The sequence below is a fragment of the Oncorhynchus mykiss genome, chromosome 19 (genome assembly GCF_057628025.1).
Source record: "Oncorhynchus mykiss isolate SJ-2025 chromosome 19, ASM5762802v1, whole genome shotgun sequence".
Taxonomy (NCBI): Eukaryota; Metazoa; Chordata; class Actinopteri; order Salmoniformes; family Salmonidae; genus Oncorhynchus; species Oncorhynchus mykiss.
In genome coordinates this window covers 33,661,898-33,733,986 of record NC_143040.1, presented here as the reverse complement: position 1 = coordinate 33,733,986, position 72,089 = coordinate 33,661,898, and the positions used below count along the sequence as shown (strand labels likewise).

General features: G+C 44.8%; 3 protein-coding genes across 3 annotated transcripts; all 3 read left to right on the top strand.

The window, feature by feature from the left end:
• The first annotated feature begins 29,447 nt into the window (after positions 1-29,447).
• LOC149975175 (fatty acid binding protein 1-B.1-like) lies at positions 29,448-43,586 on the top strand. The gene is made up of 4 exons (XM_090209697.1): positions 29,448-29,541; positions 42,184-42,356; positions 42,717-42,809; positions 43,536-43,586. Exons 1-4 carry the CDS (start codon positions 29,448-29,450, stop codon positions 43,584-43,586), a joined length of 411 nt encoding a protein of 136 aa, XP_090065823.1.
• LOC110498564 (fatty acid binding protein 1-B.1-like) lies at positions 42,717-48,948 on the top strand. Its single transcript, XM_021575225.3, has 5 exons — positions 42,717-42,809; positions 43,536-44,886; positions 45,585-45,757; positions 46,114-46,206; positions 46,478-48,948. Exons 2-5 carry the CDS (start codon positions 44,820-44,822, stop codon positions 46,526-46,528), a joined length of 384 nt encoding a protein of 127 aa, XP_021430900.1. The 5' UTR covers positions 42,717-42,809; positions 43,536-44,819; the 3' UTR covers positions 46,529-48,948.
• A 6,729-nt stretch (positions 48,949-55,677) lies between these two features.
• On the top strand, positions 55,678-59,855 carry LOC110498563 (fatty acid binding protein 1-B.1-like). Its single transcript, XM_021575224.3, has 4 exons — positions 55,678-58,168; positions 58,871-59,043; positions 59,400-59,492; positions 59,764-59,855. Exons 1-4 carry the CDS (start codon positions 58,102-58,104, stop codon positions 59,812-59,814), a joined length of 384 nt encoding a protein of 127 aa, XP_021430899.3. The 5' UTR covers positions 55,678-58,101; the 3' UTR covers positions 59,815-59,855.
• Positions 59,856-72,089: the final 12,234 nt, after the last annotated feature.

Genomic DNA, 72,089 nt, shown 5'->3' with positions numbered 1-72,089 from the left:
AGACCCTCAACTTAAACTCCATATCAGAGCTGTGAGTCAGAGAGAGAAAAACACACAATCACGTATACAGTTTAAGTCGGAAGTTGACATACACCTTAGCCAAATACATTTGAACTCAGTTTTTCCACAATTCCTGACATTTAATCCTGGTAAAAATTCCCTGTTTTAGGTCAGTTAGGATCACCACTTTTGTTTTTAAATGTGAAATGTCAGAATAATAGTAGAGAGAATAATCTATTTCAGCTTTTATTTCTTTCATCACATTCCCAGTGGGTCAGACGTTTACATACACTCAATTAGTATTTGGTAGCAATGCCTTTAAATGGTTTAACTTGGGTCAAATGTTTCGGGTAGCCTTCCACAAGCTTCCCACAATAAGTTTGGTGAATTTTGTCCCATTCCTCCTGACAGAGCTGGTGTAACTGAGTCAGGTTTGTAGGCCTCCTTGTTCAGACATGCTATTTCAGTTCTGACCACACATTTTCTATAGGATTGAGGTCAGGGCTTTGTGATGGCCCTTCAATACCTTGACTTTGTTGTCCTTAAGCCATTTTGCCACAACTTTGGAAGTATGCTTGGGGTCATTGTCCATTTGGAAGACCAATTTGCGACCAAGATTCAACTTCCTGACTGATGTCTTGAGATGTTGCTTCAATATATCCATATAATTTTCTTTCCTCATGATGCTATCTATTTTGTGAAGTGCACCAGTCCCTCCTGCAGCAAAGCACCCCCACAACATGATGCTGCCACCCCCGTGCTTCACGGCTGGGATGGTGTTCTTTGGCTTGCAAGCCTCCACCTTTTTCCTCCAAACATAACAATGGTCATTAATCCAAACAGTTCTATTTTTGTTTCATCAGACCAGAGGACACTTCTCCAAAAAGTATGATCTTTGTCCTCATGTGCAGTTGCAAACCAGACAGAACGCGTCTCCTTCCTGAGCGGTATGACGGCTGCGTGGTCCCATTGTGTTTATTCTTGCGCACTATTGTTTGTACAGATGAACGTGGTACCTTCAGGCGTTTGAACATTTCTCCCAAGGATGAACCCGACTTGTGGAGGCCTGAAAAAACATTTCTGAGATCTTAGCTGATTTCTTTTGATTTTCCCATGATGTCAAGCAAAGAGGCACTGAGTTTGAAGGTAGGCCTTGAAATACATCCACAGGTACACCTACAGTTGACTCAAATGATGTCAATTAGTCTATCAGAAGCTTCTAAAGCCATGACATCATTTTCTGGAATTTTCCAAGCTGTTTAAAGGCACAGTCAACTTAGTGAATGTGAACTTCTGACCCACTGGAATTGTGATACAGTGAATTATAAGTGAAATAATCTGTCTGTAAACAATTGTTGGAAAAATTACTTGTATCAAACACAAAGTAGATGTCTAAAACCGACTTGCCAAAACTATAGTTTATTAACAAGAAATTTGTGTAGTGGTTGAAAAACAAGGTTTAATGACTTCAACCTAAGTGTATGTAAACTCCCGACTTCAACTGTATATGCCATGGGAGAACGACTGCCCCCTCCCATTGAGAATTTCAAATAGAAGGCCGAATGCGCTACTGCAGGCATTGTTTCCGTAAATCAGCATCCCCCATTCCAGTGAATGTGTACCTCGGTCGGCCTTCAACTTGAGATACTCCATGACTTGCCTAGTTAAATAAAGGTTCAATTTAAAAAGCACTGAGCTAGCCTGTAACGTCATTTCCTAGAGTAGCTGAAATTGGTCTTGCATTGTTTTCCATAACTCCTCCATATAGCAAAATGGCGACACACTGAAATAACACTTCCTGACCCTCCACTGAGCATCCTCTAGGAAACAATAGGGTGATGTCATCGATGGCTTCGTCCACATTTTTTTTACAGTCTATGATATACACACATACACACCACTTTCCACTTAACGCCACACAGACACAAAGGGCAATAGAAACACTATTGTGAGGTCATTCTATTACTGTAACCTTACGGCATGAAGCAAACATCCATGTATACACATTGACACACACACACCTACCGACAAGACACAAGTCTTTCCCCTTCAGTGTACACAGATCTGAGAGTGTCTGAAAGCAATACGATGGATACTTCACTTCGACTTGCAACTAGGGTGGAAGAGGAAGGTTGAAATGGAGCCAGGGTGTTTTGTCTCCTCTCAGCACAACCCAACTAGTTTGTCTCTCACATCTTGGCCCCTAGTGACTCCCTGAAGCCTTCGATCTCTCTGGAAGAGAGCAGAGTGTTCTACTACCTTGGATGCCCACATTGGCTTTATGTCTGATGAAAACCTGCTTTTCCTGTTGCCCTGCCGTGTGTGTGTCGGTTCATCTAGCCGCAATGGATAAACCACTCCAAATGTCTGGCAACACCTACAACGATTCATGAGGGAGCTGCCTTCTGTTGAAACACCTCACACACACACACAGAGATAATGCATTCCACACCTGGAATGGAAAGTATTCTACCACCACCAGGAAAACGCAGGCTATTCACAGGGTATTAACTGTACAACTTGAAAACATGTTGAGTATTCCATGACTAGTGGAACTGAACTGAGTCACCTTGTCTAAAACCTGAAGACTTGGGTTAATGTCTAGGCTTAAACTCAGTGGATTGAATCCAGGGGGCTGGATTAACTGAACCTTTCAACTGCGCTACAACGCAGAACTTTGCCACTACGGATTGAATCCAGCCCAGGGTGTTTTTGCATACAAATAACTCATGTTCAATTCCTGAATGGTCCCATACTACTTTAGCAGGGTTATTTCAACTGTAGCTGTTTTTCATGAACTTTTGGCGTAATCCCCACAGTGAGTTCTTATCACAGTATCACAGAGTCCTTACACTACCAGAGATGTAGTTCACCCCTGACACACAGGTCAGACAAGTCAGAAAGAATCAAATGAACTACAACCATTAGGTAGCCTACTCTGTGTACAGTTGAAAGCCAAGACCCATTCAAAACCATTAACAATACGGCAGTAATGACCTACTTTTTAAGAGTATATTAATCCTGCAGTTTAGGGAGTATCTGTGGTAGTGAGAGACTGTAGAATCAGAACACAGTCCAAGGAAAATACCGCCTGCTCGACGCCACAGCTTTAAACATTTACACAATTTATAGGAATTCTGAAATTTACCATGTCACGTTCCAAAGGTATTCTAATGGTATTATTGGAAAGTGATTCAGTACCGAGTTCCAAACTGCCTCTGGAAGCAACGTCAGCACAATAACTGTTCGTGGGGAGATTCATTAAATGGTTTTCCATGGCCGAGCAGCTGCACACAAGCATAAGATCACCATCCATTGGACTCTGGAGCAGTGGAAACGCGTTATATGGAGTGATGAATAACGTTTCACCATCTGGTAGTCCAATAGACGAATCTGGGTTTGGCGGATGCCAGGAGAACGCTACCTGCCACCATGCTTAGTGCCAACTGTAAAGTTTGGTGGAGGAGGAATAAGGGTCTGAGGCTGTTTTTTATTGTTCGGGCTAGGCCCCTTAGTTCCAGTGAAGGGAAATCTCAACGCTACAGCATACAATGACATTCTACACAATTCTGTGCTTCCAACTTTGTGGCAACAGTTTGGGGAAGACCCTTTTCTGTTTCAGCATGACAATGCCCCTGTGCACAAAGGAAGTCCATACAGAAATGGTTTGTTGACATTGGTGTGGAAGAACTTGCCAGGCCTGCACAGAGCCCTAACCTCAACCTCATCGAACACCTTTAGGATGAATTGGAATGACGACTGCGAGCCAGGCCTAATTGCCCAACAGCTGTACTTGACCTCACTAATACTCTTGTGGCTGACTGGAACCAAGTACGCACAGCAATGTTCTAACATCTAGTGGAAAGCCTTTCCAGAAGAGTGGAGGCTGTTATAGCAAAAATGGGAGCCTAACTCCATATTAATGCCCATGATTTTGGAATGGCATGTTCAACGACAGGTGTCCACATTCCTTTGGTCATTTTGTGTGTGTGTGTGTGTGTGTGTGTGTGTGTGTGTGTGTGTGTGTGTGTGTGTGTGTGTGTGTGTGTGTGTGTGTGTGTGTGTGTGTGTGTGTGTGTGTGTGTGTGTGTGTGTGTGTGTGTGTGTGTGTGTGTGTGCGCGCGCGCGCACAGTACCAGTCAAAGGTTTGGACACCTAGGGTTTTTCTTTCTTTTGACTATTTTCTACTTTGTAGAATTATAATGAAGACATCAAAACTATGAAAGAACACATATGGAATCATTTAGTAACCAAAAAAGTGTTAAACAAATCAAAATATTTGTATATTTGAGATTCTTCAAAGTAGCCACCCTTTTCCTTGATGAAAGCTTTGCACACTCTTGGCATTCTCTCAACCAGCTTCATGAGGGTGTCACCTGGAATGTGTTTCAATTAACAGCTGTGCCTTGTTAAAAGTTAATTTGTGGAATTTCTTTCCTTCTTAATGTGTTTGTGCCAATCAGTTGTGTTGTGACAAGGTAGGGTTGGTATACAGAAGATAGCCCTATTTGGTAAAAGAACATGTCCATATTATGGCAATAACAGGTCAAATGAGTAAAGGGAAACAACAGTCCGTCATTGCTTTAAAACATGAAGGTCAATCAATCTGGAAAATTTCAAGGGCAGTCGCAAAAACCGTCAAGCGCTATGATGAAACTGACTCTCATGAGGACCACCACAGGAAAGGAAGACCCAGAGTTACCTCTGCTGTAGAAGATTAGTTCATTAGAGTTACCAGCCTCAGAAATTGCAGCTCAAATAAATGCTTCACAGAGTTCAAGTAACAGACACATCTCAACGAGAGCATACAGGTCGCAATGGTGGGTAGTATATGAGTCTTTGGTGACAAAACGGATGGCACTGTGATAGTGTTGGAGTGTTGGAGGCTATTTTGTAAATGACATCGCCGAAGTCAAGGATCGGCAGGATAGTCAGTTTTATGAGGGTATGTTCAGCATGAGTGAAGGAGGCTTTGTTGCAAAATAGGAAGCCAATTCTATATTTAATTTTAGATTGGAGATGCTTAATATGAGTTTGGAAGGAGAGTTTATAGTCTAGCCAGACACCTAGGTATCACATATTCTAAGTCAGAACCGTCCAGAGTAATGAATGCTTTGTGGGCAGCAATCGGTTGAAGAGCATGCATTTAGTTTTACTAGCGTTTAAGAGCAGTTGGAGGCCACGGAAGGAGTGTGTATTGCATTGAAGCTGATTTGGAGGTTTGTTAACAGTGTTCAAAGAAGGGCCAGATGTATACAGAATGGTGTCGTCTGCGTAGAGGTGGATCAAAGAATCACCCGCAGCAAGAGCATAATCATTGATATATACAGAGAAAATAGTCGGCCCGAGAATTTAACCATTTGGCACCCCCGTAGAGACTGCCAGAGTTCTGGACAACAAGCCCTCCGATTTGGCACAATGAACTCTATCTGAGAAGTAGTTAGTGAACCAGGCGAGGCAGTCTTTTGAGAAATCAAGACGGTTGAGTCTGCCGATAAGAATACGGTGATTGAAGAAAGCCTTGGCCAGGTCGATGAAGACGGCTGCACAGTACTGTTTTTTATCGATGGTGGATATGATATCATTTAGGACCTTGAGCGTGGCTGATTTGCACCCGTGACCAGCTCAGAAACCGGACTGCATAGCGGAGAAGGTATGGTGGGATTCGAGATGGTCGGTGATCTGTTTGTTCACTTGACTTTAGAATGGCAGGGCAGGATGGATATAGGTCTGTAACCGTTTGGGTCTAGAGTGTCTCCCCCTTTGAAGAGGAGGTTGACCGCGGCCGCTTTCCAATCTTTAGGAATCTCAGACAATACGAAAGAGAGGTTGACCAGACTAGTAATAGGGGTCGCGACAATGGCGGCGGATCATTTTAGGAAGAGAGTGTCCAGATGGTTTAGCCCAGCTGATTTGTAGGGATCCAGATTCTGCAGCTCTTTCAGGACATCAGCTGTCTGGGTGAAGGAGAAGCGGGGGGCTTGGGCCAGTTGCTGCAGGGGGTGCAAAGCTGTTGGCCAGGGTTGGGGTAGCCAGGTGGAAAGCGTGGCCAGTCATAGAGAAATGCTTATTGAAATTCTCGATTATTGTGGATTTATCAGTGATGACAGTGTTTCCTAGCCTCAGTGCAGTGGGCAGCTGAGAAGAGGTGCTCTTGTTCTCCATAGACTTTACAGTGTCCCAGAACCTTTTGGAATTAGTGCTGCAGGATGCAAATTTCTGTTTGAAAAAGCTAGCCTTTGCTTTTCTAACTGACTGTGTATATTGGTTCCAGTGCGCCACAGGATGTTTTTGTGCTGGTCAAGGGCAGTCAAGTCTGGAGTGAACCAAGAGCTATATCTGTTCTTAGTTCTACATTTTTTAGAAGGGGCATGCTTATTTAAGATGGTGAGGAAGGCACTTTTGAAGAACAACCAGGCATCCTCTACTGACGGGATGAGGTCAAAATCCTTCCAGGATACCCCGGCCAGGTCGATTAGAAAGGCCTGCTCGCAGGAGTGTTTTAGGAAGCATTTGGCAGTGATGAGGGGTGGTCGTTTGACAGCAGACCCATAACGGACGCAGGCAATGAGGCAGTGATCGCTGAGATCCTGGTTGAAAACAGCAGAGGAGTATTTAGAGGGTAAAGTTGGTCAGGATGATATCTATGAGGGTGCCCATGTTTATGGATTTGGGGGTGTACCTGGTAGGTTCCTTGATAATTTGTGTGAGATTGAGGGCATCTAGCTTAGATTGTAGGACGGCCGGGGTGTTAAGCATATCCCATTTTAGGTCACTTAACAGTACCAACTCTGAAGATAGATGGGGGGCAATCAATTCACATATAGTGTCCAGGGCACAGCTGGGAGCAGAGGGGGGTCTATAACAAGCGGCAACAGTGAGAGACTTATTTCTGGAGAGATGGATTTAGTAGTCGCTCGAACTGTTTGGGCATAGACCTGGATAGTAGGACAGAACTCTGCAGACTATCTCTACAGTAGATTGCAACTCCTCCCCTTTAGTTCTATCATGATGGAAAATGTAATTGGGGATGGAAATTTCAGAATTTTTGGTGGCCAGGATTCAGACACGGCTAGGACATCAGGGTTGGCGGAGTGTGCTAAAGCAGTGAATAAAGCAAACTTAGGGAGGAGCCATCTGATGTTAGCATGCATGAACCCAAGGCTTTTCCTAGTGACACACTAGGCCTGCGTTAACCTCTACTTCACAAGAGGAACAGAGGAGGAGCTCTAAGGGTACGGCTAAAGGCAATTCTGGGCATGGTAGGGTGCGAGTACAGTGGAGGTAAACCTAGGCATTGAGTGGCGATGAGAGAGGCTGCATCTCTGGAAGCTACAGTGCCTTGCGAAAGTATTCGGCCCCCTTGAACTCTGCGACCTTTTGCCACATTTCAGGCTTCAAACATAAAGATATAAAACTGTACTTTTTTGTGAAGAATCAACAACAAGTGGGACACAATAATGAAGTGGAACGACAATTATTGGATATTTCAAACTTTTTGAATAAATCAAAAACTGAAAAATTGGCGTGCAAAATTATTCAGCCCCCTTAAGTTAATACTTTGTAGCGCCACCTTTTGCTGCGATTACAGCTGTAAGTCGCTTGGGGTATGTCTCTATCAGTTTTGCACATCGAGAGACTGAATTTTTTTCCCATTCCTCCTTGCAAAACAGCTCGAGCTCAGTGAGGTTGGATGGAGAGCATTTGTGAACAGGAGTTTTCAGTTCTTTCCACAGATTCTCGATTGGATTCAGGTCTGGACTTTGACTTGGCCATTCTAACACCTGGATATGTTTATTTTTGAACCATTCCATTGTAGATTTTGCTTTATGTTTTGGATCATTGTCTTGTTGGAAGACAAATCTCCGTCCCAGTCTCAGGTCTTTTGCAGACTCCATCAGGTTTTCTTCCAGAATGGTCCTGTATTTGGCTCCATCCATCTTCCCATCAATTTTAACCATCTTCCCTGTCCCTGCTGAAGAAAAGCAGGCCCAAACCATGATGCTGCCACCACCATGTTTGACAGTGGGGATGGTGTGTTCAGCTGTGTTGCTTTTACGCCAAACATAACGTTTTGCATTGTTGCCAAAAAGTTCCATTTTGGTTTCATCTGACCAGAGCACCTTCTTCCACATGTTTGGTGTGTCTCCCAGGTGGCTTGTGGCAAACTTTAACCAACACTTTTTATGGATATCTTTAAGAAATGGCTTTCTTCTTGCCACTCTTCCATAAAGGCCAGATTTGTGCAATATACAACTGATTGTTTTCCTATGGACAGAGTCTCCCACCTCAGCTGTAGATCTCTGCAGTTCATCCAGAGTGATCATGGGCCTCTTGGCTGCATCTCTGATCAGTCTTCTCCTTGTATGAGCTGAAAGTTTAGAGGGACGGCCAGGTCTTGGTAGATTTGCAGTGGTCTGATACTCCTTCCATTTCAATATTATCGCTTGCACAGTGCTCCATGGGATGTTTAAAGCTTGGGAAATCTTTTTGTATCAAAATCCGGCTTTAAACTTCTTCACAACAGTATCTCGGACCTGCCTGGTGTGTTCCTTGTTCTTCATGATGCTCTCTGCGCTTTTAACGGACCTCTGAGACTATCACAGTGCAGGTGCATTTATACGGAGACTTGATTACACACAGGTGGATTGTATTTATCATCATTAGTCATTTAGGTCAACATTGGATCATTCAGAGATCCTCACTGAACTTCTGGAGAGAGTTTGCTGCACTGAAAGTAAAGGGGCTGGATAATTTTGCACGCCCAATTTTTCAGTTTTTGATTTGTTAAAAAAGTTTGAAATATCCAATAAATGTCGTTCCACTTCATGATTGTGTCCCACTTGTTGTTGATTCTTCACAAAAAAATTCAGTTTTATATCTTTATGTTTGAAGCCTGAAATGTGGCAAAAGGTCGCAAAGTTCAAGGGGGCCGAATACTTTCGCAAGGCACTGTAGTTCTTTATTCCTGTCTGCGCTATGAATTGAGAACCCAGCTCGCTGGATGGACGGGGACAGTATATCCCGTGACAGTATTTATACCGTGAAACGGAGTATGTTACAGTCCCTGATGTCTCTCTGGAAGGATATCCTTCTTTCCGGCTATACGTAATAACACAAAAAAAGTTCTGGGCTAATAATGTAAGAAATAACACAAAAAAACAAAATACTGCAAAGTTGCTTAGGAGCTAGAAGCAGAGCTGCCATGTCTGTCGGCACCATCTTACTACTTGCTTGGTATGGTGCTACAGAGTGTCATGACGTTGACCTCTTTGAGTACAGCGAGCACCATCCCCCGCTCTCTGCTTCTACAACCAGACTGCTGTGAGGTCGTAAATTCCTCAGAAGACCCTGCATCATGGCCACACATTATTAGAGAGAGGGTAACCTTTCACAGAGGACAAAGGAAATCCTTCCACCTCACAGAACTTTAGGTACGAACAAATTTCATGTTCCAGAGAAAGTGTAAAAGATCGGTGAAGAATCCAGCCACGTGTAAGGGTTCTTGTCCTCCTCTTCTGAAGAGGAGTAGCGAGAAGGATCGGAGGACCAATGCGCAGCTTTTTAAGTGTCCATAATGTTTTTTAATAAAGACAATAGAACACAAACAAAACAACAAACAATGACGTGAATATACAAAACCGAAAACAGTACCGTGTGGACCAAACACTCACACGGAAAACAAACACCCACAACCCAAAAGTGAAACCCAGGCTACCTAAGTATGATTCTCAATCAAGGACAACAATTGACAGCTGCTTCTGATTGAGAACCATACTAGGCCGAACTCAAAAACCAACATAGAAAAACAGACATAGACTGCACACCCAACTCACACCCTGACCATACTAAAACAAAGATATAATAACAGAACTAAGGTCAGAACGTGACACTACGAACTGGTGCGTTTGTCACAACTTGGGAAGCTCAAGAGAGACGGTGTGGCCACATTACCATAACGCTGTTTATATATTAGCCTCAGATATGAGGTTTACATCTAATTGTTGTATAAGATGAATGAGTGAGTATGATACTGTTTGTTTAATGGTGTAATATGATTGTGGACTGTTTAATGAAGAAAAATACAATTCCCTTTTGATTTGACCGCCCCTGAGCCCAGTTAGGGTCAGACATCCTGGGACAGCCCCTTTTTTGCCATTCCGAATAAAACCCAACTTTGAGAAATTATCAGCAGACCTTGTTTGTCTCCATTAGGGGAGGACAAAGGTTGTAGACCATTGCTGAATCTTTTAACCATGCCACGTGGTTAAACTCTTAGACTATCAATACCGACAGAATAAGAACAAGTCTTTGATATTGATTACTAGTCTGCAGCTAGGAATTCGGTATCATTGAACGCGAAGAACGACAACCGCCGAAACATCCATTCTATAACGAATGTCACTTTGAACTATCCCCTCTAACCAAGACAGAGAGAGAGAGAGGGAGAGAGACGGACAATTCTACACAATAAAGACTTTTCACCAGCAATCAAGACGACACACTGAGCGTAAATATATATATATATTGATTGCAATTGTTCCCGAATGAGTGAGCGTTCATGTGTAAGGGATTAGCATTTAATTGTTATAATTAACTCTGTAGCGACTTCTTAGTCGACCCCCATTGCCCCTTTGTCTAACAAGCCGCCATGCCGGTTCAGCCCACTAGGGCACATTCTATCATTTCATGTTACCACATTTACTGTTTGTTTATGCATTTCTGTGAATTACTTAGTTAGTAATAAATATATGATTTAAGACAATTGATGTATGGATGACTCATAGTGAAGACTGGATTCGTGCAGATAAACAACAATTTACGACGTTTGGAATGAGACTAACGTGAGGTAAAATAAATAAATCATTAATCAGAAGACTATTGATCAGATGTGAAAATATCTGAAAGGTTATATTGGGAAATTATAACTTTGTAATCTGAATACTTTCCTTGGTGCCCCAACTTCCTAGTTAATTACAGTTGCATGATTATTCAGTTTAATCGAGTAACTAATTACAGAGAATCTTTGATAAAAACAAAGTCTTCAGTTTAATGATAGTAAAGACACGACAAGAGGGTGGTGCGGACAGCCCAGTACATCACTGGGGCCGAGCTCCATGCCATCCAGGACCTCTATATCAGGCAGTGTGAAAGGAAGGCCCGGAAAATCGTTAAAGACTCCAGCCACGTCGTTAAAGACTCTTCTCTCTGCTTCCGCATGGAAAGCGGTACAGGTGCATCAAGTCTGACACCAACAGGCTCCTAAAACGCTTCTATCCCCAAGCCATAAGACTGCTAAATAGCAAACAAAATAGCTTCACGAATTGACGCTTGGATTTCATTTTTGTCTCTCTGCACACTCACACACACTGACACTTCAACACACACATTCACATGTCTTTTGCTCACACACACACACACACACACACACACACACACACACACACACGCAAACATACTCACCATATACGCTGCTGCTACTCTGTTTATCATGTATACTGATGCCTAGTCACCTTACCCCTATACATATCCATCTCTATCACTGACCTTGTATATAGCATACTTACTTTCTCGTGTTCTTTTTATTTCATATTTGTATTTATTGTACAGTATGCTTTTGTTCTACCTTATTTTAGTACTACATTGACATTGATTACTGCATCATTGGGTTGACAGAGCCGAGTGACTTGGTGTGAAGAGAAAAGAGGAGAGGGCCTAGAACCGAACTGTTTCCATGTTAGGGATTTAGAACCAAGATCTTTCCATTTTCATTTGTTGCATATAAACACACAGGGGATGGAATAATACACACGGCTGATTGTAGCACTGGTCTTGAGAGTAGGAGGCCTCTTTCTCTCGCTCCCTCTTTTGCTCTCTCTCTCTCTCTTTTGCTCTCAATCTCTCTCTTTTGCTCTCTCTCTCTCATTTGCTCTCTCTCTCTCTCTTTTTTGCTCTCTCTTTCTCTCTCTTTTTCTCTCTCTCTTTTTCTCTCTCTCTTTTGCTCTCTCTCTCTTTTGCTCTCTCTCTCGCTCTCTCTCTCTCTATTTTGCTCTCTCTCTCTCTCTCTCTCTTTTGCTCTCTCTCTCTTTCTCTCTCTTTTGCTCTCTCTCTCTTTCTCTCTCTTTTGCTCTCTCTCTCTCTCTCTTTTTCTCTCTTTTGCTCTCTTTTGCGCTCTCGCTCTCTTTTGCGCTCTCTCTCTCGCTCTCTTTTGCGCTTTCTCTCTCTCTTTCTCTCTCTCATGGCAGTAGTGTAAAGTTATTGGGAGTGTGTATGGAGACTGAGGCCAGCTGGGAGGAAACAGTGGAGGCTCTCTTCTCCTTGAGATCAGTCACATTAGTACCCAGACATGACAGACTGGAGACATGACAACATAGTGGAGTCCTACAGACTGGACACTTGATGACATAGTGGAGGCCTACAGACTGAAGACATGACAACATTGTGGAGGCCTACAGACTGAAGACATGACAACAATGTGGGAGCCAACAGACTGGAGACATGACAACATAGTGGATGTCTACAGACTGGAGACATGGCATCAAGGTGGAGGCCTACAGACTGGAGACCTACAGACTGGAGACATGGCAACATAATGAAGGCCTACAGACTAGAGGCATACAGACTGGAGACATGACATCATAGTGGAGCCCTACAGACTGGAGACATGACATCATAGTGGAGGACTACAGACGGAAGATTTACTGATTGGAGACATGAAAACATATTGGATGTCTAGAGAATGGAGACATGACATTGTTGTGGAGGCCTAGAGACTGGAGACATTACAACATAGTAGAGGCCTACAGACTGTAGACATGGAATCAAGTGAAAGCCTACAGACCGGAGACATGCCAACACAGAAGAGGCCTACAGACTGGAGACATGACGACATAGTGGAGGCCTACAGGCTGGGGACATGACAACATAGAGGGGGCCTACAAACTGGAGACATGACAACATAGTTGAGGCTACAGATTGGAGACATGACAACATAGTGGAGGCCTACAGACTGGAGACATTACAACATGGCGGAGAACTACAGACTGGAGACATTACAACAAAGTAGAGGCCTACAGACTGGAGGCATGACAACATAGTGGATGCCTACAGACTGGAGACATTACAATATAGTGGAGGCCTACGGACCTTAGACATGACATCAAAATGGAGGCCTACAGACTGGAGACATGACATCTTAGTGGAGGCCTACAGTCGACATGACAACATAGATGTGGCCTACAGACTGGAGACATGACAACATAGTGGAGGCCTACAGACTGGAGACATGAGAGCATAGTGGAGGCCTACTGACTCGAGACATGACAGCATAGTGGAGGCCTAGCGGATTCCCTCCAAGAGTATCCACATATCCAAACTTGGGTATAACCCACCTCTTAAATAAATATCTTGACTTAATACCAGTGCTCACAGGTTTTGCTGTTTTAGTTATCTCTCTCTCTCTTTCCCTCTATATTCTCTTGTTGTCTTTCATTGTCTCTCTCAGTCTGATGGAGCTCCTCCCTTCATCTCTCGTGACGAAGCCACGATCAAGGCCGAGACAGACAGCTTGTTTTCACAAGGCAGCAGGCGCGCACACAGACACACAGAAACAGACACATACACACACACGCACATCTGGATCTCATCAGCGCTTTGGAGTAGCCTACAGACTCAGGCGTTCAGAGCAGAGCAGGCTGTGTGCTCAGGCCTGGCTCTCTGCCCAAATTAGTTGATAGAACCAGATAAGCTTTTGTTTCAGATTAGGAACAGAGCTCTACGGTTGGTGACTGCTGGAAAATGTTCTGGGGGGGGACACACAAAGAGAGAGAGAGAGAGACAGAGACACACAATCAGAGAGGGAGGCACAAAGAGAGAGAGAATGGTTGAGAGAGCAAGAAAGAGAGAGAGGGACAGGCAAAGAGAGAGAGAGAGAGAGAGAGAGAGAAGGTTTGAGAGAGAGAGAGAGAGCGAGAAGGGCAAGGCAACAAGGGCCTTCTATGCCATCAAAAGGAACCTAAAATTTGACATACCAATTAGGATCTGGCTAAAAATACTTTAATCAGTTATAGAACCTTTATGGTTGTGAGGTCTGGGGTCCACTCACCAACCAACAATTCACAAAATGGAACAAACACCAAATTGAGACTCTGCATGCAGAATTCTGCCAAAATATCCTCAGTGTACAACGTAAAACACAAAATAATATATGCAGAGCAGAATTAGGCTGATACCTGCTAATTATCAAAATCCAGAAAAGAGCCATTCAATTCTACAACCACCTAAATGGAAGCGATTCCCAAACCTTCCAATACAAAGCCATCACCTACAGAGAGATGAACCTGGAGAAGAGCCCCCTAAGCAAGCTGGTCCTGGGGTTCTGTTCACAAACAGATACCACAGAGCCCCAGGACAGCAACCCAACTGAATCATGAGAAAACAAAAAGATAATTATGATATACAATAGTACGCATACCACTCACACTACTGAGACCTTCCGGACCTGGGTTTTCTTCTGTGATAGTTGGTGGGGTGTTTAATCTAGGACTTGGTAGCTAGGGGATAAAATCAGACAAATGGCTTTGTTCCATCCCCGCCACCTCTGTTCTCCTAAGAGATAGAGAGCAACATGTTGTTCATTTAGCAAATTATCCACAACCAAGTCTGCTCCACACCCTGTCATTCGGTAAGTAATCCTGAAAAGAGACTTTGAAGACCTTTCCTGGTGTGGGTTGCTGTATTTGGTTATAAACCAAGATGTCACGTGTTGCAGAACCACTGACAGCTGACGAGACAATTTCAGTAATGAGTGTTTGTGCGTGCTCACTTATTATACAGGGAGAATATATGGCAGCACTAGAACAGAAATACATTTGTGACGTATTTCCACAAACATCATCATCAGCAACATCTCAGGACATCAGGAAGTTAAAGCTTGGTCGCAAATTGGTCTTCCAAATGGACAATGACCCAAGCATACTTCCAAAGCTATAGCGAAATGGCTTGAGGACAACAAAGTCTAGGTATTGGAGTGGCCATCACAAAGCCCCCACAGATTTGTGGGCAGAACTGAAAAAGCGTGTGCGAGCAAGGAGGCTTACAAACCTGACTCAGTAACACCAGCTCTGTCAGGAGGAATGGGACAAAATTCACCCAACTTATTGTGGGATGCTTGTGGAAGGCTACCCGAAACGTTTGACCCATGTTAAACAATTTAAAGGCAATGCTACCAAATACTAATTGAGTGTATGTAAACTTCTGACCCACGGGAATGTGATGAAAGAAATAAAAGCTGAAATAAATCATTCTCCCTACTATTATTCTGACATTTCACATTCTTAAAATAAAGTGGTGATCCTAACTGACCTAAGACAGGGAATTTTTACTAGGATTAAAATGTCAGGAATTGTGAAAAACTGAGTTTAAATGTATTTGGCTAAGGTGTATGTAAACTTCTGACTTCAACTGTATATGGACTTTACTATTATAGCCCAGAGAAACAAAATTAATAACAAATTCATAAATGCAAAAATAGACAGTCAAAAATAAATCATAATGAACATGTTTTTCATTTTTTTGTCATATATCTAGGATATGTAAGAAAGCTCAGGAAATACATATATATTTTTTGTACACATATTTAACCCCTTTTTCGGGTAGGCACAAAACTACAGTACCTTCATACTTCCATAAATATTTTTTGAACTTCAGACCTTCAGACAAGTCCCGTGACACTTGTGGGGGTCATAGAGCAAAATGAAAAAACACAATCGTGTTTGTTAGAATCTCCCCTTTCTACAGTGGGGTCACATTAGTTTGTAGCCCAAACGCTTCGGACGCTACAAACAGAAGTTGGCACAACTTCTGACAAGTCCCCTGACACTTGTGGTGGTCATAGAGCAAAACGGAGCCCTCCATAGCTTGTAGGTTTGGATACTACAGATGTTTTCGGGAGAGGACCGATTTTCGGGATGTCTCATGTTCTGACAAACACTGCTCTAGCTCTGCCACCTTTAACAGCAAATGCGGAAGTGCGACATCGGCGGATGCGGTGGGTTGAGACGCATCCAATGCAAAAAACAGATCTTTAGCTTAAACTAATGGATTTTGATGGGCTTTTTTTATTATGTTTCTTAGATTGACCCACTAATGCGTCAATCAACTCTACAGTTTTTAAACACTGCAGCAGGAAAAGCCCAGGCACAACATAGGACCATCTGCTGTAAAGGTCAGAGGAGTACTGGATGGTGCTGCTTTACTGTTGTAGGCCTACAGCTTCCAGATACACTTCATTGTTTCACACTCTCAATGTTTCCAATCATTTAATAACTCTGTGAATTCAAATGGAAAGGATTTAGCTATAGGATGGCTCAATTTAAATCGAGCCTGCAATATTTGCAACCCTGTAGGTAACCTATGCAACATGTTTAATTTCTCACAAAATGGACAGTTTGTTATTTTTTTTATTTTTTGAACCTGTTCCCTGATGGAGAGATTGACTTGTATATTTTCCTTCCACTGTTCTGTCTCATGGAGGTTTTAGGTATGGCCCTTCTCTCTCTGTCGCAAGATAAGCAGGCTTAAACACTCACATGTGTCTCTCTCGCCTTCTCTCTCTTGCCTGGTTCTGTGCCATGGGAATGAGGTTGTGAGGTAGACTACAGCAGAGAGGGTAACTGGTTTGATTATTGAGGATATTGTCCTGTGCATAAAGTAGTGTACAGTGCTATGGCCCTAATGGTGTGATATAGAAGATGTATTTCCAGAATGGTAACCTGAGTGCTGTATTTGTTATTGTTATCTTGTCAACCAAGGCAAAACAACATTGTAATGACGCTGAATGCAGATATACCCTCTACAGATTACCTGCCTTGAGTTTACTTTCCAGTGGGAAAATAATTCTCAGGATTCCACTCTCAGTATCTGGGTACGTAAAGTAAAGTTTGGGACGTATAATTGTTCTGAGCTATAGATCAAATCCAGACTTATGGTATCATGTTCAGCCCAACAGTAGAGGAACTCCCTGATACTATCATCTCCATTCTGTCAGGTTTGACTTGACATTGAACTATTTCCATTCAAAACAACATGAGGCATGTAGACAGGCTACTCTCTGTTCTCTGCTTCTGTCTACAGAGTTTGAGTAATAGTGTTATTTTATAACAGAGGATTCCTGTTTCTTCATGCCAGACACAAAACACAGCATGGTCTGAGATTGGGTTTCTCAATGTGTGGGTATGTATGGGCAAGCGCTTGTTTGTTTGTGTGTGTGTGTGTGTGTGTGTGTGTGTGTGTGTGTGTGTGTGTGTGTGTATGTGTGTGCTTGTCTGTGCAAATGCATGAATTTGTTATTGTGTGTGTATATATGTTTGTTCCTGTAAGTGGATACATGCATATGTGTACCTACATGTTTGTGTGTGTATATGTGTGTACTTGTGTGTGAATGGGTTCACGGTGGGGGGCGCCAACAGTTCGTTTTGATCGATCTCCCAGTGGATGCCCCCTTTAAAAAAGATCTCTGTCATCCCTGAGTTAACGCTAGTGAAACATCAACAAGACATTAGTCATTGGAACAGCTTATTTACATGTAACCTGAACTCAGTTCATGAGCTGCTGATGGACCTAACTATGGGTCGGAAAAACAACCATTTGGCTGGGTGAGATTTCGTGGAAGGACCATACAATTTAACAGAGTAACAGAGTGATTTTCAAACATCCGTGACCTTTGGCAGTGGGGTGAAAACACATTACAGATCAGATTAAAACCCGCTGTGTGGCTTTTTTTTATTGCTTCTTTATGTGGGCATTGTGCCTTTAGCTCTGAGGGCTGTCACTGTTGTTGTTCTTAGGCTTGGCTCTATAAACTGCATCTGGGTACAGTAACTGATTAAGTTACCCTCCCACTCACCCCTAAAAACAAACTCTGAAGTCAGGGACGTTCAAGATTCAAGATTCCAACTAATTTAGTTTGAACAGAAGAGCCAAGGCTAGCCTACTGTATTACTGACGTTAATGATGCTTTCTACACAAACACAAACACACACACACACACACACCCTCTAGACTACAATACAGTACTGTACAGTGACCCCTCCACCACCATCACAAGATCGCCTCACACACACCCTTCTAACTTTGATTTAATTGAGGCTCTGTGTTGCTGAAGTATCAAAGCGTTTCACAAGTGATTTAGATTACACCTAATATCCTAGTGTGCAATGTTGTAGCAGGCTGGCCAAGTCCAGAGCTGCTCTGCTTATCTTGGCCATACTGCAGTAGACTCCCTGGTGTTATCAGGGCATTAGACTCTCATTAGCCCCTCCAACGACGCAGTGACCCGACTGAGTGAGTGTGTGTGTGTGTGTGTGTGTGTGTGTGTGTGTGTGTGTGTGTGTGTGTGTGTGTGTGTGTGTGTGTGTGTGTGTGTGTGTGCGTGCGTGCGTGCGTGCGTGCGTGCGTGCGTGCGTGCGTGCGTGCGTGCGTGCGTGCGTGCGTGCGTGCGTGCGTGCGTGCGTGCGTGCGTGCGTGCGTGCGTGCGTGCGTGGCTATGCTTAAAACATCTGAGAAATCAACACAGACACCACACAGGCCAAACACATGAGCTCATGGTTAGTATAGTTGTTAAGACATGATAGCAAACCTCCAGGCCAAAGAGCCAAAGATATGTATTTTAGAGAAGAATGAGATTGGTTAATACGGTAATGTACCCATACACACAATTACAGCTGATTAACGCATCCTGCAACTGAGTAAATTGTGTATCAGATTAGGTGTAATGTTGGCTGATTTAAATCAGACTAATTGATATGCATGTTAGCAGACAGGTGTTTGTTTACATTGGCTTTGTGTGTTGGCCAGGAAAGTGTTTTTCCACAGACTCCTAGTTGTCCCAGAAGGGTGCCAAAGCAGTGATGGAAACGTAGAGAAGGAAGTAGGTGATAGTCATCTGTCATAAGTCAGTAGACACGAGACAGTCGTTCCAAGAGTCTTGTCAAAATAGGGGGATTGTTTTGTTAGCATTACAGTAACATAAGAACAAGGGAAAGATCCACTGAATATGCATTCTTGTGTTATAATATTGAACAGTCCCACTGTTCTTTGGCAAAATATTCAACAGCTCCTTTTGATAGACTAGAATGGTCATATCTCTGGTCTGTCTTGGAACATATGGGAATTGTCTCCAATTTCATTAATATGATCAAAATGCTATATAGCAATCCCTCAGCCATAGTTATAACAGGTAATATCTGCTCTGCTCTGTTCAGAATCACTAGAAGCATCAGACAAGGCAAACAGTTCTATTTTTGTTTCATCAGAACAGAGGACATTTCTCAAAAAAGTACGATCTTTGTCCCCATGTGCAGTTGCAAAACGTAGTCTGGCTTTTTTATGGCGGTTTTGGAGCAGTGGCTTCTTCCTTGCTGAGCGGCCTTTATGTCAAGATAGGACTCGTTTTACTGTGGATATAGACACTTTTGTACCCGTTTCCTGGTATTGATTTACACTTTTCGCACCAAAGTACGTTCATCTCTACGAGACAGAATGCATCTCTTTCCTGAGCGGTATGACGGCTGCGTGGTCTCATGGTGTTCATACTTATCGTACTATTGTTTGTACAGATGAACGTGGTACCTTCAGGCATTTGGAAATTGCTCCCAAGGATGAACCAGACTTGCGGAAGTCTACAAATCTTTTTCTGAGGTTTTGGCTGATTTCTTCTGCTTTTCCCATTATGTTTTCCCATTCTTATTAAATACATAGTTGAATGTGCTGACAACAAAATCACACAAAAATTATCAATGGAAATCAAATGTATCAACCCATGGAGGTCTGGATTTGGAGTCACACTCAAAATTAAAGTGGAAAACCACACTACAGGCTGATCCAACTTTGATGTAATGTCCTTAAAACAAGTCAAACTGAGGCTCAGTAGTGTGTGTGGCCTCCACGTGCCTGTATGACCTCCCTACAACACCTGGGCATGCTCCTGATGAGGTGGTGGATGGTCTCCTGAGGGATCTCCTCCCAGACCTGGACTAAAGCATCCTAGACCTCATGTGGCTGGAGTGTGACATCATGTCTCGCTGCATCCACCACGTTGCACCACAGACTGTCCAGGAACTCCTGGACAGTCTGTGGTGCAACGTGGTGGATGCAGCGAGACATGATGTCCCAGATGTGCTCAATTGGATTCAGGTCTGGGGAATGGGCGGGCCAGTCCATCAATGCCTTCCTCTTGCAGGAACTGCTGACACACTCCAGCCACATGAGGTCTAGCATTGTCTTGCATTAGGAGGAACCCAGGGCCAACCGCACCAGCATATGGTCTCACAAGGGGTCTGAGGATCTCATCTCTGTACCTAATGGCAGTCAGGCTACCTCTGGCGAGCACATGGAGGGCTGTGCAGCCCCCCAAAGAAATGCCACCCCACACCATGACTGACCCATCGCCAAACCGGTCATGCTGGAGGATGTTGCAGGCAGCAGAACGTTCTCCACGGCGTCTCCAGACTGTCACATCTGTCACATGTGCTCAGTGTGAACCTGCTTTCATCTGTGAAGAGCACAGGGTGCCAGTGGCGAATTTGCCAATCTTGGTGTTCTCTGGCAAATGCCAAACGTCCTGCACGGTGTTGGGCTGTAAGCACAACCCCCACCTGTGGACGTCGGGCCCTCATACCACCCTCATGGAGTCTGTTTCTGACCGTTTGAGCAGACACATGCACATTTGTGGACTGCTGGAGGTCATTTTGCAGGGCTCTCGCAGTGCTCCTCCTGCTCCTCCTTGCACAAAGGCGGAGGTAGCGGTCCTGCTGCTGGGTTGTTGCCCTCCTACGGCCTCCTCCACGTCTCCTTATGTACTGGCCTGTCTCCTCGTAGTGCCTCCATGCTCTGGACACTATGCTGACAGACACAGCAAACCTTCTTGCCACAGCTCGCATTGATGTGCCATCCTGGATGAGCTGCACTACCTGAGCCACTTGTGTGGGTTGTAGACTCCGTCTCATGCTACCACTAGAGTGAAAGCACCACCAGCATTCAAAAGTGACCAAAACATCAGCCAGGAAGCATAGGAACTGAGAAGTGGTCTGTGGTTATCACCTGCAGAACCCCTCCTTTATTGGGGGTGTCTTGCTAATTGCCTATAATTTCCACCTGTTGTCTATTCAATTTGCACAACAGCATGTGAAATTTATTGTCAATCAGTGTTGCTTCCTAAGTGGACAGTTTGATTTCACAGAAGTGTGATTGACTTGGAGTTACATTGTGTTGTTTAAGTGTTCCCTTTATTTTTTGAGCAGTGTATATATAAATGGAAAATTCAAAAATGTTGACAATTTCACTGAGTTAAAGTTCATAAGGAAATCTGTCAATTTATATAATGCTCCTTGTTATGCCACACCTGTCAGATGGATGGATTATCTTGGCAAAGGAGAAATTCTCAATGATTTAAACAAATTTGTGCAAAGAATATGAGAGACACAAGCTTTTTGTGCATATGGGAAAATATATGTGATCTTTTATTTCAGCTCATGAAACATGGGACCAAAACTTTACATGTTGCATTTATTTTTGTGTTCAGTGTACACCTATTTCAATAATGTTTAACTTTCTTCGCTTTCAGCCCCATGGGGAAGGGGTGGTATGGGGAGAGTTTTCTCTGGTTGCCGGGAGGGAGGGTGGGGAGTCCGGGGGATGATGAGTGACTAGATGCTAGGGGGGTGGGAAGAGGTGGAAAACATGATTTCCAGAATTGGGGGATGGATTGGATGGAGACATGTTGGCTCGGTGGGGTTGGGGAAATGGGATGGAGGTTGGGGGTGGAGGCCCCAACCTTCTGAGTGGCGCAGCGATCTAAAGGCACTGCATCTCATTGCTAGAGGCGTCACTACAGACCCTATTTTGTTTCCAGGCTGTATCACAACCAGCCGTGATTAGGAGTCCCATAGGGTGGCGCACAATTGGCCCAGCGTCGTCCAGGTTAGGGTTTTTGCCTGGGCAGGGCATAATTTTAACTGACTTGCCTCCTTTAATAAAGGTAAAAAAAAAAATATGTATATATATATATATATATATATATACATATATATATATATATATATATATATATATATATATGTATATATCATTTATTATAACTTAAACTTTATGATATGATCGAAAAGATCTGTACTTTATAGTTATGTAACTTTTGTAATGTTATTTTTTGACGAAAATATATGAACAGAATATCAATTGATATTAATTTAAATATTGTACCTCACACACACACAAATATTGTATCACTCACACACATACACACACACACACACTCTCAAAAAATGACAAATAATACAATGAAATTGGTGTCCGCTTCAGCTGTTTTCAATCTGAGAATTTTAACAGACAATTCAATATCCAGTTCTGACAACCGTGGAGAAAGCAGGGATAGCATCCAGTTGTGGCCATGTTTTTGAGGACCGCCTCCAGAGATTATTTGTAATGTTGATGGTGAATCTTGGAATTATGCTGAAGTTCCAAAAATCTATCTTTACATTTTTGTGTTATGACAGAATTATTTTGTTGTTGAAATTAATTCCAATAGCAGATTAATCATGGTTTTTGGTTTGGTAATGTTTGGAGTTGGCAGAAAGTGGGTCAAGAATTCCAGACAAATTAGTGTATTTCAGCAGACAAGGAAATGTTTCTGTGTGATTGACAGAGCTTTCCCTGTACACTGTAATAGATCCAGGCTAGATATGTGTAGATGTGGGCCTTCTCTGGCCAATAGAAACATGGAGGTCAGTTAGGCTCTGTCTCTATATGGGGCCCTGATGGGAGACAGAAGAATAATGCAGCCAGACCCTTGTATTTAGAGAATTGGGACAACTTTTAGAATTTTGAATATTGTTCTAATTCTAGATATTCAGTTATATAGCATTTTTAAATATTCCCCGTGTAATGTTGATGTGGCTGCCGTAGAATGTTTTAGTGTCACGTAAATGCATCATAATGCAGAAACCTCAATGTCCCAACTCTCTATATTCAAGGCTCTGATGCAATCATAGTCAACAGTTTGATGAATGAGGTATTTTTCCACATTTCAGAGCACAATCATGTATGACAATCATGGTGACTTGACATGAAATCCCAACTCTATAGATATTCTTCTGTATGAAGAATGGGAATACATGTACAGTAGTACTTTGAGTGCAGTACTTTGCTGCAAATACACTCCACATTGCCTTGTCAAAATGTGGTGACCTATAACATCGACATACATACCATGGTCAATAGTGACGCCTCTAGCTCTGAGATATAGTGCCTCAGACCACTGTGCCACCCGTGGAGCCCTACCTTTGGCCCAAGATGGAAATAGGAGTGGGGGGATATTTGACTTGTATGGAGTTACAGTGCTCCCTATGGACCCTGTGGCCTGGAGCTGGTAGTAGGGGAGAGGGGGGGGGGGGGGGGGGTTGGGTTTTCTCCCCCAGCCTCAACACAAAGGAAAGCTTTCTTTCCATCTCTCCCTTTTCTTGCTTTCTCAACTCCTTTACCCATTGAACCATCACCCGACCTCCCCTTCTCCGTGCTCCTCCCCCTCTCCCTACAGCACGCATCGCTGCGGACCCGTGGGGTCAGTAGGAATGAATGGTTGCAGCAGAGAATGTTACACTCTCAAAGCAGCAAGGTCGACCTCGTCCAACCCCGGCCAATCCACAGTGATGTGAATACCTGCTGCTCTGTATCACAACCCCAAGATAAAATAGGAAGTGATTTAAAATGAGGATGAGGGAGAGAAGCTATACTGCTGAATGCCCTCTGAAATTCTATGGTCAAGAGGCAAGTTTACTACAAGCTAGCAGCCCCTTGAAAAACCACAATGATTTGTGAGCAGTTAGATTCTTTACATTTTCCTATTCCCTGCGATGGTATCCCTGCAATGCAATATCACCCAGCATTAACACTGTAGAAATCCACTCAGCCAACAACACTGGCTCTTTTTTTATGACCAAATTTGAGCTTTCAGTGTTGTGTGGAGCTTTCAGCCCTGTGGATTCAGTTCACTTTCTATACCTTTTAAGGGTACAGTCATAGAAATAGAATCTAGAGTCATTTGAATACAACCTAGTTTAGAATTTAGTAAGGAGCCACACAATTTCTATGGAGTACTGTCTCGTCTTCCTGTTTTTTTTTATACAAAACTTTACAAACTCACTTTTCATTACAATTGCACATTCAAGCCTGGATGTAGTTGGTCTTTCTCAAACGTCCTGTCTCGTCTTCTTTGCTGCATCTTCAGCTTGCACTAATCGCCTTGGTTAAGGGTCACCGGTTATGTCAGAATGCACTCTCAAAATGTTGTATAATTTCAGCCAGTAGTTTGAGCGGTGCTCATGGTCCCTGTTTTTTGTGTACTATGTCATCACATTTTGTACTCATCATCCATTTCATATGATATGTTTTGTCCTGCATTTTTTTTGTTTTTTTTGTGCAATTCGTATGATATGTTACGAATTCAATTCCTACGTTATGTTAGGAATTTGTTGTGCTTAAGATCCTGGAGTGCATCTTTATAGAGGGATCAGGGTGCATAGAGAAAACTGAGGGTGCAGAGGATACTGAAGCCCTCCTGCACTACTCTGGATGAAGTGGGTATAGCTGAATGGTTGCTCTCAAAGAGAGGCTTTATGTCGGTGGCCTTACACACAGTTTTCAGGCCATCTGCACACCGTAATTGTTTTGTCTGAGAATTTTGAATGGAGACACAACTGTTTAAATGAGAGTCATCCATTGGTGGATGAATGACAACGGATGATGATTCTCGACAAAATAACGCACAAAAAGTCCGCCTTCTCATGCATGTACTTTTGCTGGACAAAAACGCACAATGATGTGAGTCATATATAATTTCATCCGTGTTTATGCATCTGAGTTTGGCCGTAGCCTCACTTTCATTAGAAACATATTAGACCAGAGAAATAGATTGTGTCATAAAGATTCTGCCTAATCTGACTCACGCATAATAAAGGTACAGGACCACTGAAACAAGAAAATAGATTGTAGCTAAAGTCTTGAATACTTGCCCTTTCGTAACCTACTCATACTTGGAGCAGCTTAACAAAGCTTTAAATGGGCTAAACAACTGCTTAAGAGATTCGACACAATAGAGCCACTACAGAATGAACACAATTAGGCTAAACGTCATTAACAGAAAGCAAACCTGTCAAGGAAATATTTCCAACACAACATTGGATACTGTGGTGCTTTCTCTGTAACACTGTTGCTAGGTTAATGTTACGCATACAGACGTACATAGTCAGTTGTGTACAGTGGAAAGGGGGGCAGGGGGCATACCTTGGAGCCTACTTAACCCTGTTCCTCCTAGCTCTGTTTTCATGGCTCTTTTTTCAGTTTCACTTTTTTCAGTTTCACTTCCCCCAATATTCATTGTTTATTTTCTTACATTTCTGATATTTCATTGCCTTGAGAGCTATTGGTTCAATTCCCCTGTAGCATGGAAGAGACCATGGTGAGTGAGAGGCTAATGAATGGGGGTCATTGAACATAGCTCAAATCAAATCAAATTTTAATGGTCACATACACGCGTTTAGCAGATGTTTTTGTGGGTTTAGCGAAATGCTGTGTGTGTCTGTGTGTGTGTCAGAATAACCTGATGAATAAGGACTGACTTCATAACCATCTACAACGTGAGTGAGGGGGTGATACGACGCTTTCCCTTTTCAAACAATGTCTAACACATCATCAGTCATCCCGTGCCATCAAAAAACGAACAGAGTGAAAGAAGGACCCGCGGAACGTGAAATGATGAAACCGGAGTCCTTTTTAAAAATGTCCTTGTTTGCGAACCAGAAACCATTTCGTTTCATGGTCGTGTTGCTGTTCCCAGGAGGCCCCAGTGGTTACCCAGAGCTGAACCACAAGCCCACAGCAGGCCAGGCAATTTACCCAACTCCACTACACTCATCGCTGGGCAGCTGGGAGGCATTAGTCCCTGAGAAAAGCACCCTTCCCCTTCACTCCACCATATTACATCTACAGGCCTGTTGTGTTTTTCCACATTATAATCACATGACATTTTCTTTGCGAGTATGATTTATGTTAAGGATATAGGCTTTTTTTTACGAGTAATGTAACAGACGTGGGTTGATTGCATGAAAAGTGCAGGCAGGCCGCACAGGAACAAACACTCAACACCATATATTTGGACAGTGAAGCTATATGTATGAAAACAGACAAGAAAATACGCTCAAATAAAATGTTACAATCTGTTATGTTACCTCTAATGAAGCATTTGATCTAAAATCCAAAATGCTGGAGTACAGAGGCAACATTTCAATTGTACACTTCACTGTCCAAATACCTAGGCCTATACACAATCGTTGTGTTTGTGAAGAGTTTGTCTTAGATTTCCACCATTGTTTTTGTGAGCTTCCATGACCTTTGTTGGTGCAGAGCGAGTTAGACTTTACCTAATAAAATGTGCTAATAACTCACAAGAGTAATATCTCAGGGTAAAATTAAGACATCGCAGTAAATAATCTATTAAACTTGTTGTTCATACATGCCCCAACATGCTAGACGTACGCTCCTCAAGGGATGCACAACTCACAGAAGATAAGGGCAACACACTCTAAAACACTAGCTAGTAGCGCTTCTAAAAATGAATCTTTCATTCAGCTCCTCGCGTGTGCACAGCCTCCAGCCAGGCAGTGTTGCAGCGTGAAGTGGAATAGGCTATATAAGATTCGTAGTTCTTTGACTTTGTGTGATTTAATTTACCAGATATGAAACAAAACGGCAGAAATACTTTGAAAACAGCTACTGCAGCATTTACTTTACTATAAATATGATGATACTTAACTATTTTCATTCACGAATGTGAGCGAAATGCTTGCACTGTGGATCCCTGACCACCTGCCAACGTGGCTGGTGAAATAGACATCCTATCCTATCGGATGCCCATTTTAGGCCCTGCTCACATATAACTCCAACGTTCCCTTTCAGTCGGTCACTCGGTATAGCATACTATGGGGAGACAATAACCAATCATATTCACCAGAAGAAAAATGAAATCACACCCAATAGGCAAATGGATGCTGAGCTGCCTTCGGAAGCCCCTCCTTCCTGGCTCTAATACCGGGCTCGCATTTATTTCCTCAATTCTTTGCTCTTCATTTTGCCTGAAGGTAGGCTGGACACATTACATTTTAACAATGCTTTTTTCTGCTAAAAATGAGTTCATTGCATCCGCCATGGAGCCCAGTTTCATAATTTTACCATTTGTCCCAGCTTTGAAGTAATCACGAAAAACAGGCCTTATTTAGGGCATTTTTCACCCTGCCAGCTCCTTATTGTTCTACGTCACAACGCCTGCTTTGCTATTGTTGGTAATGAGATCTGCCCACGTTGCTGGTAGTTAAAATGTAAACAACAACAACAAATGACTCATGGAACTCTGAGGTCGTCCCATTGTTCACTATAGGGAAATATAGGTATGTCTGTCTATTTTGCTAAATATCTCACAATGTGTAAATTTAGATTTTTACAAATTGGACACCATTTTAAACATGAGAATCTCCTCTTTCTAATTATGTAAGGCTGGGCAGCGTACTCCATTGTCATCAATCGCTAGCCCCAAAATACCTTTTGCTCTTGGAACGCTGAGCTCCCCCCATTGTTTTCCTATGGAGAGGCATGCTGGTATATTTAGCCAAATACCTAGCAATGTGTATATTTAGAGTTTAGAGTTTAGAGTCGGACACCATTTTAATCAGGATAATCTCCTTATTGTAATTACATAAGGTTGGGCAGCGTACTCTGCTGTCGTCGATCGCTAGACCAGAAATAGTCCAAAGTTGTCATTCCCTACTTCCTCATTCCCTACTTCCGCAGACATAAGCACACTTGGCACAATCGAGGTGCGGATGTTTATTTTCTACACAAGTTGTTATTTTTCAGTTTCGTTCTAAGAACAGATTGTAGTGATAAAATAAAAAGGGATACATTTTTTGGTGCCATTTAGACGAAATTGAATTCTAAGCATCACTCAAGTCAAAACAGGCACTGTGAACATTCGATCCCATTAATTTGCTATGGACTCATGCTAGCGAGTACTCGCACCCTAAATGTTGCAAGTTTTGGGTCTTGGTATCGTTTTTGTGATAGCTAAAAGCTAATTACTTTTTGTTCTGCTTGTGTAGCTAATGATCCTTGCTTAGGTAAGATTTGTGTTTGCTAAAAACCAGGGGTTGAAACTAAAATGATTTTCCAATTGTTTCGTTCTGAACCTAATTTTATTTTATATTCCACTGTTCCGAATAGTAAAATAAAGTTCTGAACCGGTTCAGAACCCCCAGAAAAGTAACGGTTTATATTGTTCCTTTCTGTTCCCTTTTAAGCCTCTGAAATATATTTTTTTACCTTTAGCTCGACATTAAATCACTAATCATTGTGGATAGAGCAGCTTGCTATGCAGCAGGCAAGCTATTTACATGCATACGTTGGACCAGCAATCTAGCTAGCTGGCTAACAAGAGTGTGTGTGTAGAGCGGCAACAGAATGAAAATAAAAATACATTTGACCTCTTAGTAGTTAATAAATCTGATGTGAAACATGATAACTATATTATCCTTAACTAGCACTGAAAAGGTTAATCCAATGAAAAATCTCTCTCCCTAATTTCTGAATCATGCTTGTAACGTCAGTAGGCTACTGCTTCGGTGGGGAAGGGGCCTACACACACACACTCACTGGTAAAGATGTTCAACTGGCAGGATCGGGCAGAGACTGAAATACGTTTCTGAGTGACAGACAGACTCACTTTGCATAAGTGATTTTCGTGGGACAATTTTTTTGTTGTCCAGAACATCAAATAACATTGTTAAGCGGTTCTCATGTTTTTAAAATAGCAGTTCTGTTCCGGAACAGTATAGATCACTTTAATTTGCGGTTCCAACCCCTGCTAAAACCCCACCGCTTTCTGCTTCTGCACTGTAGACAGTGCTTCCTTGCTTAAGTAAGATAGCCAGTGGTAAGCATATGTTCAAAATGGCTAACCAGACGAATTTCCACCTCAGACCGAGCTCTATGGCATGTGGTTTCACAATGAAAATTAAAGATACTCACGAGTCCTGTCCTGTTTGCCCAGGAGAATTTGGATCTGACCAGTTATTGTAACCCTTGTCTGGGTTCAACTTCGATTGGTCGTCGGGATGACTTTGTGAGAAAGATTGAGGCTGCTGGCAAAGGGTATTCCAGTGAAGCGACCACAGGAATGGGTTTGTCTGAGGCCGGGAGAGAGCAGCAGCGGTGGTAGGAGTTGATGGGGGTGTCATCCCAGCCGAGTGAGGCTCAGTCCAGTTTCTCTGGATTCCGGCGATGATATACTCTTGCCTGGGGGTGGATTGGCCGTCTTCTCCCTCGCAGCAGGGATATTGGTGGCCTCTATGATAGCTGTGGAGCCTCTGAGACTTCGGTTGATGAGTCTGGTTCAGTGCTGGATGATTCCTACTGCCATCGATAGCTCATCGGTTGCTCAAGGTCAGTTGTGCCTAAGGGCGTTGACTCTTTGAAGGGAGCTGGGACTGGTGTTGTAGAGGGATATCATGGAGTAGGTAGTGTCCCACAGACTGATAACGACAGATGCATCCTTACTGGGTTGGGGAGCCCTGTGTGTGGGCTACTCTGAAAAATGGATTTGGTCAACACTGCAAAAGCATGGCATATCAATTACCTAGAGCTACTGTCTGTTTTGAGGTTCCTTATGATGTTGGAGGGTCAGCATGTGTTGTAATGTAGGACAATAGGATGGCAGTGGCGTACATCAACAGGCCCGTTATTTGCTCATATGGAGCAGTGCGCATTTCTTGTCACTCAGGGTGACATATCTTTCCAGGTGGGACCGGTTCGGCAGGGCCGTTTTATCGCATTACGATAAAACACGCATTGTCGTCTGTTATCAATTTGGGCGCTCCATTGTGAACGGATGCTTTGGCTCTATGCATTTCCTCCGGTGGACCTGATTCATGCCACTGTGAGGATACTCCGTCAGGAGGGTCTGTGGTTGATTCTGGTGCCCCCCCATTGGACCAGACAACACTGTTTCCCGGAGATCATCCACCTGTTGTGGGTTACATGTTGTTGGGATCTATTGTCCCAAATGCACAGGAGAGTTTGGCACCCACGAGTGTAGATATGGGATCTATGGGTTCGGCCCCTGAAAGGTTGAATTTGACAGTACGGGCGCCCTCTACGAGAGGGTTGTATACATTTAAGTGTTGTGCGTTTGAGGGTTGGTGTCAAGTTAACTCTTGCAGCCCCCCCCCCTACTTTGTGCAATTTCCGCCTGAAGACAATTTCCGCCAAATCTAACAGCCTGTAGCTCAGGCACAGAACCAAGGATATGCATATCATTGGTACCATTTGAAAGAAAACACTCTGAAGTTGGTGTAAATGTGAATTGAATGTAGGAGAATAACACACAATAGATCTGGTTTAGATAAAACAATGAAAAAAAACATACGTTTTTATTTTTGTATCATCCTCTTTAAATGAACAAGATAAAACTGTCATGTATTGTCATGTTGTGTCTTGTTTCTGTCCTTTCCTTTCACCCTGTCTCCCCCTGCTGGTCGTTTTAGGTTACCTTTTCTCCCCCTCTTTTCCCCCAGCTGTTCCTTGTCTCCTCCTAACTACCTCGTCACCCCTTTTCCCACCTGTTCCCTTTTTCCCTCTGATTAGTCCTCTATATCTCTCTCTGTTTTTGTTCCTGTCCTTGTCGGATTCTTGTTTGTGTGTCTCATGCCTGAACCAGACTATCATCGTGTTTGCTGCAACCTTGTCCTGTCCTGTCGGAATCTGCCGGTCCATCTGAGCTCACGTGTGTTCATCATTAAAGAAACTCTGTTTTGTTAAATCGCTTTTGGGTCCTCATTCACGCACCTGACAGAAGAATCCGACCAAGAATGGACCCAGCGACTTCGGATCCTCTCCACTCAGCCGTCGAGATCCAGGGAGCGATGCTAGGCAGACACGAGCAGGAATTGTCTGCTGCTCGACATGCCGTTGAGACCCTGGCCACCCAAGTCTCCAACCTCACAGAACAGGTTCACCATCTCCACCTCGATCCACCGGCCACTTCCAGGGCTTTCGAATCTCCGGAGCCCAGAATCAATAACCCGCCGTGTTACTCTGGGGAGCCCACTGAATGCCGCTCGTTCCTCACCCAGTGTGATATTGTGTTTTCTCTCCAGCCCAACACTTACGCCAGGAGCACTGCTCGTGTCGCCTACGTCATATCTCTCCTTACTGGACGGGCTCGTGAGTGGGGCACGGAAATCTGGGAGGCAAGGGCTGAGTGTACTAACCAGTATCAGGACTTTAAGGAGGAGATGATACGGGTTTTTGATCGATCTGTTTTTGGGGAGGAGGCTTCCAGGGCCCTGTCTTCCCTATGTCAAGGTAATCGATCCATAACAGACTACTCTATTGAGTTTCGCACTCTTGCTGCCTCCAGTGGCTGGAACGAGCCGGCTTTGCTCGCTCGTTTTCTGGAGGGTCTCCGCGCAGAGGTAAAGGATGAGATTCTCTCCCGGGAGGTTCCTTCCAGCGTGGATTCCTTGATTGAACTCGCTATTCGCATTGAGCGACGGGTTGATCTTCGTCACCGAGCTCGTGGAAAGGAGCTCGCGTTCTCCGTTGCCCCCCTCTCCGCATCACTACCATCTTCCTCTGCCGGCTCGGGAGCTGAGCCTATGCAGCTGGGAGGTATCCGCATCTCGACTAAGGAGAGGGAACGAAGAATCACCAACCGCCTCTGTCTCTATTGCGGTTCTGCTGGTCATTTTGTCACTTCATGTCCAGTAAAAGCCAGAGCTCATCAGTAAGTGGAGGGCTACTGGTGAGCGCTACTACTCCTGTCTCTCCTTCAAGATCCTGCACTACCTTGTCGGTCCATCTACGCTGGACCGGTTCGTCAGCTTCCTGCAGTGCCTTAATAGACTCTGGGGCGGAGGGCTGTTTTATGGACGAGACCTGGGCTCGGGAACATGACATTCCTCTCAGACAGTTAAGGGAGCCCACGGCCTTGTTCGCCCTGGATGGTAGTCCTCTCCCCAGGATTCAGCGTGAGACGCTACCTTTAACCCTCACTGTTTCTGGTAATCATAGCGAAACCATTTCTTTTTTAATTTTTCGTTCACCTTTTACACCTGTTGTTTTGGGCCATCCCTGGCTAGTTTGTCATAATCCTTCCATTAATTGGTCTAGTAATTCTATCCTCTCCTGGAACGTCTCTTGTCATGTGAAATGTTTAATGTCTGCTATCCCTCCTGTTTCCTCTGTCTCTTCTTCACAGGAGGAGCCTGGTGATTTGACAGGGGTGCCGGAGGAATATCACGATCTGCGCACGGTGTTCAGTCGGTCCAGGGCCACCTCTCTTCCTCCACACCGGTCGTATGATTGTAGTATTGATCTCCTTCCGGGAACCACTCCCCCCCGGGGTAGACTATACTCTCTGTCGGCTCCCGAACGTAAGGCTCTCGAAGATTATTTGTCTGTAGCTCTTGACGCCGGTACCATAGTCCCCTCCTCCTCTCCCGCCGGAGCGGGGGTTTTTTTTGTCAAGAAGAAGGACGGGTCTCTGCGCCCCTGCATAGATTATCGAGGGCTGAATGACATAACAGTGAAGAATCGTTATCCGCTTCCTCTTATGTCTTCAGCCTTCGAGATCCTGCAGGGAGCCAGGTTTTTCACTAAGTTGGACCTTCGTAACGCTTACCATCTCGTGCGCATCAGGGAGGGGGACGAGTGGAAGACGGCGTTTAACACTCCGTTAGGGCACTTTGAATACCGGGTTCTTCCTTTCGGCCTCGCTAACGCTCCAGCTGTCTTTCAGGCATTAGTCAATGATGTCCTGAGAGACATGCTGAACATCTTTGTTTTCGTTTACCTTGACGATATCCTGATTTTTTCACCGTCACTCCAGATTCATGTTCAGCACGTTCGACGTGTCCTCCAGCGCCTTTTAGAGAATTGTCTTTTTGTGAAGGCTGAGAAGTGCACTTTTCATGCCTCCTCCGTCACATTTCTCGGTTCTGTTATTTCCGCTGAAGGCATTAAGATGGATCCCGCTAAGGTCCAAGCTGTCATTGATTGGCCCGTCCCTAAGTCACGCGTCGAGCTGCAGCGCTTTCTCGGCTTCGCGAACTTCTATCGTCGTTTCATCCGTAATTTCGGTCAGGTGGCAGCTCCTCTCACAGCCCTTACTTCTGTCAAGACGTGCTTTAAGTGGTCCGTTTCCGCCCAGGGAGCTTTTGATCTCCTCAAGAATCGTTTTACATCCGCTCCTATCCTTGTTACACCTGACGTCTCTAGACAGTTCGTTGTCGAGGTTGACGCGTCAGAGGTGGGCGTGGGAGCCATTCTTTCTCAGCGCTCCCTCTCTGACGACAAGGTCCACCCATGCGCGTATTTTTCTCATCGCCTGTCGCCGTCGGAACGTAACTATGATGTGGGAAACCGCGAACTGCTCGCCATCCGGTTAGCCCTAGGCGAATGGCGACAGTGGTTGGAGGGGGCGACCGTTCCTTTTGTCGTTTGGACTGACCATAGGAACCTTGAGTACATCCGTTCTGCCAAACGACTTAATGCGCGTCAGGCGCGTTGGGCGCTGTTTTTCGCTCGTTTCGAGTTCGTGATTTCTTATCGTCCGGGCTCTAAGAACACCAAGCCTGATGCTTTATCTCGTCTCTTCAGTTCTTCAGTAGCCTCCACTGACCCCGAGGGGATTCTCCCTGAGGGGCGTGTTGTCGGGTTGACTGTCTGGGGAATTGAGAGGCAGGTAAAGCAAGCGCTCACTCACACTCCGTCGCCGCGCGCTTGTCCTAGGAACCTTCTTTTCGTTCCCGTTCCTACTCGTCTGGCCGTTCTTCAGTGGGCTCACTCTGCCAAGTTAGCCGGCCACCCTGGCGTTCGGGGTACGCTTGCTTCCATTCGCCAGCGTTTTTGGTGGCCCACCCGGGAGCATGACACGCGTCGTTTCGTGGCTGCTTGTTCGGTCTGCGCGCAGACTAAGTCCGGTAACTCTCCTCCTGCCGGCCGTCTCAGGCCGCTTCCCATTCCCTCTCGACCGTGGTCTCACATCGCCTTAGATTTTGTCACCGGACTGCCTTCGTCAGCGGGGAAGACTGTTATTCTTACGGTTGTCGATAAGTTCTCTAAGGCGGCTCATTTCATTCCCCTTGCTAAGCTTCCTTCTGCTAAAGAGACGGCACAAATCATCATCGAGAATGTTTTCAGAATTCATGGCCTTCCGTCAGACGTCGTTTCGGACAGAGGTCCGCAATTCACGTCTCAATTTTGGAGGGAGTTTTGCCGTTTGATTGGGGCTTCTGTCAGTCTCTCTTCCGGCTTTCACCCCCAGTCTAACGGTCAAGCAGAACGGGCCAATCAGACTATTGGTCGCATCTTACACAGTCTTTCTTTTCGCAACCCTGCGTCTTGGTCAGAACAGCTCCCCTGGGCAGAATACGCCCACAACTCGCTTCCTTCGTCTGCGACCGGGCTATCTCCTTTTCAGAGTAGCCTCGGGTACCAGCCTCCGCTGTTCTCATCTCAGTTCGCCGAGTCCAGCGTCCCCTCCGCTCAGGCTTTTGTCCAACGTTGCGAGCGCACCTGGAAGAGGGTCAGGTCTGCACTTTGCCGTTATAGGACGCAGACTGTGAGGGCTGCTAATAAGCGTAGAACTAAGAGTCCTAGATATTGTCGCGGTCAGAGAGTTTGGCTCTCCACTCAGAACCTTCCCCTTAAGACGGCTTCTCGCAAGTTGACCCCGCGGTTCATTGGTCCGTTCCGTATTTCTCGGGTCATTAATCCTGTCGCAGTTCGACTTCTTCTTCCGCGATACCTTCGTCGCGTCCACCCGGTCTTCCATGTCTCCTGTATCAAGCCCGTTCTTCGCGCCCCCGCTCGTCTTCCCCCCCCCCCCCCCCATCCTGGTCGAGGGCGCACCCATCTACAGGGTCCGTAGGATTTTGGACATGCGTCCTCGGGGCCGTGGTCACCAGTACCTCGTAGATTGGGAGGGGTACGGTCCTGAGGAGAGGAGTTGGGTTCCCTCTCGGGACGTGCTGGACCGTGCGCTGATCGAGGATTTCCTCCGTTGCCGCCAGGTTTCCTCCTCGAGTGCGCCAGGAGGCGCTCGGTGAGTGGGGGGGTACTGTCATGTATTGTCATGTTGTGTCTTGTTTCTGTCCTTTCCTTTCACCCTGTCTCCCCCTGCTGGTCGTTTTAGGTTACCTTTTCTCCCCCTCTTTTCCCCCAGCTGTTCCTTGTCTCCTCCTAACTACCTCGTCACCCCTTTTCCCACCTGTTCCCTTTTTCCCTCTGATTAGTCCTCTATATCTCTCTCTGTTTTTGTTCCTGTCCTTGTCGGATTCTTGTTTGTGTGTCTCATGCCTGAACCAGACTATCATCGTGTTTGCTGCAACCTTGTCCTGTCCTGTCGGAATCTGCCGGTCCATCTGAGCTCACGTGTGTTCATCATTAAAGAAACTCTGTTTTGTTAAATCGCTTTTGGGTCCTCATTCACGCACCTGACAAAAACAAACATTCAGATAGGATGATGGGGACAATTTGAGTGAAAAATAGAAGAGGGCAACAGTACTTGTGCAAAGTTTCAGAATGATAACTTCCAAAATGAGTGGGCTACATAACATTTATCATGAAGTCACCCAGGTGTCCCACACAAGTAGCCCAAATGTACCCAAGTGGCCAAATTGGTGAAGGTATACCAAAATGGTATTCTAACACACACACCCCCCAAAAAAATTTAGAAAAATAAATGATAAATGTTTTTATTTTTATTATTGATTAAAAAAATATGAAAATATATATATATACATTTACAAAATAACATGGGTAACTATTTACACACTTTCAATATTTGGATGACCCTCAGTCCTCTATCAAATCAAATCAATTTATATAGCCCCAGCCTAAAACCCCAAACAGCAAGCAATACAGGTGTAGAAGCACGGTGGCTAGGAAAAACTCCCTAGAAAGGCCAAAACCTAGGATGAAACCTAGAGAGGAACCAGGCTATGTGGGGTGGCCAGTCCTCTTCTGGCTGTGCCGGGTGGAGATCACAGTGGTTGTAGAGGATGCAACAGGACAGCACCTCAAGAGTAAAAATTAACAGTTTAGGGTTCCATAGTCACAGGCAGAACAGTTGAAACTGGAATAGCGGCAAGGCCAGGTGGACTGGGGACAGCAAGGAGTGATCATGCCAGGTAGTCCTGACGCATGGTCCTAGGGCTCTGGTCCTCTGAGAGAGAGAAAGAGAGAATTAGAGAGAGCATACTTAAATTCACACAGGACACCGGATAAGACTCCCATTCGGGGTCAGTGTCACTGTGAAAGAAAATGTTCAGTTAGAATAGTTTCACATATGAGCCTTGTATCAACATGTATAATAAACAGATATATATAGAGAGTTGAAGGTTGAATACATTATTATTACCTGCTAGATCTACTGTCTCTTTTATATTATGACATTTCAGCTAGATCTACTGTCTCTATTATTTTATGACAGACCAGCTAGATCTACTGTCTTTATTATATTACTGTCTTTATTATATTACAACAGACCAGCTGTATCTACTATTTCCATTTGGCCATTGATGTGGTCCTGCACTCTCCTCAACAGCCTCAAATAGGCTATTTCATGTGGGTTGGGGTGGGGCGGCAGACACACGCATCTCACATTTCATGGCATTAAATGTTTATATATTGCTTCTAAAATAAATAAAAAATCACAAATAATATTTTATATTATTAATTTCAAACAAGAGCATTAGCATGATAAGAACTTACTAGTCCAAAACGATATCCTCTCCCGTTCAAAAAATATTCCTCCACAATCGCTAAATGAAGCGTCCTACAACAATCTCTGTCTCACCTTCCCAATCAATTTATTCTAAAGTTGTGTGTACATCTGTATATCTAGACTTAGATTTAGCTTTCCCTGACTTAGTCTTCATAATAATTGATATATAAACAGCTGAATCTGCGCATTCACCAAACAATACGTAAATGCGTAGCTTATTCCGGTATGAAAATTCAATAGTGCATGACTCTCTTTACGCTGGAGCTTACTACATGGGTTGGTCTTGCAACACATAAACATGGCATATTGCCGTTTAGCTCAGCTCATTGGCTATCTACCCAGCTAGATTTCAAGACGATCAGTGGTCATTGGGTTAAAAGACAGTCAATCAACGAAACAGCGGGCAAATCGTCTTCAAATTGGTTTCTTTCAGTCAATACGTCCCGCGAAATGGCCCATCAGGTTTGATTGTGTTACAAACGAACCAGTTGATTGCAGTGAAACCCAACATGACTGGAAAAGGCACGTTCTGTGTGGGTGATTTACCTGGAATGTGTCGTCGAAAATGGAACGAGACGGAATTCACTACACAAGCGGTTCATAAAATGTTTCGTGTTAGGCTATATAAACAGATTTTATCAAACAAAAGATAATTCATTGTGTAACAATCAAAATCAAATCAAATTTTATTTGTCACATACACATGGTTAGCAGATGTTAATGCGAGTGTAGCGAAATGCTTGTGCTTCTAGTTCCGACAATGCAGTAATAACCAACAAGTAATCTAACAAACAATTCCAAAACTACTGTCTTGTACACAATGTAAGGGGATAAATAATATGTACATAAGGATATATGAATGAGTGATGGTACAGAGCAGCATAGGCAAAAAACAGTAGATGGTATCGAGTACAGTATATACATATGAGATGAGTATGTAAACAAAGTGGCATAGTTAAAGTGGCTAGTGATACATGTATTACATAAGGATACAGTCGATGATATAGAGCATTGGAATTGCAAACAGACGAAGATAGACGAAGATAGTCAAAGGTAAACGATTTATTTGATTGTGTCACGAGATTCTTCCTGGGAACGAGAGGCGGACCAAAACGCAGCGTGGTTATTTTTATACATCTTTAATAAAGATGATAACTTGAACAATGTATAATACAAAATAAGAAACGTGAAAAACCGAAACAGCCCTATCTGGTGCAACAAACACAAAGACAGGAACAGACAAACAAGACATCCAACATAGAATGCCCACTCAGATCACACCCTGACCAAACAAAACATAGAACATACAAAGCAAACTATGGTGACAGTACCCCCCCCCCCCAAGGTGCGGACTCCGGCCGCAAAACCTGAACCTATTGGGGAGGGTCTGGGTGGGCATCTGTCTGCAGTGGCGGCTCTGGTTGACTGGCGGCACTGGCGGCTCCTGGCTGACTGGCGGCACTGGCGGCTCCTGGCTGACTGGCGGCACTGGCGGCTCCTGGCTGACTGGGGGCACTGGCGGCTCCTGGCTGACTGGCGGCACTGGCGGCTCCTGGCTGACTGGCGGCTCTGGCGGCTCCTTGCAGACTGGCGGCTCTGGCGGCTCCTTGCAGACTGGCGGCTCTGGCGGCTCCTTGCAGACTGGCAGCTCTGATGGCGCTGGGCCGACGGGTAGCTCAGGCGGCGCTGGGCAGACTGGAGACTCCGGCAGCGCTGGAGAGGAGGAAGGCTCTGGCAGCGCTGGACAGGCGGGAGACTCCGGCAGCGCTGGAGAGGAGGAAGGCTCCGGCAGCGCTGGACAGGCGGGACACTCCGGCAGCGCTGGACAGGCGGGAGACTCCGGCAGCGCTGGACAGGCGGGAGGCTCTGGCAGCGCTGGAGAGGAGGAAGGCTCTGGCAGCGCTGGACAGACGAGGCGCACTGTAGGCCTGGTGCGTGGTGCCGGCACTGGTGGTACTGGGCCGAGGACACGCACCTCAGGGCGAGTGTGGGGAGCTGCCACCAGAGGGCTGATGCGTGGAGGTGGTACCAGATAGACCGGACCGTGCGGGCGCACTGGAGCTCTTGAGCACCGAGCCTGCCCAACCTTACCTGCTTGAATGCTCCCGGTCGCCCTGCCAGTGCGGCGAGGTGAAATAGCCCGCACTGGGCTATGCAGGCGAACCGGGGACACCATGCGCAAGGCTGGTGCCATGTAAGGCTTCATGGCACTTGGCTTGATGCTCACTTTAGCCCGGCCGATACGCGGAGCTGGTATGTACCGCACCGGGCTATGCTCCCGCACTGGGGACACCGTGCGCTCCACAGCATAACACGGTGGCTGCCCGGTCTCTCTCGCCCTCCGGTAAGCACAGGAAGTTGGCTCAGGTCTACTACCTGGCTTCGCCATACTTCCTGTGTGCCCCCTCCAACAAATTTTTGGGGCTGCCTCTCAGGCTTCCTTGCCAGCCGTGTTCCCTCGTATCGCCGATTCCTCTCTCCGGCTGCCTCTGCTCTTCTAGCTGCCTCCACCTGTTCCCATGGGAGGCGATCCTTTCCCGCCAGGATCTCCTCCCATGTGTAGCAACCCTTTCTGTCCAAAACGTCATCCCATGTCCATTCCTCCTTGCGCTGCTCTTGCTTCCGCTGCCTGTCACCACACCGCTTGGTCCTGTTGTGGTGGGTGATTCTGTCACGAGATTCTTCCTGGGAAGGAGAGGCGGACCAAAACGCAGCGTGTTTATTTTTATACATCTTTAATAAGAACATACAAAGAACATACAAAGCAAACTATGGTCAGGGTGTGACATATTGCAGTTTGTGATTTTGTTGCGCCTGTGCTGGTTGAAATAGTTGTTTATTATGGGGCTCTATGCTCAGATAATCGCATCGTATTCTTTTGCAGTAAATCCTTTTTAGAATCTGACAACGCAGTTGGATTAGCAAGATTCTAGGCTTTCGATACAGGTGAGACACTTGTATTTTCATGAATGTTTAATATGACTATTTATGTAGTGACCACCGTATGTTGTGGAATTTCAGCCCGCTAGCGGGTTCCGTGCGCAGAGAGGTTAATCAGCAAAAAACATACTATACAAAAACTCCCTACTATAATGCTTCAGATGACAATATTACTCAGAGACTCATGTTTACATCTCAATAAAACAAAACACAGTCTGCATGTTCCTCAAGAAACAACAACTGATGTCCCTGTTACAGATGTCTATGTATCAGGGAAAAAGCTCAAATAACCAAATTCAACCTAGCTAACTTCCCAAAACATATGCAATTGTTTTTTCCTATTGAGGTTGCTTTTCAACATTAACTTCTTCGATATAGATGGCGCTCTTTTAATATTTGGATGAAAAACGTTCCCGTATTAAACAAGATATTTTGTCACGAAAAGATCCTCAACTATGCATATAATTGACAGCTTTGGAAAGAAAACACTCTGACGTTTCCAAAACTGAGTGCCACAGAACTGATGTTACAGGCGAAACCCAGATAAAAATCCAACCAGGAAGTGCCCCATTTTTTGAAAGCCCTGCATGCCCATGACTCCTTATATGGCTGTGGAGGAGCTAGGAGTCAGCTTACGTTTTCCAAGTAACTGTTTCGTCTTTGATTCAGCATTTTAATTACGACTCTATTCCCAATACATTATTCAAACAGATCATTTAGTGAACTGACATCGTCTTGCATCAAAATTCGCTCCGTCCTTATTTTAAATTGAATGTATTAGTCTTTCAATTTGATCCAAACAAACCATTTAAAACGTTCAGTTTATATCTTATACAAATACTAGCGACTATAACTTTCTAGGCAATACAAACAATTAGTTTAATTACAATCAAAAACTCAGATTTTTTAGTTAACGCCTTGGCTGGGAACCGAACCCTGGACTGCAGTTTGCAAGACAGCTATGCTCACCACTATACCACCAACACTATGTAAATTACCAAGATTCTCTGCAAATAGACCCATTTTACAATTGTCTGTATTTGTAATTCCGGCATCGGGACAACAGAAAATAGCCCTAATTTAAAAGCCCAAGCTTTTCCTCAGCGAGGTTTCTCATTAATCTCACTCTCTTTGTATATGACCCCTTTTTACCCCCCGATTGTCGCCTCTGATCTTCCCCTTAGTGAAATTACAATATTGGTGGTGACGTTTGCAGGGAGTGTTACACTCCCGGGCGAAATGTCCAGTTTCGTTACAATTAAAACATTTAAACTTTTTCTTTTGATTCACCTTATCCACTTTTCTCGACTTTTTTCCTTTTTCTACCTCTATTATCCCCCCCTCGGCTTCAGCAGGCTTCACACATATGGGTGGTGATATTGCAGGTAGCTCCTGCAGCCGTATTCTCACAACCACTATTTCATCGACAAGATTAACTCTGTATTCTTGGTATACTTGAGAAGGATATAGTTTGTTACCTTCACCCCTGCCCAATTGGCTAACTTTTTCATCTGCGGGAGCGGAGGGCAGAACATCTTGGCTCTTTTTGGATTTCCTCCTATTTTCACCCTCAGCTCTCTTTTTTGCTTCTGAAAGCCAAACTCCGGCTGTGTATAACCCCTGTTTATTCTGCTTTTTCACATTTTTTCCACATTCCTTATGTATCTGTTTTATAAGTGATTCCAGCATTTCTACATTTAGACAGCCATCAAAATCATATTTCTTTCTCCATTTTAGACCGAAATCAATGTTTCTTTTGTCTCTCTGTTCCATATAACGCTCGTCTCCCGTTAGTTCAACATTCAATCAAAAATATCTTAAATAATTCCTCCCAAATTCGAGAATAAAGACTATTTGCCTTCGTCCTGTAGACTGGGAAAAGCAATGCCGGTTCGATTCCGTCACCTTCTCTGTCGCCTTTAGATCAATACCGGACTGTTTTTTTTAAACCTCAATCCAGAGGCCAGGTCTTTAAATAACGAGTCCAGATCCGTTCGTGCACGGCTTTCGGCTTTCCCTTCGGACGACAAAGGCAAGTTTGTGGAATCCGCTCGAAGGACCAATTGTTACTGTAATTTAATCATACCAATGTGTTTTCATTAATTTAATTCCCTAATTCTCTATTTCATGAGAATTTGTAAGATTGTTGTTTGCATAAAATAGACGGAGACCAGTCTTATCAATAATAGGTAACAGAATTTATTCTCGGAGCGCGCTGCCACGTTACCACGAGCAACAGTTTATATACAATAACATGACGTCATTTCATTGCTTAAAAAATGAATATCTTGCATGACAACTCCATCCTGGTACTAAAAAGCACAGTATATGACTCTCTCGCTGCCGCAAACATGTAGGTCTCCCTGATGAGCTTATCCAGGATTGCAAAGACATCAAGAGCATCTCTGAGATTGAGGAGACTGGAGACCACTTCAAGGTGACTGTCACCACGGGGACAAAGATCCTCACCAACTCCTTCACCATTGGCCAGGAGACGTCGCTCGAGGCGCCGACCGGGGAGAAGGTCAATGTGGGTGGCGCATGTCACAACACAACCATGAGTTTCATACATGTAGCCTGGGTTTATCCATCTCCCTACATATACAGCCAGTATCTAACTAAACTATAAGTTTAGCTGATGTGGGGTCACTATGGTTAGTTCAGGTCCCAGTGATGTTGTGGGAGGACTGACTTTCGTTGGCAGAATCTCCTCTGCTCTCCAGGGACTGGGCGCACAGTCTCAAAACCAACTCACACACCTGATGCACACTGTCACTTTTTTTTCTACTCCATATATGGCCATCCAACTTGGGCCTGTTAAATTGGTCCTAGTTGACTGTAGTTGGTGACCACTGCTTTCAGATCTAACCATTGACCTCTCCTGTTTCAGTCTGTGGTGATGAGGGAAAGTAACAAGCTGACTACCTTCCTGAATGGGATCGAATATGTCACAGAACTTACAGACGCAAACACCCTTGTCAACGTGAGTCTGGGGCATATGGCTGGGGGTTTCACGAAGCGACAATTTCAGGGTTAATTTATATCATTAACAAAATGGCTAGTCTATGACAGTGCCGTGAACGCAATTCAACAGTTTGCTGCCGCCAATGTTCTAATTACATGCTGACCCCACCGCTCGCGTTCCAAAATGAGTAACACGTACATTTAATCATTGCATCCACACTGCTCGAGCGCCTCAGCAAGCATCTGCGTGGCCAGGTGCTAAAATAGAAATTGGTTCTATTGATGTGCTGCAAGTCTGACCTCTACCATCTCCTCATTGGTTCTTAGGAGCATGTACCCACGTAGGTGATTGAAAGATGAACTTTAAGGTCCACACTCTGGTCAGTCGTAGTAATGTTGTAAAGTTGGTTGTCAACCGCCATATAAAGGAGGCGAGATGATGAGAAACATTCGGTTTTCTGTGGCTTAATTGTCAGAGTAAAGGACCTGGTGCATTTCAGGTAAAATAACAACCCAATGTTTATATACCAGGACAAATTTGCTAAATTGACATAAATATGAAATGCTTTTTGCCCCAAATATAACGGTTTCGGAGTTTGTTTTGATAATTCAACCTGCATGTCCTGATCGCTTCTAGTGTGGGTGAACAAAATCAATGTGAGAACGAGCGCGTCCGTTTTGGTAAGCATAGTGTACTGGCATGGATTTATTGAGTGTAATGATTACAGATGCTTTCTCTTTTCAGACCATGACTCTGTCTGGTATGTCATACAAGAGGACCAGCAAACGAATGTGAAGATCTACTGCACTCTTTGGATTAATAAAATGTGAAAGGCATTGAATGGTCTGGTCTCAGCATTTCATATCAATGAGTAGAACTTCAGGGGAAAATTGAAGTTTGTAATAATGAGGCAAGGTTTGAGTTGGATGAATGTGGTATTCAATAGAATAGCGTAGTTCCGTGAACATTACACTCGGGCCAAAATGGATTTTCTACATTTTAATGTGACTGCTTTATAGCAAATGTGAACCCAGCAGTGTAGAAATTAAGGCTTTGGTAGTTCCATCTAGTCTGTTGCAATATGGGTCAGAATCCTACCACATTGGGTGCATCAGTTTAAAAGCAGATTCCTCAATTTCCAGTTATTTTTGAAAATCAAGTTTCAGGCAATGTTTTTGGGCATTGCTTTCACTAGTTCCACCCCAGTGTAGCTGACAAGGGGCTAAAGGTGCACCATTTGAGGGTGACCGGTTTCCCAGCTACAGTGTGGTTGGAAAAGCTAAGGACCCTGGTACTAAACACCTTCCTCTGAAACTGGATCCCGCACCCAGGTGGTAAGGGTAGGCAACAACACATCTGCCACACTGATCCTTAACACTGGGGCCCCTCCTGTACTCCCTGTTCACCCACGACTGCGTGGTAAAACATGACTCCAACACCAAGTTAAAATTCAACTTGAGAATGTATGTTGGTTCAGCTATATGCCAAACATTTTTGCAAACTCACAATCCTATTGCAGTCTGCTGCCTTACAATTGTACATTGATTCAACTTTTTTATAGTGCATGGAGACAAAATACACCTCTCAACTCAAAGTGCAATGTAGCCTAGTTTAATTTCAACACAGGTGTATAGCGAGATAAAGTCAAGTTGAAATTGAAATGTGTTGATTGATCCATACACTTGTATTACAATGATGAGACTGCTTATCATTTTTCTAAGGAGTCGAGGAGGCCTTGTTTATCAAATCAGATCAATGATCACTCACACCACCAAAGTAGAAGAAGAGAGGATGAGAAGTGGAGTACAATAAAGTTGACCATTGCGATGTAGATTAGTTGCCCTTGGCTGGGAAGCTGACCCTAGATCTGTGCCTACAGGCAAGTAGCAGGGAAGATATGAGGGGAGGGGTTCTCAATTGAAGACACCTTTAGTTAGTTAATGAGTGCAGGGCTGGGGTGGATAGATGGGGGTATAAAGACAAGCAGGGAGCTGTGGCTGACTCTACTGTCACTGTCTTATAGTCACCATGTCTTTCTCAGGAAAATACCAGATGGAGTCACATGACAACTTTGAGTCTTTCATGGAGGCTGTTGGTAAGTCTTGCTGTTGGGTTTGTACATTTGATTAGACTTGGGGTGTTCATTTCAGAAGTTGTAGTCCTTTCAGTAATGATGTTCAATGGTGACTGCGAATGCAATGGTTACTTCTGAGTAGCAAACCCAGGTAGCACATTAGTTTCCTTGGATGTTCTGGGAACAGAATGTGTCTTGATTAATGTTCGTTTTTGTATGGCAAGTTCTTAGTGTTCTGAGAACATGACTGTAACTGTGAGAACCTACAGAACATTATGCTGAAGTACTGACATTCCCACAGGAGAATATTTAAAGTCAGCTGAACAACTTGAGAACATTCCCAATGTAAAATGACTAATGTTCCTAGAACTTTACCTTAAATTAAAATGTTTGAACTTTCAGGAAATATTCTGATCAAATAATGAAATGCCAAGAAATTAACATTTGGCAAATTCCTTTAATGAGAATGTTCCAAAGCCAAGCAACTGTCCTGCACCATTACCAGAATGTGGTATGCAAAATAACCAAGCCCTAAAATGTATGGTCCTCAGAATGTTATGTGCTAGCTGGGAATGCATTCAGATCATTGTGTTGCTGTATTATAGTGCATCAGCGCTTTACTTCAGTAGTAATAATTCAGTGTTCATGTCCCACTTCATTAACTTTTTGTAGTACTAAAAAGCACCGTCTATGACACTCTCGCTGCCGCAAACATGTAGGTCTCCCTGATGAGCTTATCCAGGAGGGCAAAGACGTCAAGAGCATCTCTGAGATTGAGGAGACTGGAGACCACTTCAAGGTGACTGTCACCACGGGGACAAAGATCCTCACCAACTCCTTCACCATTGGCCAGGAGACGGAGCTCGAGTCGCCGACCGGGGAGAAAGTCAATGTGGGTGGCGCATGTCACAACCCAACCATGAGTTTCATACATGTAGCCTGGGTTTATCCATCTCCCTACATATACAGCAAGTATCTAACTAAACTATAAGTTCAGCTGATGTGGGGTTAGTTCAGGTCCCAGTGATGTTGCGGGAGGACTGATTTTCGTTGGCAGAATCTCCTCTGCTCTCCAGGGACTGGGCGCACAGTTACGTCTCAAAACCAACTCACACACCTGATGCACACTGTCACTTTTTTTTCTTCTCCATATATGGCCGTCCAACTTGGGCCTGTTAAATTGGTCCTAGTTGCCTGTAGTTGGTGACCACTGCTTTCAGATCTAACTGTTGACCTCTCCTGTTTCAGTCTGTGGTGATGAGGGAAGGTAACAAGCTGACGGCCATCCTGAATGGGATTGAATATGTCACAGAACTTACAGACGCAAACACCCTCGTCAATGTGAGTCTGGGGCATATGGCTGGGTGTTTCACGAAGCGACAATTTCAGGGTTAATTTATACCATTAACAAAATGGCTAGTCTATGACAGTGCCGTGAACGCAATTCAACAGTTTGCTGCCGCCAATGTTCTAATTACATGCTGACCCCACCGCTCGAGTCGCAAAATAAATGTACGTGTTATTCAATCATTGCACCCACACTGCTCGCGTGCCTCAGCAAGCATCTGCGTGGCATCTGCGTGTAATGATTACAGATGCTTTCTCTTTTCAGACCATGACTCTGTCTGGCATGTCATACAAGAGGACCAGCAAACGAATGTGAAGATCTACTGCAATCTTTGGATGAATAAATTGTGAAAGGCATTGAATGGTCTGGTCTCAGCATTTCATATCAATGAGTAGAACTTCAGGGGAAAATTGAAGTTTGTAATAATGAGGCAAGGTTTGAGTTGGATGAATGTGGTATTCAATAGAATAGCGTAGTTCCGTGAACATTACACTCGGGCCAAAATGGATTTTCTACATTTTAATGTGACTGCTTTATAGCAAATGTGAACCCAGCAGTGTAGAAATTAAGGCTTTGGTAGTTCCATCTAGTCTGTTGCAATATGGGTCAGAATCCTACCACATTGGGTGCATCAGTTTAAAAGCAGATTCCTCAATTTCCAGTTATTTTTGAAAATCAAGTTTCAGGCAATGTTTTTGGACATTGCTTTCACTAGTTCCACCCCAGTGTAGCTGACAAGGTGCACCATTTGAGGGTGACCGGTTTCCCAGCTACAGTGTGGTTGGAAAAGCTAAGGACCCTGGGACTAAACGCCACCCTCCTCAACTGGATCCTGCACTTCCTGACGGGCCGCCCCCAGGTGGTAAGGGTAGGCAACAAGTCTGCCACACTGATCCTTAACACTGGGGCCCCTCCTGTACTCCCTGCCCACGACTGTGTGGTAAAACATGACTCCAACACCAAGTTTGAGGTGCACCACAACACCAGTGGTAGGCCTGGTCACTGACAATGAAGAGACCTGGCAGTGTGGTGCCAGGACAACCTCTCCCTCAATGTGAGCACAACAAAGGAGTTGATCGTTGACTACAGGAAAAGGCGTGCTAAACAAGTCCCCATTAACATCGACAGAACGAGTTTCAAGTTCCTTGGTGTCCACATTACCAACAAACTATCATGGTCCTGTCGTGTCTTTACTATCATTAACTGAAGACTTTGTTCATATGAAAGATTCTCTAAGTTACTCGATTTTAGACTTAATAATTTAATTGTAACTAGGAATTTGTGGCACCAAGGAAAGTATTCAGATTACAAAGTTATAATTTCCCAATATCACCTTTCAGATATTTTCATCTGATCAATAGTCTTCTGATTAATGATTTCTTTATTTTACCTCGCGTTAGTCTAATTCCAAACGTCGTAAATTGTTGCTTATCTGTATGTACCCAGTCTTCACTATGAGTCATCCACACATCAATTGTCCTATAATTTATTAAGTAATTCACAGAAATGCATAAACAAACTTGGTAAATGTGGTTACATGAAATGATAAAATGTGCCCTAGTAGGCTGAACCGGCATGGCGGCTTGTTAGACAAAGGGGAAATGGGGGGTCGACTAAGAAGTCGGAGTTAATTATAACAATTCAAATGCTAATCCTTTACACATGAACGCTCACTCATTCGGGAACAATTGCAATCAATATATATATTTACGCTCAGTGTGTCGTCTTGATCGCTGGTGAAAAGTTTGTCTTTTGTAGAATTGTCCGTCTTTCGTAGAATTGTCTGTCTCTCTGTCTTGGTTAGAGGGGATAGTTCAAAGTGACATTCGTTATAGAATGGATGTTTCGGCGGTTGTCATTCTTCGCGTTCAATGATACTGAATTCCTAGCTGCAGACTAGTAATTAATATCAGACTTATTCTCATTCTGTCGGTATCGATAGTCTAAGAGTTTAACCACGTGGTATGGTTAAAATATTCTACAACCTTTAGCCATCTCGTAATTGAGATAAGCTTGGTCTACAACCTTTGTCCTCCCCTAATGGAGAAAAACATGGTCTGCTGATCGAAAACCCGAGTGTGGGTTTTATTCGGAAGGGCCGAAAAGGGCTGTCCCAGGATGTCTGACCCTAACTGGGCTCAGGGGCGGTCCTCTGATTTAGTTCAAATCAAAAGGGAATTGTATTTTTCTTCATTAAACAGTCCACAATCATATTACACAATAATACAAACAGTATCATACTCACTCATTCAGCTTATACAACAATTAGATGTAAACCTCATATCTGCGGCTATTATATAAACAGCGTTATGGTAATGTGGCCACACCGTCTCTCTTGAGCTTCCCAAGTTGTGACAAACGGACCAGTTCATAGCTGGATTCTTCACCGATCTTTTATAGTAGAAAATGATACTCATTCTACTTAAACATCCTTTACTCCAACTGTCTTCATAATCTATGCGGGATCATGTCATAAAGATGCATTTTAATCTTGCAGATCATCCTGTGTGAGTTTCATGTCTGGATGTCTGGATGACATATGCCTTACACATGCAGTGTCCCACCTATTTTCCCTACCTGCCAGTGGGGCACCCCTGCATTCATTGTTACCATCCCCAGAGCAGTGTTAGGATGGTATAGTTTACTGTCAAAGTAATATTGAGCCGTTTATACTGTGCAAATATAAACGCAATATGTATTTTCATGTGCTGAAATAAAAGGTCCCAGAAATGTTCTCAAAGTGCACAAATTTGTATACATCCTTGTTAGTGAGCATTTCTCATTGTAATAAGATAATCCATCCACCTGACAGGTGTGGCATATCAGGACAATACAAGGCCACTAAAATGTGCAGTGTTGTCACAATGCCACAGATGTCTCAAGTTGAGGGAGTGTGCAATTGGCATGCTGACTGCAGGACTCTCCACCAGAGTTGTTGCCAGAGAATGAAATGCTCATTTCTCTACCATAAGCCACCTCCAACATCATTTTAGAGAATTTGGCAGTACATCCAAGCGGCCTCACAACCGCAGACCATGTGTTACCACACCAGCCTAGGATTTTGACAGCTGATTGAACAGGAGTATTTATGTCTGTAATAAAATCGGCTATCTAGTCTATAATGAATAAAGTGAGATCTCACCTCGTGGGGCATCAATGATCATGAGGAAGATGAGGGATGAGCCCAGAGCTACACGGCAGGACCTGGTCAATGACCTGAAGAGAGCTGGGACAACAGTCTCAAAGAAAACCATGAGTAACACACTACGCCGTCATGGATTAAAATCCTTCAGCGCACGCAAGGTCCCCTTGCTCAAGCCAAGGCATGTCCAGGCCCGTCTGAAGTTTGCCAATGACCATCTGGATGATCCAGAGGAGGAATGGGAGAAGGTCATGTGGTCTGATGAGACAAAAATAGAGCTTTTACTCCACTCGCCGCGTTTGGAGGAAGAAGAAGGATGAGTATAACCCCAAGATCACCATCCCAACCGTGAAGCATGGAGGTGGAAACATCATTCTTTGGGGATGCTTTTCTGCAAAGGGGACAGGTCGACTGCACCGTATTGAGGGGAGGATGGATGGGGCCATGTATCGCAAGATCTTGGCCAACAACCTCCTTCCCTCAGTAAGAGCATTGAAGATGGGTCGTGGCTGGGTCTTCCAGCATGACAACGACCCGAAACACTAAGGAGTGGCTCCGTAAGAAGCATCTCAATGTCCTGGAGTGGCCTAGCCAGTCTCCAGACCTGAACCCAATAGAAAATCTTTGGAGGGAGCTGAAAGTCTGTATTGCCCAGCGACAGCCCCGAAACCTGTAGGTCTGTATGGAGTAGTGGGCCAAAATCCCTGCAGCAGTGTGTGCAAACCTGGTCAAGAACTACAGGAAACGTATGATCTCTGTAATTGCAAACAAAGGTTTCTGTACCAAACATTTAGTTCTGCTTTTCTGATGTATCAAATACTTATGTCATGCAATAAAATGCAAATTAATTACTTAAAAATCATACTATGTGATTTTCTGGATTTTCTAAATGCTTTGTAAGTAGGAAAACCTGCAAAATCGGCAGTGAATCAAATACTTGTTCTCCCCACTGTATGTCAAATATTGTAGCTAAATTCTTAGCTAGATGGGACCCTGAGCACTCAAATCAAATGAGAGAATCGAAAACAGCAGGTCCGGGACAAGGTGGCATGTCCGGTGATCAGGTCAGGGTTCCATAGCCGCAGGCAGAACAGTTGAAACTGGAGCAGCAGTAAGACCAGGTGGACTGGGGACAGTCAGGAGTCATCAGGCCAGGTCCTCCGGGAGGGGAGGGAGAGAGTATTAGAGGGAGCATACTTAAATCCACACAGAACACCAGAAAAGACAGGAGAATTAACCAGATATAACAAACTAACCCTAGTGGTGTAGGGTGGGGGGGGCTGGCTGAGTATAGCCCACAAATATCTCCTCCACTGCACGAGCCAGAAGGGGCGCAAAACCAAACAGGAAGATCATGTTAGTGACTCAACCCAAACAAGTGACGCACCCCTCATAGGAAAGGCATGAAGAGCACTAGTAAGCCAGTGTCTCAGCCCCCATAATAGTTTCAGAGGCAGAGAATCCTGGTGGAGAGACGGGAGCCGGCCAGGCAGAAGGAGCAAGGGCGGTTTGGCGCTTCAGTGCCTTGCCGTTCACCTTCGCACCCCTGGGCCAGACTACACTCAATCGTAGGACCTACTGAAGAGATGAGTCTAAAGTAAAGACTTAAAGGTCGAGGCCGAGTCTACGTCTCGCATCGATAGGCAGACCATTCCATAAAAATGGAGCTCTATTGGAGAACGACCTGCCTCCAGCTGTTTGCTTAGAAATTCTAGGGACAATAAGGAGACCTGCGTCTTTAGACCGTAGCGTACGTGTAGGTGTGTACGGCAGGACCAAATCGGAGAAATAGGTAGGAGCAAGCCTATGTATTGCTTTGTAGGTTAGCAGTAAAATCTTGATATCAGCCCTAGCCCTAACATGATGCCAGTATAGAGAGGCTAGCACTGGAGTAATTTGATAAAATGTTGGTGTTCTAGTCAAGATTCCAGAAGCCATGTTTAGCACTAACTGAAGTTTATTTAGTGCTTTATCCGGGTAGCTGGAGAGTAGAGCATTTCAGTAGCCTAATCTAGAAGTAACAAAAACTCATTTTTCTACATTATTTTTGGACAAAAGATTACTGATTTTTGCAATGTTACAAAGATGGAAAAAAGTTGTCCTTGAAAAATTCTTGATGTGTTTGTCAAAAGAGAGATGAGGGTCCAGAGTAATGCCGAGGTCAAAATCAAATCCAATTTATTTATATAGCCCTTCGTGCATCAGCTGATATCTCAAAGTGCTGTACAGAAACCCAGCCTAAAACCCCAAACAGCAAGCAATACAGGTGTAGAAGCATGGTGGCTAGGAAAAACTCCCTAGAAAGGCCAAAACCTAGGAAGAAACCTAGAGAGGAACCAGGCTATGAGGGGTGGATATTCCTCTTCTGGCGGTGCCGGGTGGAGATTATAACAGAACATGGCCAAGATGTTCAAATGTTCATAAATGACCAGCATGGTCAAATAATAATAATCACAGGCAGAACAGTTGAAACTGGAGCAGCAGAACGGCCAGGTGGACTGGGGACAGCAAGGAGTCATCATGCCAGGTAGTCCTGAGGCAAGATCCTAGGACTCAGGTCCTCCGAGAGAGAGAAAGAAAGAGAGAAAGAGAGAATTAGAGACGGCATACTTAAATTCACACAGGACACCGGATAAGACCGGAGAAGTACTCCAGATATAACAAACTGACCCTAGCCCCCCGACACAAAAACTACTGCAGCATAAATACTGGAGGCTGAGACAGGAGGGAGGGGTCAGGAGACACTGTGGCCCCATCCATTGATTCCCCCCGACAGGGCCAAACAGGAAGGATATAACCCCACCCACTTTGCCAAAGCACAGCCCCCACGCCACTAGAGGGATAGCTTCAACCACCAACTTACCATCCTGAGACAAGGCCGTGTATAGCCCTCAAAGATCTCCGCCACGACACAACCCAAGGGGGGGGGGGGGGGGCAACCCAGACAGGAAGATCACATCAGTGACTCAACCCACTCAAGTGACGCACCCCTCCTAGGGACGGCATGAAAGAGCACCAGTAAGCCAGTGACTCAGCCCCTGTAATAGGGTTAGAGGCAGAGAATCCCAGTGGAAAGAGGGGAACCGGCCAGGCAGAGACAGCAAGGGCGGTTCGTTGCTCCAGAGCCTTTTCGTTCACCTTCACACTCCTGGGACAGACTACACTCAATCATAGGGCCCACTGAAGAGATGAGTCTTCAGTGAAGGTTGACTTAAAGGTTGAGACCTAGTTTGCGTCTCTCACATGGGTAGGCAGACCATTCCATAAAAATGGAGCTCTATAGGAGAAAGCCCTGCCTCCAGCTGTTTGCTTAGAAATTCTAGGGACAATTAGGAGGCCTGCGTCTTGTGACCGTAGCTTACGTGTAGGTATGTACGGCAGGACCAAATCAGAGAGATAGGTAGGAGCAAGCCCATGTAATGCTTTGTAGGTTAGCAGTAAAACCTTGAAATCAGCCCTTGCCTTGACAGGAAGCCAGTGTAGGGAGGCTAGCATTGGAGTAATATGATCAAATTTCCTTCACAGTTTCATTTTACACGACTACAACCATCAAGATGAATTGTCAGATCCAACAGAAGATCTCTTTGCTTCTTGGGACCTAGAACAATCATCTCTGTTTTGTCTGAGTTCAAAAGTAAAACATTTGCCGCCATCCACTTCCTAATGTCTGAAACACAGGCTTCCAGGGTAGGACATTTTGGGGCTTCACCATGTTTCATCGAAATGTACAGCTGTGTGTCGTCCGCATAGCAGTGAAAGAGGTAGAATATATAGTGAAAACAATAGTGGTCCTAAAACAGAACCTTGAGGCACACCAAAACATACAATTGATTTGTCAGAGGACAAACCTTCCACAGAGATGAACTGATATCTTTCCGACAGATAAGATCGAAACCAGGCAAGAACTTGTCCGTGTCGACCAATTAGGGTTTCCTATCTCTCCGAAAAATTGTGGTGATCGATGGTGTCAAAATCAGCACTAAGGTCTGGGAGCACGAGGACAGATGCAGAGCCTTGGTCTGACGACATTAAAAAGGTAATTTACCACCATGAGTGCAGTCTCAGTGCTATGATGGGGTCTTAAACCAGACTGAAGTGTTTCATGTACATTATTTGTCTTCAGGAAGGCAGAGAGATGCTGGGCAATATTATTGTTATTATTTCTTTAGAGGAATAGGATATTCGATATCGGCCAGGTCAATGTTTTGCTTTTCCAAGAGAGGCTTTATTACTGCCACTTTTAGAGAGTTTGGTACATATCCAGAGGATAGAGAGCCATCCATTATGCTCAACATAGGAGGGGCAAGCACAGGAAGTAGCTCTTTAAACTACTGAGTTGGAATAGGGGCCAGTACGCAGCTTGAAGGTTTAGAGGACATGACTATTTTCATGTGTCAAGAGATACAGGATTAGAAAACTTGAGTGTCTCCATTGATCCTGGCAGTTCTGTGCAGACTCAGGACAACTGAGCTTTGGAGAAATACGCAGATTCAAAGAGGAGTCCGTAATTTGCTTCCTAATGATCATGATCTTTTCATCGTAGAAGTTCAGGAATTCATCACTGATGAAGTGAAATACATCCTCTCTTGGGGTATGCTGCTTTTTAGTTACCTTTGTGACAGTATCAAAAATAAATTTAGGATTGTTCTTATTCTCCTCAATTAGGTTGGAAGAATAGGATGATCGAGCAGCAGTGAGGGCTCTTTGATATTGCACAGTACTGTCTTTTCCAAGACTTCCAGTTTGGTGGAGAGCCACTTCCGTTCCAATTTTCTGGAAGCTTGCTTCAGGGCTCTGATATTTTCTGTATACCAGGGAGCTAATTTCTTATGACAAGTTTTCTTTTGATTTTTTGAGGTGCGACTGTATCTAGGGTATTACGCTAGGTTAAATTTAGATCCTCAGTTAGGTGGTTAACCGATTTTTGTACTCCGACGTCCTTGGGTAGGTGGAGGGAGTCTGGAAGGGCATTTAGGAATTGTTGGGTTGTCCGAGAATTTATAGCATGGCTTTTGATGATCCTCGGTTGGGGTCTGAGCAGATTATTTGTTGCAATTGCAAACGTAATATGATGGTGGTTCGATAGTCCAGGATTACGAGGAACAACATTTAGATCCACAATATTTATTCCACGGGACAAAACTAGATCCAGGGTACGACTGTGGCAATGAGTAGGCCCGGAGACATGTTGGACAAAACCCACTAAAAAGTGATTGAGTAGGCTGCATAGATTTCATGACTTAAAAGCTCAAAAGACGAAAATGTAGTAGTTTTTTGTTGTCAATAAAAATGTGCTGTCGTAAATATTAGAAATGCCTCCGCCTATGTGGGATATGCGGGGGATATGGTCACAAGTGTAACCAGGGGGAGAGGCCTCATTTAACACAGTAAATCCATTAGACTTGAACCATGTTTCAGTCAGGCCAGTCACATCAACATTATGATCAGTGTTTAGTTCATTGACTATGACTGACTTGCAAGTGAGGGATCTAACATTCAGTAGCCCTATTTTGCGATGTGAGATATCACAATCTCTTTCAATAATGACCAGAATGGAGGAAGTCTTTACTCCAGTGAGATTGCTGAGGCGAACACCGCCATGTTTAGTTTTGCCCAACATAGATCGAGGCACAGACACAATGTCAATGGGGATAGCTGAGCTGACTACACTGACAGTGCTAGTGGCAGACTCCACTAAACTGGCAGGCTGGCTAACAGCCTGCTGCCTGGCCTGCCTGGCCTGCCCTCTATCTCATTGTGGAGCTAGATGAGTTAGGGCCCTGTCTATGCGATAGATAAGATGAGAGCACCCCTCCAGCTAGGATGGAGTCAATCAATCCTCAGCTGGCCAGGCTTGGTCCTGTTTGTGGGGGAGTCCCAGAAAGAGGGCCAATTATCTACAAAGTATATATTTTGGGATGTAGTCAACAGTTTTCTACCAGCGATCTATCTAAGAGATGGATGCCGTTTTATGATCCCCTAACCAATTGTGCTATTGTGTGTGTTTATCCGCTTTAATTGTAATTCATATTGTACATAATGTTTCTGCCATCATCTCTTATGACCAGAAATAGCTTCTAGATATCAGGACAGCGATTACTCACCCCGTACTGGAAGAATATATTTTTTTCTTTAACGAGTCGGACGCAAAGGATTTACTCCAGACACCCGACAAGGCCCTCACCCCAGTCATTCACAGGAGAAAGAGATGGGTATGTAGGTCTGGGTGCCTTGTAATGTGGGTAATCTGCATTTACCATCGGTCCTATTAGCCAAAGTACAATCATTGGATAATAAAATAGACGAGCAACGAGCACATACAGTACATCCTACAAACGGGACATTAAAAACGGTAATATCTTATGTTTCACTGAGTCGTGGCTGAACGATGACATGAATAACATACAGCTGGCAGGTTTTGCGCTTTTTCGGCAGGATAGAACAGACGCCTCTGGTAAGACAAGGGGTGGCGGTCTATGTTTATTTGTAAACAACAGCTGGTGCACGAAATCTAAGGAAGTCTCAAGTGTTTGCTCGCCTGAGGTAGAGTATCTTATAAAAAGCTGTAGACCACACTATTTACCAAGAGAGTTTTCGTCTATATTCTTTGTAGCTGTCTATTTAAAACCACAAACCAATGCTAGCACTAAGACAGCACTCAATGAGCTGTATACGGCCATAAGCAAACAGGAAAACGCTCATCCAGAGGCGGCACTCCTAGTGGCCGGGGACTTTAATGCAAGGAAACTTAAGTCAGTTTTACCTCATTCATGTTAAATGTGCAACCAGAGGGGGAAAAAAACTCTATACCACCTTTACTTCACACACAGAGACAAGTACAAAGCTCTCCCTCGCCTTCCATTTGGCAAATCTGACCATAATTCTATCCTCCTGATTCCTGCTTACAAGTGAAAACTAAAGTAGGAAGCACCAGTGACTCGGTCAATAAAAAAGAGGTCAGATGAAGCAAATGCTAAGCTACAGAACTGTTTTGCTAACACAGCCTGGAATATATTCTAGGATTTTTCCCATGGCATTGAGGAGTACACCACATCAGTCACTGGCCTCATCAATAAGTGCATCAACGACGTCGTTCCCACAGTGACTACGTACATACCCCAACCAGAAGCAATGGATTACAGGCAACATCCGCACTGAGCTAAAGGGTAGAGCTGCCGCTTTCAAGGAGCGGGACTCTAACCCGGAAGCTTACAAGAAATCTCGCTATGCCCTCCGACGAACCATCAAACAGGCAAAACGTCAATACAGGACTAGGATCGAATCGTACTACACCGGCTCTGACGCTCGTCAGATGTGGCAGGGCTTGCAAACTATTACAGACAACAAAGGGAAGCACAGCCGAGAGCTGACACGAGCCATCCAGACGAGCTAAATTACTTCTATGCTCGCTTCGAGGCAAGTAACACTGAAACATGCTTGAGAGCATCAGCTGTTCCGGACGAGTGTGTGATCACGCTCTCCGTAGCAGAAGTGAGTAAGAGCTTTAAACAGGTCAACATTCACAAGGCCGCAGGGCTAGAACGATTACCAGGACGTGTACTCCGAACATGCGCTGACCGACTGGCAAGTGTCTTCACTTAACCAACTGATTAATCAGTGTTATTCTCTGAGTTTGTTGGACTTCAGAAGGAAAATAAATGTAGCTAATGGGTGAACGTTTGTTCACTCAACAAACATTGCTCACAGTGAGCTGAATGTATAAAAACTTGTTGAGTCTTATTACAATTTCATGTTTGTTTTTGGAAGTCAACACTGTATGTTGGTTCAGCTATATTCCCAGATGTGGAGAAAACTCACAACCCTATTGCAGCTGGTTGCCTTACAATTGTACATTGAATTCTTTTTTTGTAAGACCTGTGTTTTTGCATGTACATTGATTGGTTGATTATCTTAAGCTACACCAACATAAGTAACATACATTTTTCTAAAGTAATCCAATCTGTTATTAGTTGGACTTTTTGCATCTGTTACTGAGATGGCTATTCCAGTTATTATTGAGACTACCTACATCAAATAGAAGTATTTCCTGGCAGTTATTGTCAGTGCAGGTTGGGGGTGATTAACGTTCTCTGGCTGGATTCCAATTTTTCAAGTTGAATTGTATGTTCACTCAACGTCAAATGCAAAGTTGAGTGAACATTAAAATTCAACTTGAGAATGTATGTTGGTTCAGCTATATGCCAAACATTTTTGCAAACTCACAATCCTATTGCAGTCTGCTGCCTTACAATTGTACATTGATTCAACTTTTTTATAGTGCATGGAGACAAAATACACCTCTCAACTCAAAGTGCAATGTAGCCTAGTTTAATTTCAACACAGGTGTATAGCGAGATAAAGTCAAGTTGAAATTGAAATGTGTTGATTGATCCATACACTTGTATTACAATGATGAGACTGCTTATCATTTTTCTAAGGAGTCGAGGAGGCCTTGTTCATCAAATCAGATCAATGATCACTCACACCGCCAAAGTAGAAGAAGAGAGGATGAGAAGTGGAGTACAATAAAGTTGACCATTGCGATGTAGATTAGTTGCCCTTGGCTGGGAAGCTGACCCTAGATCTGTGCCTACAGGCAAGTAGCAGGGAAGATATGAGGGGGAGGGGTTCTCAATTGAAGACACCTTTAGTTAGTTAATGAGTGCAGGGCTGGGGTGGATAGATGGGGGTATAAAGACAAGCAGGGAGCTGTGGCTGACTCTACTGTCACTGTCTTATAGTCACCATGTCTTTCTCAGGAAAATACCAGATGGAGTCACATGACAACTTTGAGTCTTTCATGGAGGCTGTTGGTAAGTCTTGCTGTTGGGTTTGTACATTTGATTAGACTTGGGGTGTTCATTTCAGAAGTTGTAGTCCTTTCAGTAATGATGTTCAATGGTGACTGAGAATGCAATGGTTACTTCTGAGTAGCAAACCCAGGTAGCACATTAGTTTCCTTGGATGTTCTGGGAACAGAATGTGTCTTGATTAATGTTCGTTGTTTTTGTATGGCAAGTTCTTAGTGTTCTGAGAACATGACTGTAACTGTGAGAACCTACAGAACATTATGCTGAAGTACTGACATTCCCACAGGAGAATATTTAAAGTCAGCTGAACAACTTGAGAACATTCCCAATGTAAAATGACTAATGTTCCTAGAACTTTACCTTAAATTAAAATGTTTGTACTTTCAGGAAATATTCTGATCAAATAATGAAATGCCAAGAAATTAACATTTGGCAAATTCCTTTAATGAGAATGTTCCAAAGCCAAGCAACTGTCCTGCACCATTACCAGAATGTGGTATGCAAAATAACCAAGCCCTAAAATGTATGGTCCTCAGAATGTTATGTGCTAGCTGGGAATGCATTCAGATCATTGTGTTGCTGTATTATAGTGCATCAGCGCTTTACTTCAGTAGTAATAATTCAGTGTTCATGTCCCACTTCATTAACTTTTTTGTAGTACTAAAAAGCACCGTCAATGACTCTCTCGCTGCCGTAAACATGTAGGTCTCCCTGATGAGCTTATCCAGGAGGGCAAAGACGTCAAGAGCATCTCTGAGATTGAGGAGACTGGAGACCACTTCAAGGTGACTGTCACCACGGGGACAAAGATCCTCACCAACTCCTTCACCATTGGCCAGGAGACGGAGCTCGAGTCGCCGACCGGGGAGAAAGTCAATGTGGGTGGCGCATGTCACAACCCAACCATGAGTTTCATACATGTAGCCTGGGTTTATCCATCTCCCTACATATACAGCAAGTATCTAACTAAACTATAAGTTCAGCTGATGTGGGGTTAGTTCAGGTCCCAGTGATGTTGCGGGAGGACTGATTTTCGTTGGCAGAATCTCCTCTGCTCTCCAGGGACTGGGCGCACAGTTACGTCTCAAAACCAACTCACACACCTGATGCACACTGTCACTTTTTTTTCTTCTCCATATATGGCCGTCCAACTTGGGCCTGTTAAATTGGTCCTAGTTGCCTGTAGTTGGTGACCACTGCTTTCAGATCTAACTGTTGACCTCTCCTGTTTCAGTCTGTGGTGATGAGGGAAGGTAACAAGCTGACGGCCATCCTGAATGGGATTGAATATGTCACAGAACTTACAGACGCAAACACCCTCGTCAACGTGAGTCTGGGGCATATGGCTGGGGGTTTCACGAAGCGACAATTTCAGGGTTAATTTATACCATTAACAAAATGGCTAGTCTATGACAGTGCCGTGAACGCAATTCAACAGTTTGCTGCCGCCAATGTTCTAATTACATGCTGACCCCACCGCTCGAGTCGCAAAATAAATGTACGTGTTATTCAATCATTGCACCCACACTGCTCGCGTGCCTCAGCAAGCATCTGCGTGGCATCTGCGTGTAATGATTACAGATGCTTTCTCTTTTCAGACCATGACTCTGTCTGGCATGTCATACAAGAGGACCAGCAAACGAATGTGAAGATCTACTGCAATCTTTGGATTAATAAATTGTGAAAGGCATTGAATGGTCTGGTCTCAGCATTTCATATCAATGAGTAGAACTTCAGGGGAAAATTGAAGTTTGTAATAATGAGGCAAGGTTTGAGTTGGATGAATGTGGGATTCAATAGAATAGCGTAGTTCCGTGAACATTACACTCGGGCCAAAATGGATTTTCTACATTTTAATGTGACTGCTTTATAGCAAATGTGAACCCAGCAGTGTAGAAATTAAGGCTTTGGTAGTTCCATCTAGTCTGTTGCAATATGGGTCAGAATCCTACCACATTGGGTGCATCAGTTTAAAAGCAGATTCCTCAATTTCCAGTTATTTTTGAAAATCAAGTTTCAGGAAATGTTTTTGGGCATTGCTTTCACTAGTTCCACCCCAGTGTAGCTGACAAGGTGCACCATTTGAGGGTGACCGGTTTCCCATCTACAGTGTGGTTGGAAAAGCTAAGGACCCTGGGACTAAACACCACCCTCAACTGGATCCTGCACTTCCTGACGGGCCGCCCCCAGGTGGTAAGGGTAGGCAACAAGTCTGCCACACTGATCCTTAACACTGGGGCCCCTCCTGTACTCCCTGTTCACCCACGACTGTGTGGTAAAACATGACTCCAACACCAAGTTTGAGGTGCACCACAACACCAGTGGTAGGCCTGGTCACTGACAATGATGAGACCTGGCAGTGTGGTGCCAGGACAACCTCTCCCTCAATGTGAGCACAACGGAGTTGATCGTTGACTACAGGAAAAGGCGTGCTAAACAAGTCCCCATTAACATCGACAGAACGAGTTTCAAGTTCCTTGGTGTCCACATTACCAACAAACTATCATGGTCCTGTCGTGTCTTTACTGTCATTAACTGAAGACTTCGTTTATATGAAGTTACTCGATTTTAGACTTAATCATTTAATTGTAACTAGGAATTTGTGGCACCAAGGAAAGTATTCAGATTACAAAGTTATAATTTCCCAATATAACCTTTCAGATATTTTCATCTGATCAATAGTCTTCTGATTAATGATTTCTTTATTTTACCTCGCGTTAGTCTAATTCCAAACGTCGTAAATTGTTGCTTATCTGTATGTACCTAGTCTTCACTATGAGTCATCCACACATCAATTGTCCTATAATTTATTAAGTAATTCACAGAAATGCATAAACAAACTTGGTAAATGTGGTTACATGAAATGATAAAATGTGCCCTAGTAGGCTGAACCGGCATGGCGGCTTGTTAGACAAAGGGGAAATGGGGGGTCGACTAAGAAGTCGGAGTTAATTATTATTCAAATGCTAATCCTTTACACATGAACGCTCACTCATTCGGGAACAATTGCAATCAATATATATATTTACGCTCAGTGTGTCGTCTTGATCGCTGGTGAAAAGTTTGTGTATCGTAGAATTGTCCGTCTTTCGTAGAATTGTCTGTCTCTCTGTCTTGGTTAGAGGGGATAGTTCAAAGTGACATTCGCTATAGAATGGATGTTTCGGCGGTTGTCATTCTTCGCGTTCAATGATACTGAATTCCTAGCTGCAGACTAGTAATTAATATCAGACTTATTCTCATTCTGTCGGTATCGATAGTCTAAGAGTTTAACCACGTGGTATGGTTAAAATATTCTACAACCTTTAGCCATCTCGTAATTGAGATAAGCTTGGTCTACAACCTTTGTCCTCCCCTAATGGAGAAAAACATGGTCTGCTGATCGAAAACCCGAGTGTGGGTTTTATTCGGAAGGGCCGAAAAGGGCTGTCCCAGGATGTCTGACCCTAACTGGGCTCAGGGGCGGTCCTCTGATTTAGTTCAAATCAAAAGGGAATTGTATTTTTCTTCATTAAACAGTCCACAATCATATTACACAATAATACAAACAGTATCATACTCACTCATTCAGCTTATACAACAATTAGATGTAAACCTCATATCTGCGGCTATTATATAAACAGCGTTATGGTAATGTGGCCACACCGTCTCTCTTGAGCTTCCCAAGTTGTGACAAACGGACCAGTTCATAGCTGGATTCTTCACCGATCTTTTATAGTAGAAAATGATACTCATTCTACTTAAACATCCTTTACTCCAACTGTCTTCATAATCTAGGCGGGATCATGTCATAAAGATGCATTTTAATCTTGCAGATCATCCTGTGTGAGTTTCATGTCTGGATGTCTGGATGACATATGCCTTACACATGCAGTGTCCCACCTATTTTCCCTACCTGCCAGTGGGGCACCCCTGCATTCATTGTTACCATCCCCAGAGCAGTGTTAGGATGGTATAGTTTACTGTCAAAGTAATATTGAGCCGTTTATACTGTGCAAATATAAACGCAATATGTATTTTCATGTGCTGAAATAAAAGGTCCCAGAAATGTTCTCAAAGTGCACAAATTTGTATACATCCTTGTTAGTGAGCATTTCTCATTGTAATAAGATAATCCATCCACCTGACAGGTGTGGCATATCAGGACAATACAAGGCCACTAAAATGTGCAGTGTTGTCACAATGCCACAGATGTCTCAAGTTGAGGGAGTGTGCAATTGGCATGCTGACTGCAGGACTCTCCACCAGAGTTGTTGCCAGAGAATGAAATGCTCATTTCTCTACCATAAGCCACCTCCAACATCATTTTAGAGAATTTGGCAGTACATCCAAGCGGTCTCACAACCAAACACCAGCCTAGGACTTTGACAGTTGATTAAACAGGAGTATCTATGTCTGTAATAAAATCGACTATCTAGTCTATAATGAATAAAGAGTAGACTCACTCCCCATATCAGGGCTTTTTAAATTTTATGCTGGGGTCTTCGGGAATGCAAACGTGGTATGTAAGGGACATGTGGTTAGAAAAGTGAAGGTGCAATTCAGGGAGGGAGATGACTTGTGTGTCCTGCTCCATCCTTTATTTTATATCTCAGAGGGCTGCAGTGTGGATCAATCTCGGAAGGCCGAGGTGGAAGTTGACAATCATATCAGCCAATCAGAGGGAAGCAACTCTGGTGACATTTTCCTAAGGCTCCTGGACTTAGCTGACCACAGCCTTGCTATCGAGTCGACCAATGAGCTGCAAGTAATGCTAGGGTTCCATGGGGGTCACTTGACAGATTGGTTGATAGGATTTGTAGTTCAAAGTGACCTATTTGTAGTTCCTTGTACAGCCCACCTATTTCACCCACCCATTTACTGACAACCTTCTTCAGTATATAGGCAACATCACTGGAAGGGAACTAGCTCAGAATTTCACTCTTTGACAATTCATGTACAGTGGTGAGAACAAGTATTTGATACAGTGCTGATTTTGCAGGTTTTCCTACTTACAAAGCATTTAGAGGTCTGTAATTTTTTTCATAGGTACACTTCAACTGTGAGAGACGGAATCTAAAACAAAAATCCAGAACATCACATTGTATGATTTTTAAGTAACTAATTTGCATTTTATTGCATGACATAAGTATTTGATCACCTACCAACCAGTAAGAATTCCGGCTCTCTTTAAGAAGCCCTCCTGTTCTCCACTCATTACCTGTATTAACTGCACCTGTTTGAACTCGTTACCTGTATAAAAGACACCTGTCCACACACTCAATCAAACAGACTCCAACCTCTCCACAATGGCCAAGATCAGAGAGCTGTGTAGGACATCAGGCATAAAATTGTAGACCTGCACAAGGCTGGGATGGGCTACAGGAAAATAGGCAAGCAGCTTGGTGAGAAGGCAACAACTGTTGGCGCAATTATTAGAAAATGGAAGAAGTTCAAGATGACGGTCAATCACCCTCGGTCTGGGGCTCCATGCAAGATCTCACCTCGTGGGGCATCAATGATCATGAGGAAGGTGAGGTATGAGCCCAGAGCTACACGGCAGGACCTGGTCAATGACCTGAAGAGAGCTGGGACAACAGTCTCAAAGAAAACCATTAGTAACACACTACGCCGTCATGGATTAAAATAATTCCGCACACGCAAGGTCCCCCTGCTCAAGCCAGCGCATGTCCAGGCCCGTCTGAAGTTTGCCAATGACCATCTGGATGATCCAGAGGAGGAATGGGAGAAGGTCATGTGGTCTGATGAGACAAAAATAGAGCTTTTACGTCTAAACTCCACTCGCCGTGTTTGGAGGAAGAAGAAGGATGAGTACAACCCCAAGATCACCATCCCAACCGTGAAGCATGGAGGTGGAAACATCATTCTTTGGGGATGCTTTTCTGCAAAGGGGACAGGTCGACTGCACCGTATTGAGGGGAGGATGGATGGGGCCATGTATCGCAAGATCTTGGCCAACAACCTCCTTCCCTCAGTAAGAGCATTGAAGATGGGTCGTGGCTGGGTCTTCCAGCATGACAACGACCCGAAACACTAAGGAGTGGCTCCGTGAGAAGCATCTCAATGTCCTGGAGTGGCCTAGCCAGTCTCCAGACCTGAACCCAATAGAACATCTTTGGAGGGAGCTGAAAGTCTGTATTGCCCAGCGACAGCCCCGAAACCTGTAGGTCTGTATGGAGTAGTGGGCCAAAATCCCTGCAGCAGTGTGTGCAAACCTGGTCAAGAACTACAGGAAACGTATGATCTCTGTAATTGCAAACAAAGGTTTCTGTACCAAACATTTAGTTCTGCTTTTCTGATGTATCAAATACTTATGTCATGCAATAAAATGCTAATTAATTACTTAAAAATCATACTATGTGATTTTCTGGATTTTTGTTTTAGATTCCGTCTCTCACAGTTGAAGTGTACCTATGAAAAAAATTACAGACCTCTCAATGCTTTGTAAGCAGGAAAACCTGCAAAATCGGCAGTGTATAAAATACTTGTTCTCCCCACTGTATGCCAAAAACTGGAGCTAAATTCTTAGCTAGATGGGACCCTGAGCACTCGAATCGAAAACAGCAGGTCCGGGACAAGGTGGCATGTCCGGTGATCAGGTCAGGGTTCCATAGGCAGAACAGTTGAAACTGGAGCAGCAGTACGACCAGGTGGACTGGGGACAGTCAGGAGTCATCAGGCAAGGTAGTCCTGAGACATGGTCCTAGGGCTCAGGTCCTCCGGGAGAGAGTATTAGAGGGAGCATACTTAAATCCACACAGTACACCAGATAAGACAGGATAATTACACCAGATATAACAAACTGACCCAAGTGGTGTAGGGGGCGGGGGGGATAGGGCTGAGTATAGCCCACAAATATCTCCTCCACTGCACGAGCCAGAAGGGGCGCAAAACCAAACAGGAAGATCATGTTTGTGACTCAACCCAAACAAGTGACGCACCCCTCATAGGAAAGGCATGAAGAGCACTAGTAAGCCAGTGTCTCAGCCCCCGTAATAGTTTCAGAGGCAGAGAATCCCGGTGGAGAGACGGGAGCCGGCCAGGCAGAAGGAGCAAGGGCGGTTTGGCGCTTCAGTGCCTTGCCGTTCACCTTCACACTCCTGGGCCAGACTAGACTCAATCATATGACCTACTGTAGAGATGAGTCTATAGTAAAGACTTAAAGGTCGAGGCCGAGTCTACGTCTCACATCGATAGGCAGACCATTCCATAAAAATTGAGCTCTATAGGAGAAAGCCCTGCCTCCAGCTGTTTGCTTAGAAATTCTAGGGACAATTAGGAGGCCTGCGTCTTGTAGCTTACGTGTAGGTATGTACGGCAGGACCAAAACAGAGAGATGGGTATGAGCAAGCCCATGTAATGCTTTGTAGGTTAGCAGTAAAATCTTGATATCAGCCCTAGCCTTAACATGATGCCAGTGTAGGGAGGCTAGCACTGGAGTAATATGATCAAATTTCATTCACAGTTTCATTTTAGACGACTGTACAACCATCAGCTGTGTGTCGTCCGCATAGCAGTGAAAGAGGTAGAATATATAGTGAAATCAATAGTGGTCCTAAAACAGAACCTTGAGGCTGTTACGGTGCGTGAATGAGGACCCAAAAGCGAATTAACGTAAACAGAACTTCTTTAATAACAAAACATAGGTAGGCTCAGATGGACCGGCAGATTCCGACAGGACAGGACAAGGTTGCAGCAAACATGACGATAGTCTGGTTCAGGCATGAGAAACACAAACAAGAATCCGACAAAGACAGAAGCAGAAACAGAGAGAGATATAGAGACCTAATCAGAGGGAAAAAGGGAACAGGTGGGAAAAGGGGTGACGAGGTAGTTAGGAGGAGACAAGGAACAGCTGGGGGAAAGAGGGGGAGAAAAGGTAACCTAATAACGACCAGCAGAGGGAGACAGGGTGAAGGGAAAGGACAGAAACAAGACACAACATGACAATACATGACAGTACCCCCCCACTCACCGAGCGCCTCCTGGCGCACTCGAGGAGGAAACCTGGCGGCAACGGAGGAAATCATCGATCAGCGCACGGTCCAGCACGTCCCGAGAGGGAACCCAACTCCTCTCCTCAGGACCGTACCCCTCCCAATCTACTAGGTACTGATGACCACGGCCCCGAGGACGCATGTCCAAAATCCTACGGACCCTGTAGATGGGTGCGCCCTCGACAAGGATGGGGGGGGGGGGGAAGACGAGCGGGGGCGCGAAGAACGGGCTTGACACAGGAGACATGGAAGACCGGGTGGACGCGACGAAGATATCGCGGAAGAAGAAGTCGCACTGCGACAGGATTAATGATCCGAGAAATACGGAACGGACCAATGAACCGCGGGGTCAACTTGCGAGAAGCGGTCTTAAGGGGAAGGTTCTGAGTGGAGAGCCAAACTCTCTGACCGCGACAATATCTAGGACTCTTAGTTCTACGCTTATTAGCAGCTCTCACAGTCTGCGCCCTATAACGGCAAAGTGCAGACCTGACCCTCTTCCAGGTGCGCTCGCAACGTTGGACAAAAGCCTGAGCGGAGGGGACGCTGGACTCGGCGAACTGAGATGAGAACAGCGGAGGCTGGTACCCGAGGCTACTCTGAAAAGGAGATAGCCCGGTCGCAGACGAAGGAAGCGAGTTGTGGGCGTATTCTGCCCAGGGGAGCTGTTCTGACCAAGACGCAGGGTTGCGAAAAGAAAGACTGCGTAAGATGCGACCAATAGTCTGATTGGCCCGTTCTGCTTGACCGTTAGACTGGGGGTGAAAGCCGGAAGAGAGACTGACGGAAGCCCCAATCAAACGGCAAAACTCCCTCCAAAATTGAGACGTGAATTGCGGACCTCTGTCCGAAACGACGTCTGACGGAAGGCCATGAATTCTGAAAACATTCTCGATGATGATTTGTGCCGTCTCTTTAGCAGAAGGAAGCTTAGCAAGGGGAATAAAATGAGCCGCCTTAGAGAACCTGTCGACAACCGTAAGAATAACAGTCTTCCCCGCTGACGAAGGCAGTCCGGTGACAAAATCTAAGGCGATGTGAGACCACGGTCGAGAGGGAATGGGAAGCGGCCTGAGACGGCCGGCAGGAGGGGAGTTACCGGACTTAGTCTGCGCGCAGACCGAACAAGCAGCCACGAAACGACGCGTGTCATGCTCCCGGGTGGGCCACCAAAAACGCTGGCGAATGGAAGCAAGTGTACCCCGAACGCCAGGGTGGCCGGCTAACTTGGCAGAGTGAGCCCACTGAAGAACGGCCAGACGAGTAGGAACGGGAACGAAAAGAAGGTTCCTAGGACAAGCGCGCGGCGACGGAGTGTGAGTGAGTGCTTGCTTTACCTGCCTCTCAATTCCCCAGACAGTCAACCCGACAACACGCCCCTCAGGGAGAATCCCCTCGGGGTCAGTGGAGGCTACTGAAGAACTGAAGAGACGAGATAAAGCATCAGGCTTGGTGTTCTTAGAGCCCGGACGATAAGAAATCACGAACTCGAAACGAGCGAAAAACAGCGCCCAACGCGCCTGACGCGCATTAAGTCGTTTGGCAGAACGGATGTACTCAAGGTTCCTATGGTCAGTCCAAACGACAAAAGGAACGGTCGCCCCCTCCAACCACTGTCGCCATTCGCCTAGGGCTAAGCGGATGGCGAGCAGTTCGCGGTTTCCCACATCATAGTTACGTTCCGACGGCGACAGGCGATGAGAAAAATACGCGCATGGGTGGACCTTGTCGTCAGAGAGGGAGCACTGAGAAAGAATGGCTCCCACGCCCACCTCTGACGCGTCAACCTCGACAACGAACTGTCTAGAGACGTCAGGTGTAACAAGGATAGGAGCGGATGTAAAACGATTCTTGAGGAGATCAAAAGCTCCCTGGGCTGAAACGGACCACTTAAAGCACGTCTTGACAGAAGTAAGGGCTGTGAGAGGAGCTGCCACCTGACCGAAATTACGGATGAAACGACGATAGAAGTTCGCGAAGCCGAGAAAGCGCTGCAGCTCGACGCGTGACTTAGGGACGGGCCAATCAATGACAGCTTGGACCTTAGCGGGATCCATCTTAATGCCTTCAGCGGAAATAACAGAACCGAGAAATGTGACGGAGGAGGCATGAAAAGTGCACTTCTCAGCCTTCACAAAAAGACAATTCTCTAAAAGGCGCTGGAGGACACGTCGAACGTGCTGAACATGAATCTGGAGTGACGGTGAAAAAATCAGGATATCGTAAAGGTAAACGAAAACAAAGATGTTCAGCATGTCTCTCAGGACATCATTGACTAATGCCTGAAAGACAGCTGGAGCGTTAGCGAGGCCGAAAGGAAGAACCCGGTATTCAAAGTGCCCTAACGGAGTGTTAAACGCCGTCTTCCACTCGTCCCCCTCCCTGATGCGCACGAGATGGTAAGCGTTACCAAGGTCCAACTTAGTGAAAAACCTGGCTCCCTGCAGGATCTCGAAGGCTGAAGACATAAGAGGAAGCGGATAACGATTCTTCACTGTTATGTCATTCAGCCCTCGATAATCTATGCAGGGGCGCAGAGACCCGTCCTTCTTCTTGACAAAAAAAACCCCCGCTCCGGCGGGAGAGGAGGAGGGGACTATGGTACCGGCGTCAAGAGCTACAGACAAATAATCTTCGAGAGCCTTACGTTCGGGAGCCGACAGAGAGTATAGTCTACCCCGGGGGGGAGTGGTTCCCGGAAGGAGATCAATACTACAATCATACGACCGGTGTGGAGGAAGAGAGGTGGCCCTGGACCGACTGAACACCGTGCGCAGATCGTGATATTCCTCCGGCACCCCTGTCAAATCACCAGGCTCCTCCTGTGAAGAAGAGACAGAGGAAACAGGAGGGATAGCAGACATTAAACATTTCACATGACAAGAGACGTTCCAGGAGAGGATAGAATTACTAGACCAATTAATAGAAGGATTATGACAAACTAGCCAGGGATGGCCCAAAACAACAGGTGTAAAAGGTGAACGAAAAATTAAAAAAGAAATGGTTTCGCTATGATTACCAGAGACAGTGAGGGTTAAAGGTAGCGTCTCACGCTGAATCCTGGGGAGAGGACTACCATCCAAAGCGAACAAGGCCGTGTGCTCCCTTAACTGTCTGAGAGGAATGTTATGTTCCCGAGCCCAGGTCTCGTCCATAAAACAGCCCTCCGCCCCAGAGTCTATTAAGGCACTGCAGGAAGCTGACGAACCGGTCCAGCGTAGATGGACCGACAAGGTAGTGCAGGATCTTGAAGGAGAGACAGGAGTAGTAGCGCTCACCAGTAGCCCTCCGCTTACTGATGAGCTCTTGGCTTTTACTGGACATGAAGTGACAAAATGACCAGCGGAACCGCAATAGAGACAGAGGCGGTTGGTGATTCTTCGTTCCCTCTCCTTAGTCGAGATGCGGATACCTCCCAGCTGCATAGGCCCAGCACCCGAGCCGGCAGAGGAAGATGGTAGTGATGCGGAGAGGGGGGCAACGGAGAACGTGAGCTCCTTTCCACGAGCTCGGTGACGAAGATCAACCCGTCGCTCTATGCGAATAGCGAGTTCAATCAAGGAATCCACGCTGGAAGGAACCTCCCGGGAGAGAATCTCATCCTTTACCTCCGCGCGGAGACCCTCCAGAAAACGAGCGAGCAAAGCCGGCTCGTTCCAGTCACTGGATGCAGCAAGAGTGCGAAACTCAATAGAGTAGTCTGTTATGGATTGATTACCTTGACATAGGGAAGACAGGACCCTGGAAGCTTCCTCCCCAAAAACAGAACGATCAAAAACCCGTATCATCTCCTCCTTAAAGTCCTGATACTGGTTAGTACACTCAGCCCTTGCCTCCCAGATTGCCGTGCCCCACTCACGAGCCCGTCCAGTAAGGAGAGATATGACGTAGGCGATACGAGCTGTGCTCCTGGAGTAAGTGTTGGGCTGGAGAGAAAACACAATATCACACTGGGTGAGGAACGAGCGGCATTCAGTGGGCTTCCCAGAGTAACACGGCGGGTTATTGATTCTGGGCTCCGGAGATTCGAAAGCCCTGGAAGTGGCCGGTGGATCGAGGCGGAGATGGTGAACCTGTTCTGTGAGGTTGGAGACTTGGGCGGCCAGGGTCTCAACGGCATGTCGAGCAGCAGACACTTCCTGCTCGTGTCTGCCTAGCATCGCTCCCTGGATCTCGACGGCAGAGTGGAGAGGATCCGAAGTCGCTGGGTCCATTCTTGGTCGGATTCTTCTGTTACGGTGCGTGAATGAGGACCCAAAAGCGAATTAACGTAAACAGAACTTCTTTAATAACAAAACATAGGTAGGCTCAGATGGACCGGCAGATTCCGACAGGACAGGACAAGGTTGCAGCAAACATGACGATAGTCTGGTTCAGGCATGAGAAACACAAACAAGAATCCGACAAAGACAGAAGCAGAAACAGAGAGAGATATAGAGACCTAATCAGAGGGAAAAAGGGAACAGGTGGGAAAAGGGGTGACGAGGTAGTTAGGAGGAGACAAGGAACAGCTGGGGGAAAGAGGGGGAGAAAAGGTAACCTAATAACGACCAGCAGAGGGAGACAGGGTGAAGGGAAAGGACAGAAACAAGACACAACATGACAATACATGACAGAGGCACACCAAAACATACAATTGATTTGTCAGAGGACAAACCTTCCACAGAGATGAACTGATATCTTTCCGACAGATAAGATCGAAACCAGGCAAGAACTTGTCCGTGTCGACCAATTAGGGTTTCCTATCTCTCCAAATAATTGTGGTGAACGGTGGTGTCAAAATCAGCACTAAGGTCTGGGAGCACGAGGACAGATGCAGAGCCTTGGACTGACGCCATTAAAAAGGTAATTTACCATCTTCATGAGTGCAGTCTCAGTACTATGATGGGGTCTTAAAGGAGTTTCTAATTGTCAGAGCTCTTTGGTGGACATTTGATGTCCTGATGCCCTGAAACTTTTTGAGCAGGGCTTCTCTTTTTCCATATTGAAGGTTTAGTTTGCAGCCACCCCGGCTCTACCCCGGGGTCTCATCCTCTGGTGGTGCGGTTTGAGAAAGTTGTGCGTCGACTCAAACCAGTGTCTAAACCTATGGCACCAACCTGGGACCTGGCTTTGTCCTGGTCGCTCTGTGTGAGCCTCCATTTGAAACATTGGAGTTTGTGGACATGAATGTCCATTCTTACAAACTAGCCTGCTCATGGCCTTAGCGTCAGCCAAGTGCGTTTGGGATCTGTATGCCTTTCCTGTTTGGAGTCTGCGCCTGGTGACTCCAACGTGATGATACGTTCTCATGCAGCCTTTTCTCCCAAGGTCATGCTTATTTCTTACAGGTCCCTAGCTTTTGAGCTGTTCCCTTTCTCGTCTCTTCTGTTTTCTTCCAGTGAACAACAGATGTTGCATGGCCTGTGTGCGCTTTACGCACGTATTTGGATAGGACCAAGGATGTCTGCTTTTGTGACCAGCTTTTTGTCTGTTTCGCTAATCCAGCTCGGGGTAGAGCGCTTTCTGAGCAGAGTATTTTTCATTGGATTGTGAAGGCATATCTCCCTGGCATATGACAGCAAAGGACAATGGTTGTGTAGCGGTGTGCATTGTCACTCTACTAGGGGTGTATTGGTTCCTTAGGCATTGTTCAGGGGCATGATGATTGGTGATACACTATATATACAAAAGTAGGTTGATTCGGTTTTTACAGCCACACCCGTTGCTGATAGGTGTATAAAATTGAGCACACAGCCATGCAATCTCCATAGACAAACATTGGTAGTAGAATGGCCTTACTGAAAAGCTCAATGACTTTCAAAGTGGCATAGAATGCCACCTTTCCATCAAGTCAGTTCGTCAAATTTCTGACCTGCTAGATCTGCCCCGGTCAACAGTAAGTGCTGTTATTGTGAAGTGGAAATGTCTAGGAGCAACAACGGCTC

Bases quoted from the DNA above. Each gene is read 5' to 3' on its own strand.
- LOC149975175 (XM_090209697.1), top strand. From the start codon at position 29,448: ATGATAGCTGTGGAGCCTCTGAGACTTCGGTTGATGAGTCTGGTTCAG. The intron at 42,357-42,716 runs GTGGGTGGCGCA...CTCCTGTTTCAG, and splicing joins CGACCGGGGAGAAGGTCAAT to TCTGTGGTGATGAGGGAAAG. The intron at 42,810-43,535 runs GTGAGTCTGGGG...TTCTCTTTTCAG, and splicing joins ACGCAAACACCCTTGTCAAC to ACCATGACTCTGTCTGGTAT.
- LOC110498563 (XM_021575224.3), top strand. From the start codon at position 58,102: ATGTCTTTCTCAGGAAAATACCAGATGGAGTCACATGACAACTTTGAG. The intron at 58,169-58,870 runs GTAAGTCTTGCT...GTAAACATGTAG, and splicing joins GTCTTTCATGGAGGCTGTTG to GTCTCCCTGATGAGCTTATC. The intron at 59,493-59,763 runs GTGAGTCTGGGG...TTCTCTTTTCAG, and splicing joins ACGCAAACACCCTCGTCAAC to ACCATGACTCTGTCTGGCAT.
- LOC110498564 (XM_021575225.3), top strand. From the start codon at position 44,820: ATGTCTTTCTCAGGAAAATACCAGATGGAGTCACATGACAACTTTGAG. The intron at 44,887-45,584 runs GTAAGTCTTGCT...GCAAACATGTAG, and splicing joins GTCTTTCATGGAGGCTGTTG to GTCTCCCTGATGAGCTTATC. The intron at 45,758-46,113 runs GTGGGTGGCGCA...CTCCTGTTTCAG, and splicing joins CGACCGGGGAGAAAGTCAAT to TCTGTGGTGATGAGGGAAGG.